The sequence below is a fragment of the Adiantum capillus-veneris genome, chromosome 7, assembly GCF_014529385.1.
Source record: "Adiantum capillus-veneris isolate H3 chromosome 7, ASM1452938v2, whole genome shotgun sequence".
Lineage (NCBI taxonomy): Eukaryota > Viridiplantae > Streptophyta > Polypodiopsida > Polypodiales > Pteridaceae > Adiantum > Adiantum capillus-veneris.
The window spans coordinates 18,582,988-18,655,076 of NC_140937.1; the positions used below are offsets into that span (position 1 = coordinate 18,582,988).

At 41.6% G+C, this 72,089-nt stretch overlaps 4 pseudogenes; 3 read left to right on the plus strand and 1 right to left on the minus strand.

Moving 5' to 3' along the window:
• Window positions 1-19,416: 19,416 nt before the first annotated feature.
• LOC147453513 (UDP-glycosyltransferase 84A3-like) lies at window positions 19,417-20,034 on the plus strand (annotated as a pseudogene).
• Window positions 20,035-24,362: 4,328 nt separating this feature from the next.
• Window positions 24,363-25,172, plus strand: LOC147453514 (jasmonoyl--L-amino acid synthetase JAR4 pseudogene; annotated as a pseudogene).
• Window positions 25,173-32,540: 7,368 nt separating this feature from the next.
• LOC147453515 (receptor-like kinase TMK4) lies at window positions 32,541-34,036 on the minus strand (annotated as a pseudogene).
• A 1,681-nt stretch (window positions 34,037-35,717) lies between these two features.
• LOC147453516 (uncharacterized) lies at window positions 35,718-37,627 on the plus strand (annotated as a pseudogene).
• The last annotated feature ends 34,462 nt before the right edge of the window (window positions 37,628-72,089 follow it).

The following is a 72,089-nucleotide window of genomic DNA, read 5'->3' on the forward strand; positions in this document are numbered from 1 at the left end:
GTTGGCTGCCTCATTTATGTATACAACACGAGGCCAGATATTCAGTTTTCAGTCTCGCAGGTCAGCAGATTTATGCATAGCCCAGGGTCTAAGCATTGGCAGGCTGTCAAGAGGATTTTCCGCTACCTTAGTGGCACTTTACATCTTGGCTTGTTTTATCCCAAGGGGGGATCATTGCCACCAGACTTACATGCTTTTTCGGACTCAGATTGGGCTGGTTGTTTTGACACGCGAGTGTCCACAAGTGGTTTTTGTTTCATGCTTGGCAGTTCATGTATATCATGGTTGAGCAAGAAGCAACCTACTGTGGACACTTCGAGTAGTGAGGCTGAGTACAGGGCAGTCTTCACAGCTACGGTTGAGTGTGTATGGCTCAGACGCCTTATGGCTGACTTGGGTGTTGGACAGGACACTGCCAACACTATCTACACTGACAGTCAGAGCGCATTGGCAGTTGCGAGGAACCCAGTTTTTCATGCTTGCACAAAGCACATTGAGGTGCATTACCACTATGTCAGGGAGAGGCTCTCAGCAGGAGAGATCAGCTTGGCTTATGTGCCAACACAGGACAACCTTGCAGATCTTTTCACAAAGGCATTGTCTCGTGAGAAGCTTGAAGCTTTCCGCAAAGATTTGGGCTTACTCCCCTTTGTGGACTGATCCTGTCCTCAGGGCATGGCACTTCCCTTTACTCATGTGCCAGCTCTCGTTCACCGCATCACTCTAGGGGGGATTTGTTACCATATACATGTGGTAGTGATGTGTGTGAACACACTAGGACCGCCGGGGCATTTTTTCCCTCTTTAGGAGGTTTTTTCCCCCGTGCATTGTATATACGCCCATCACTCTAGGGCTATCAATCTTTCCATTGCACACTAAGTAACATACTCTCTATTGTGTGCCTTGAGCTTCCTTCATCTTCTCCAAGCTGTGTGTGTTTCTCTGCAACCCTAATTCCAACAAAGAAACCTTGCCCGTAGAGCCGGCCATGCTTGCTTTGGCTCACCTTCCAATGCGTCGTACCATGCTTTAGCTCTACCACGCATCACCAAAGGAAAAGTTTGCATTTTGCTATCCTCGTTCAGCATACGTAACGATAGCATGTACAGCTCGAAATCTGACATCCACTCGTCAGGGCTCTCTTCGTTTGCTATCCTTGTTCAGCATACGTAACGATAGCATGTACAGCTTGAAATCTGACATCCACTCGTCAGGGCTCTCTTCTCCTATGAAAATCGGTCCATAGATTCTACCTGCCATGACTTCCAACGCGAAAACCGCTTCTTTTCGATCAACTGGGAGCAATCAGTGTCCTCCTCAGTGGGGGCACCAGAAGATGGAGAGGGGGAATGAGGGAACACGCCCAGCACAAAAAAAAGGGCCTCTCTATAGCTCAGGGTATTCACAACACCCCTATCCTCTCAAAAAACACCTTCAAAGAAACACTTAATCATAGCAGACCACCGCCTACCCAATTGCCACTTCTCACACACTCTACAAACCCACCACGCAAGATACACCTACTACCACTGCCTGTCTCCACCCTTACACACGCACACAACCACTCAATCTCACTCTCTCACTCAAAACACCATCGGTCCGGGGGGGCACACACTTCCACACAACCGGCACCGAGGAGGGACATGAAAGCAGGAGAAAGAGAAGGGGGGAAGGGGAAACAAGAGCTTGGGAGGCAATTGTGGCTTGATTGCACTTCAAAAAACACATACATCGGCTTGCAATGCCATCACCATGGACATTTTTAAGCAAAAGTTACAAAGGGACTAGCTTGCTAGAGAACTCCACTTTGCAGGCTTCAAACGACACCTCAAAAGGCCAAAAAAAAGCCCCAAAATTGATTCATTTTTTACTTTTATAGGGGGGGGGGCTTTAATTTGGGAATTTACAATTTAATAGGTCCACCTGGCACCTTGAATTGGCATCTTTGGGAAAGGGGGAACCACTTTGCTTTACCTCTCTCTTCTTCACTCTTTGCACTTGAGAGGGGGGGCGCAATAGCGATGTCTCTATTGCCTCTTGGCTTTATTATTTTTTTACCCCTCATTTTTACATTTTTTACCCCCCATTGGGGTTACCATTTTGTACTGCCCCTTTGGCTTGACTTTGACTTTCCCTCCTCTATCCGACCCCTCCTTCTCTTCTTTGGGCCTTGCATTTGGCTTGGCTCTACACCCTTCAATTTCTCCTTTTCCCTCTTTGGCCCGGATAGTCCTTGGCTTGGTCCATTTGGCCGCCCATTGAATCCGTCCTCTCTCTCTCTCTCCCTCTATGCTTTAGCTCCACTTGACCCTCCTCCTCCTAATTGGCACCAACTCAGCTGGCTATACTCTCTCTCTCTTCTCCCATGGGGCCGCTCTCTATCTCGAGCCGGGGGGGCATTAGCGATGTCGCTAATGCCCTTCCCCCTTGGCCTTCCAAAACGGAGCCTTCCAAGGCCACGGGCACCGCCCCACGTCATCACCGCTGTCAAAGACCGTGCGCGGGCGCACCGCTGCGCCGCCTGCCTTACCTCCAAAAACCGTCGCGGACGTCCGACTGGGCCGCGCCACCCGTATACAGCACCCTACCGGGCCGCGCCACCGGCGCCATAGCCATGAGCTCACGGAGCTCCAAAGCCTTCGCTTCACATGCCTACAAGAGGATGCACGCCCTGGCTCAAATACCCCTGGCCACTTTTGCCTTATAGCGCATGTGGGACTAAGTCCGCGCCACGTGGCAGCCCTCAATTGAAACGCCCTCAAGGGCTTGAAACCTTTTTTTTTTCCCCCTCAACAAAAACCTCCCCGTGCTCATTTGTTCCCTCCTTAACTTGCCCTATTTGCCGTACCTCTCCAGGTGATCCAATCACCGAATCGCAAAGCGATGTCGGGTCCCCACTTTATCGGTCCCTGGCCATGCAAATCCCACTGCATTCCAACTCCCCGGAGTTCGACATCTGAGGCCATGAAAAACTTAAAAAGTCATTTGCAATTATTCACCTCCCAGATGCGCCCAACTTCATTTTGCAGTATCTGACCGACGGAATATCCGATTGACGTGCAGTCGATTCGTGCTAACTCCCCATAGTGCATACTATTGCCGAGAACCTTGGCAAGGCTCAAAAGACGCCAAATGAAACATTTTCTAATGCGTGTAAGTGGGCTCAGACCCGGCCCCCGAAAAATCTTCTAATGGCCATAACTTGCCATCCAGAGCTTCGACTTGCAATCCGAGAAGACAGGCGTGCTCCATAACTTGAGCACTACACATGTATACACTAACATTATCCCAGGCCATCTGTCCCTAGCTGCCCTGTCCGTCGGGGATCTACTACACACTTCAACTTTAAACCGCAATATCTTGAGCACCGGGGCTCCGTTTGACGAGCCGTCTGGACCGGCTTCTAGAGCACGCTGAACTCTACATTTTAGAGCTTTGAAATGACATTTTGGACATCTTCATCTTCCACCCCATCTGGACCATTCCATAGCACTTTTGGCCTAAAAAACCGCTTCAAGCCTACATTCCCGCTACTCTTTGGCTGCCAAGGGCCTTGAAACCTGTCCTAGCCTTCTGCACTTCACTCGATTGCACCCTTTGCTTGGCATAGACCACTTGCTAGCTTCGATCAACTTTAGCTCTACCACCGTCTTTTGTATTGTCGATGATGTTTTAGGCACCCAGATTTGAATCTGCTTGTTCGTAAGCTGTGCTTTCGGTACCCAAATTTGCCTGACTCCTTGCATGCTACTTGTAGCATTTTCTTGTCGATAGGATGGAGAAAATTGATTACTTTGTGGTTTGCTTTGCTGGTAACTTACTTTCCATTCCTCCTTGCTTGGTGCAATTGGAACAATGAGTTGTCCGCCTTTAGGTGATAGCTTGAGCTGATTGGTATCCCAATCTGGTACTGCCTTGTATGTCTGCATCCATGGAATTCCAAGAATCATCATCTCATTCATGTGCTCATCTAGTAGGCATACAAACTTATGAGGACATGAACATCAATATACTATCACATTCAAGTTGACTACTCCCAATGTTGGTGTTGGGTTCTTATTGCATCCCTTGATAGACGCTCAAAGATTAACTTGTTGCTTTTTTGTACGTGGAATAACTGAACGCATTTACTCCAGTTCCTATGTCGACCAACGCATTGTTGAGTTGTACTTTGATGCAAATATCCATTCCATCTAACCATTCATTATCTGTTGACATTGCATCTTTTTGCAATTCCCATTGTCGGTCATCTATTTCCAGCGTGTTGATGGGAATAGATATTTGTTGATTCTTGAGAGAAGCTTTTCTTTTGAGTACTCGAAGCCGAGATTCCTCTTGGGCTTCATCAATAACGTGGTGTTGTTTTATCTTTCATGCTTGGCTACATGCATTCTTTCTAGCAATTCATTGGTTAGTGGCAAATTGTATTTCTTTAAGCGACATCCACTAGTCCAATTAGCGATTGGTTCACCATCTATGGTGGACAACTTATCTGCTCCACTTGGAGACACATCTTGAATGTGGAGGGTTGATACGATTTGGATGGGAATTATATCATAGCTATCCTCATTGCAAAATTGAGTAGGCATAGACATATTCACACATACATCCATTCTCGCTAACATTTGAGTCCACTCAAATGGCTCAAACAAATGCTTTGGAAATGGTTCAGGTACATAGGCTTCGTCTGTGCAATCCCTTTCTAACGTACATTCTTCTCGTTTTAATCTCCCATTTTTTGAAGTTCTACACATCCAAATAGGAGTGTCTTTGTTCAACCACGATGGAAGCTTAGTTTCAACCGAAGAGACTGAATCAAACTCTTGTATGGGTGTTTTCTTGACGTCTTTATAAGTGTGATCTTTTATATTAACCCTTCTTATGGATCCCACCTGCTTCAAGTACAGATAATTGTTTCCCCAATCTTGGATGAGTTATACCTGTCGCATGAAAGATCTTCCCAATATGATTTCATAATTGAGTTTTTTTCCAAAGTCTACTTTGGAAAAAGTGTGTTTATATTCAATCCCACATGAATTAACTATCACTTTTTCAAGTAGTCCTAAGGGTCTTTCAATGTGTCCATCAGCCAATTGCAATTTCATTCATGTTTGTCTAATGGCTGGCTGTCCCCAGGATATTCCCATACTGTTTTTGTGGCTATGGCTATTCCTGTCCCACTATTAAGTATTGCCATGGTTTCAATGTCATTATATTTCACTAGAAGGGTGGTGTTTCCTTCCTCCCCTTCGTGGTATTCTCCAATTTTTTTCATTGGAAGAGATTGAATCTCTTTGTTATCCATTTTGTGTTTCAATTTTCCCAAATTTTTTGAGATTAGCCCCATTATTTCCACCTTCTCTAGGGTTTTTTGGAAATCATTCCATAAATATAATCTGATTTTTAACAGTTCTCCCAAAGTAAGAGTGCATTGGATGGGTGTAGACATGATTGAGTAAATGTTGTCTACTTCTAGGGTCTGTTCTGCTCTTTTCACTTGAGTGGTCTTACACACTATGGATTCAACTTTGTTATCTCCCAAGTAAGAGGGTAATGTTTTCAATGTCAATGGTTTAGACATCCCTAAAGCTTCAGATCCGCAATCCCCATACAAGGATTGTACATCTATGTCCATTTCAGGAGGTAGGTAGTCTAGCCAAACTTCCTCTATAGGAGCAGACTTTAGAGTTAGGCTCCCATCATTGATCTCTCTAACTTTTTCCCATAATTGTCCTGGACAATCTTCTTCTACGAATGGAATTGTGTCTAAGGAATCTTTGGTGTCCGGCACTATAATTTCTGGCTCTTTTGTTTCAAGGTGGGGTTCTGCCACCACTTTGGATTTTTCTTTGGTGTCTCTTACGACAAGCTCCTCTGGTTTTGCCATACTTTCAAGCTTGGGTTTTTGTTTTTCCAGCAGTTCTTGCGTGATTCTTACCAAATTTTAATAAGCTTCAAGCTTAGCTGCTTCCATGTCTGGAGAAGGATAGTTTTTCCATTTGTTTTCCATGTTTTGGCCTGCTTTAAGTCCTGCTTGGTAGGCTTCCAAGGCTGCATTAATAGGCTCAAAAGAATTATCAACCAAAATTGATCCTCCAAATTTCATAGTTGTTTCCTTTATTTTGGTTCCAGTTTCTTTCACCTTTTCCTGGAATAGCTTCTTTGCTTTCTCCTCGATTTCAGTCTTTTGTTTCTGCCTTCTCATCTTATACCTTTTGCTTTTGCTTCTTTTGGTCTTTTGAGAGGCAATTTTTGTATTCTCCGAATCATTAGAGGAGTTATGTTTCTTTTTCTTAGACTGAGCTCTAGTGATTACCTTGATTGGAACAATTGGTTCACTCTTAGATGAGCTACTAGGTATCACTTGGACTATATTTACTACTGTTTTACCCTTATTTAAAGGATTTTTAGGACAATCTTCTAGGAAGTGTCCTCCCTTTTGGCAACATTGTATACAATAAGCTTCAACTGGCTTGAGGTTTTTTTCAGGCTCTAGGCATTCATTTTTTCAATGAACATCTGCACCACAGTTATGAAAGTTTCCCGTTCTTGGCTTAAACATGGGTCTTACCATAGGAGGTCTAACACCTTGATTAGCCATATATACATTGCTCTGGTGGAGCATAAGTCACAGGTTCTTCCATTGGTGGTGGATGTGAATTATACCAATCTCCTTCTACCATAACTGTAGATGGGCTAGGCTCATCATAGGGTGTAACACGCACTAGTGCTTGTTCATCTATGATTCCCTCTAGATGCATGTACTTTACAAGCACTGCATTATGTCTTGGATACGGAGGTTGTTGACCCAACACGGGTTGAGTGCTTTTCATACCCATTGGTGGTCTTTGAGCTGGTGCCATGTTAGGTTGGTATCTGTACATGGGTTGTGCTTGTGGCCTCATGGGAATGTACTAAACATTCCCATCATACTTTGGTCGGTAGTAGCACTCATTGGTCTCATGGTTGGTCCATTTACCCTCAATTGCACACCATTTTTGCGATCTAATTAGTTGTCCCTATTGAGGTATCCCTTGCCCTGGTCCCCTCATAGGTGCTTTTTGCATGTTATTCATCATGTCATTCATTCTTTTGAGCACTTCTATGGCTGACAATGGTGTTGCAGTAGTCGTTCCCACTTGTGCTGATTTGGTGGATGCTGTTTTCTCACTTTGGTTATCCTTCGGGACATCTTTTTTGTTGAAAATATCACAGTTGTCCCCTAAGTCAATAGCATCTGACACACACTCTTCCAGGGTTGTATGCTTCTTGCCATAAAGTAAAGCATGAAGTTCTTTGTTTAGTAGTCCCTCTAGAAACAATGATACTAGTCGTTCTTTGCAGGTATTTCTAGCCCTGGGCATCTGGCAATGTATTGTTTCATTCAAGTTGCACAATCCCTAACAGACTCACCATGGTTCTGTTTAAAGCTATAGATTTGAGCTACCGTATTGTGTTTGATCCCCATTTTGGAACAAGCAACTACAAATCCTTGAGCTAATGTGTTCAAGTCCATGATTGACCTTGGTGGAATGTTTTGGAACCATGTTAATGCTTTTACTTCTAATGTCATTCCAAACCCCTTGAATTGAGTATGGAAATCAAATATGCGTTCTGCTCTTAGCACTTGCTTAAAGCTTGCTAAGTGGTCGGATGGATCCCCAAATCCACTGTATTTTCTGATCCATTTTGGAAAATCGACAAGTTTGACATGTCTATTTGGTGCAACTCCCAGTCTCCTGGCAGTAGGTCCTATTCCGAGTCCTTCAAACCAGTCTGTTGGAAACAATGACTCATGTAGCCCTGGAGTGGATTTAGTGTCACCCGATTTCCTTTGTGATGAGGTGGTTTCTAGTTTCTTCACATTACTCTCAGAAGATCTCACGGTGTTCATCTCTTGGAATAGTTTCTGGTCCTTGTCCCAATATTCAATCCCTTATGGAATACCCTTGGTATTTGGTTTGTTCTACCTCCTCAAGAGTCATCATAACAAAGTTGTTGTTATAACAATCCCTAAACAGGTAGGTTTGTTGATACCTTATCTTTGATCTTGAAGATATAGATGATCTTCATGGATGCTAGTAGTCCCAATTTGGCATGCAAATTCCACAGAAGATCTTTGACATTTCTATCCTCCCAACAATAGACTCCGATCCTAGGGTTATCCGTGCTAATCCGTTTCAAAGGCTTCAAATCAACTTGATCGTATCCCTCAAATTCTAAAGTTGGTGGTCCTTCTTTTGCAGCCATATCTGGAATTATGGTGTTTACTTCTAAACCCCATTTGTCTATCACGTCAGGGTCTTCAACATGTAAATATTGAGTTTCGTTTCTATCCATGTACGTTTTTCCTTGTTTGTTTGCTTTGATCTCCTCTTCGAACTCAATACTATGGTCATCAATGCGAATAGCATACTCTTTGTTAGGCTCCAAGTAAACATGGGCTCCATGGCGGTTTTTGCTAGCTATTATGATTAGTCTATGTGTATCACTGTAAATTGAGCTAATTGAGTCATCAATTGAGACTTTCAGACTCGACTTTGGCAAAACCCAAAGGACTAATCTGCAACTCAAAAACTGAGTGAACATGTACCAATTTGGATCCGATTGAACCCAAAATTTTCCAGTGGCCTTGTATTATGTTGATCTAACACTGTACAAGTTCAAAAGTCAAAAATGGTACCTCTTTGTAGCAGTAGTAAATAATCGTGATTATTTACTTTTGTAAGTTTTTTCCACTATTTGGCTTGATTTGCCAACTGTACAACCTCTTAAGATCCCTGGACAAGTTTTAGCAAGTTTGGACAAAATCTGTTCAAATTTAACAACTGTGTTGTGTCCGAAGACTCGGTTTTCAAGAATCTGGCTTAAGTCTCACTTTTGTGATCCACATTTCATCAAAATTGATTTGTGCAGTCTACTTGATATGCTTGACCTTGCGGTATGCTCAAATATGCAAGATTGTTAAATTTTGAAGGAGATGTAAATAATCACGATTATTTAATCTAGCCAATTTTTTACAAGTTTTTGCCCCAATCTTGACACAGATCTGTTTACTTCAACTTAAGGTCTCTAGCCAAGTTTCATCAAGTTTGGACTATTTCTTGTCAAATGGTCATCAGTTTTGTGTCCGCAGACTGACTTTGCAGTTTTGGTCACAATTTTCAATCCAATGATCCAAATCTTACCAAATTTGGTTTGTGGACTTATTACAATATGGTAAAACTAGTGGTATGCTAACTTTGTCAAAAAAGTTGAAAAATGGGGCAGATGAAAATAATTTACAACTCGTAACTTTTTGCATCTTTTTGGTCAAGTGAGAATGTACACATGTTTATCACATCAATATAAGCCTATGAATCAAGTTTCATTGAATTTGGACAATTTGTTTTCCAAATTTACACTCAAGTTTTAGAAAGTCAGTACAAACTTTAGTTTTTACCCAGTTTTTTGTCAGTTTGGTGATCCACATCTTTTGTGCCTTTACAAAAGTTGTTTATACACATGCAATGAGTCATTGGTATCAACCTTGGTCAAATTTGAGCTGAAAGTAAATAAATGCGATTATTTACTTCAGGCTTAAAATGAACAGCTTTTTGCACTTTTTCAATGAATAGTCTTTTCATGGGTTATTTTAAGCCTATGAATCAAGTCAAAACTTAATTTGGTCTAAAATGTTAGGAAAAAGTAAATAATCTGAGTTTTTGTAAACTCTTGAAATTTTTAACGCAATGTGTCCTTGAACTTACCTACTGGTTCATACAACTTTTAAGCATACTCTCGAGTCGAATTGAGTGGTTTGTAGTCTTTTTGTGCTATTTCTAGTCGTAGACCTGAAATTTTGCAGTTCAAATAACAACTCACAATGATTCTTTCTGAAAGAGCAATGTTTTGAAATCCACCTCGGATCCTACTTACCCTACTCCTAGGTTCTCATGCAATGGGGTTGTGGAAAGTGTCCACAAACACTCATTTTCTTGTTTTTTATGGTTTCCTGAGCATTGATTTTAAGACTTGTCTCGTCTATCAATCATTCTCAAAATCCTAATCTAATTCTACAATCCTACAATCCTAAAGGCACTCGGCAAGTACAACTTACCTCCAAGCTACCTCTTCACAGCAAAAGACGACAACCTTAAGTTATGCGGTTTCTAAAAAGAAAGTTATTGCTCTAGGAGATCCTAGAGGAAGTTAAAGGATAACTTCACAAGATTCTCGTGTTCTTTTCTAGTTTATGTCTCTTCAATCCCCGACAGCGGCACCAAATGTGGGACGGGTGTCTAACCTCACTTCTATCTTATTGCAGATTTAGCGAGAACCACGATTAAATTGTCAATCCATGGGGCGAAGCTGACTGGACTAGTACATATAGGCTACAAGAAGTTGTCAATCTCTTGGAAAACAACAAACAACTCGTATCTAACTCAAGCTACACTCAAGTGACTGAAATCACCAAAAGCTAATCGCTCATCGACAAACAAATCACATCCGTTACAGCATCAAATGACATCCAAACGTAATGAAACTTCTAGGACATGTTTATAAGACCTAAGCATACAAGATTATTGTCTCAAATTGCACTTTAGGTCATGTGCCAAAATCGTAATTATTAACAATAGTGGATTTTTGACCTAGTCATTTTCAACCCAGAATGCACCTAAATGGTTAGCAATGATGTCCCAATACCCCGTCTATGCTTAATTTTTGATTTGAAGTATAAATTCCTACTTATGTTGAAATTAGTCCATGGATTGACAGTGCCAAAAGCTACAAAATATAGTGAAGCGTTAACGTCAATGCGTAGAGCTCTTACCTCCGGTTGCAATGCAACAAATGCGACTGCAATGTGACAATTGGGGAGGGAGTAGGAAGCACGAGAAGGAGAGAAGTGAGCGCCGTTAGCTCACGCTGTATTTTATTATGCAAAAATTAATAATAACTTACAAAAATTGGCTTTTATACCTTAGCTAAGGTTTTTGGTGGTCAAAACTAATAATCTGGGAGCTCTAACTAAAGATGGGTAATGTCAGGTTGATACAATCTGAAAGCCTGTAGCACCGGCTCATCAATTACAAAGACTTATCCATAAAATAGGAGTTAGCAAGAGGACCTTACAAATCTTGGCTTTTTATACTATTTCAAAATCGATCGATACTATTTCGATCGATAACCTATCGATCGATATGTAAGCAATAAAACGTTATTATGAATAAAGCTAACGTGGAAAAAAATAATATGCATGAATAAATTTTTGAAACGTATTAATCGACCATTATTCGCAAATAAAATGAATGTCGAATAACGAATCATGCAACCCAAAAAAATGAGCAAGAAGGAGAGAGAGCGAGTCCTTGTGCTCTGCAGCAAAACGAGCAAGGAGGGAGCAGAGAGTCCTCGTGGGATGCTACAGGCGGCGAGTAAGGAGGGAAAGAGAGAGCCTCTATGGACTGCAAGCCATTCAAGGAGAGAAAAAGTGAGCGTGTAGCGCCCCTTCTTGGAATCGGGAGAGGTAGAGAAGGCGCTCTCTGCAGCAAATCAAAAAGGGAGAGAGAAAGTCGAGTCTGTTGTGCAGTCTCATTTTTGCTTCTAAAAGAACCAAAAATATTGATTCATTAAGCCCCTTTAGGGGACGGTCCACATTGGAAAAATAAAGAGACAGACTAAGTCTCTCCGTGCGGGCTTAAAAGAAGAGAGAAAAAGAGAGACGAGAAGAGAGAGAGAGAGAGAGAGAGAGAGAGAGAGAGAGAGCGAGAGAGAGAGAGAGTTTTTCCGTAGGCAAAAAAAAAAACGAGACGAGAGAGAAAGAAGTATTATCTCAATGCCTGGTCAAAGGGGAAAAGGGAGAAGGTGAGCGGGAGCATTAAAGCGCAAAGCACGAGTGAGATAGAGCACGAGGTTGTATCCAAATTAAAAGGGAGAGAGTGGCTCACCGTCAAACGATGAGAGGTGCTCTGCCACTAGTTTTTGATTTCACTCTCAGATTTCAAGAATTATTACAAAAGGTGCCATCGAAGCCTCAAATACCATCAAACCACACAAGCAACGACAGACCACAACATTAAAGCGAAGATTCCCTGTCTCTAGCTACTTGCACATCTCACACACTTCCGCTTTCATATAGCACTCGTAGCAAACTTCCATTAAAATTGTAATTGATCAAAAATACTGAAGGTTTGTAAAATTCAACCTTCGAGGTCGTGAGAATCCCTCTCAGCCTCGGCATCAAGTTTTGAATTTCCACGCAGCGGCTTTGAGCTAAGTTTTCTCTCTCTTGCTCCATTTTGATGTAAAAACAAAGCAATTATTTGTAAAAGTGGCTTACGTTCAAAAATCATAATACAAACACAATTTGTGCCTATTCTCATTGTGCCAGTTTGTAAGAATTCTCTACATCATTTTGCTACCAATCATCACCATATTTGTGCTCGTGTCGTGTTTGTCATTTGCAAGTGTTTGTCTATACTCCAGCCACTCCAGTGCTACCTGGCAGTGGGTATCTAGCACATCATCTTATCTCTAAGTTCCCTCCATATTTCTCATTGCACTTTGGGGGGTTTATATTGCACTTACCATAATTTCTTTGTTGGGTATCTGGGGGGGTCTTTGGGTCTTTGTCCTCTTTGCCTTGCTCGTCCAAATATTTACCAGAGAGTGGCACGCCCGATGGGACCTTGACTTAGTCGAGGTTCCGCGACACGAGCCTACTTGGATGGGGACATATGCACAATGATAAAGAGTGGCAAGAACATCTTTGGGAGAGTGAGCGTGCTAAGAGATATAATAGAAGGGAAAAGGAAAAAGCATTACAAGGTCATTCTAGTCATGCAACTCCTTCACAACAACATATTTCAAAAGTATCAACTCCACCTGGGAAAAGTCCATTGGGTATCTCACTTTCTGTCCATATTCCCATCATGGATCAACCATTTGCAATCCAATCACCCCTAGTGTTAGAAACTAATCTCGCTCGCTTTGACGCACCACTCATCCCACTCTCGACATTTCATGGGTCGCCCTTGAAAGATCCTGCATCTCATGTAAAAAATTTTAAAATTGCTTATTTGACGTCGCATATTGTCAAGGAGGGACATGTAAGAACTTATTTTAGCACCAAGATAAAAGGGGAAGCTTTGAATTGGTTTTCCAAGTAACAAGCAAATTCTATTCCTAGTTTTGCCAATTTCAAGCAAAAATTCGTATAGCCACTTTTCACAAACCTCCAAACTTCTCCTCATTTTTTGAGCAGTTACGCTCCTTTAAGAAAAATTATCTTCATGAAAGCATTGAGAAAACCGCCACCAAGTTCATGAATTTTAACGACCATTATACTGCAACTTTTAACATTGATCCGCTTAACATCATGGAATCATTCCTTAGGGGATTGCATCTAGTATTCAAACTTTAGTGAGGGCCCAAGCTCCACAAAATTTAAATATTTCTATCACGTGTGTTGTTAATGTGGAGAGTTCCTACAGGTAAGCTTATGAACCACAACTAGTTGCGATGCCATCTCCATCGTACTACCCATGGCTAGCACCTCACTCGTTACCCATGTCCACTCCTTGTTTATCTTTACCAGCCCCATCTTATATACGCCAATTACAATCAACACCCCCTCTTCCATTACCTCCTGTTACCCCACTCCAACTTCAAGCTGCACCATCACCTCTTTGCTCTCAACACCCACACCAGTTATTGACACTTCCTCTTCATCCACTTCTCCACATGTCCCGGTACCAGTTTCTCATGCTCCCCAACCTTTTATAACTTATCCTTAATCTACTTCTACCACGGCACCTTCCATGCATCACAAGGATGCGGATGGTTATCACAGCATTGCATCTAGTATTGGGGACTTGAAAGACATGATGATTAATTACATGAACCAGTTAAATGAAAACATCAAATCTGTGACTCTAGATGTGAGATTTTTGAAGCACCAACAAAATGTTTTGTCTGCTCGCTGCCCTGAGCCTAGTCCCACTAAGATTGTGCATCTAGTATTGGGAACTTGAAAGACATGATGATTAATTACATGAACGAGTTAAATGAAGACATGAAAGTTGTTACTCTAGATGTGAGATTTTTGAAGCGCCAACAGAATTTGTTGGCTCACTGCCCTGAGCCTATTCCCACTAAGATTGTGTGTCGTGCTTGTGGTGTACCTGGCCATCTTTCCAAAGATCATCCTATAGTCTTCTACACTAATGAGAGATGTTTGGGTAAGGGGCATACTGAAGAAAATTGTTATATTAAGATGCACCACATGACAAATAACAATTCTACAACACCACCGCTAGGCCCCATGAACCATCGTAGCAGGAATGAGAGACCTCCAGTCCCTAGTTGGACATTTTTACAGAGAGGGTCTCCTAGCTCTCTAGCCATGGCTCCTTCTAGTTTCTCACCCACAACAACCAATAATCCATCAGCTAATATGATTGATTTGCTCCATTTCCTGTGCATGCCATTACACGAAAGGGGAAAGAGAAAGTTGGTGAGGAGGAGAGAGATCCTACAGTCAATGTTGCTACCTACCCACCCACCCCTCTTGCTGTTCCCGTTCCTGACCCTTTTCCCAAACCTCATCATGTTTGTATTCACCCTACCCCAAGTAAGTTATTCCCTTATTTTTACCTTGTTGCTGCTCTTAATCGAGTGGAGTTTTCCATGTCCCTACCACAATACCGTCTCACTTCTCCTTCTGGCCGTGCCCTTTTGAGAAGGTACTGTAGATATTTGGGTTCTTAGAAGAGGGTGAGTCCTATTCTTCCTGCTCTTCAGAAGGTGGATTCCCTTCTTGCTGAGTGAGAGTGTCCCCGATTGGAGTGCATGATCCACCAGCTTCTAATCTCACAAACTATAGTTGATCACGAGCGTCAATGTTTTAAGTTACACCACCTTTTCCAAGCTTGGGTTATCTTTTAATGGGGTTCCTTTTAGTGGGTTACGCATGGGCGATCATTGTTCTGTGAGTGCTGAGGGTTTCATCCAGGATTTTCCCATTACTATGGCAGGCCAAACTATGGAGATTGGTTGTTATGTTTTGCGGCTTAGTCCGGGACCTGGACAGTACCAGCTTATTTTGGGGAGACCTTGGATATGGCGGACCAACTACGTTATTGATATGCTTAGAGGACGGTTGTTGTTGGGTAGAGGATCTTCACGGGTAGTTCTATGAGCTTACCTCTTCTTCTATTGCGAATCCTAGGGTTACTTCAGAAATTGAGAGTGATGCTCATGATGACCGTAGTTCTACTTTTTCTTGTACACCCAGTTCTTATTGTATTTACCCTGATGCTATTGAGATTACCCTTGATGAGGATGAGGAGACTCCACCTTTGGCTAGAGAGGAAGACATTGTGAGGGTTCCTATAAAATGGGATAACAAAGTTATGCTTTTGGGTGCTTCTTTAGAGTCACCATTAAGAGAGGAGGTTATTTGTTTATGTCAGGCGTACCGGGATATTTTTACATGGGATTACACGGAGTTGAAATTTTTCCCATCCGGGCTAGTTGTGCATCGCATCCCACTTACACCTGGTGTTGTTCCCGTGCGACATCAATGTCAGCCTCAGTTGCTTGAACATTATAGAGAGGGAATTTATATGGAGATAAAAAAACTTTTAGCGTCTGGGTTAATCTTTCTTATGGATAACACTGACTGAGTTTCCCCTATTGTTGTTGTACCCAAGAAAAATAAATAGCTTCGTATATGTGTTGATTATAAACAACTTAATAAGGCTACAAAGACTACTATCCTTTGCCTTTTATTGATCAGATTTTAGATGCTCTAGCTGGGAGGGAGATTTATGGATTTATGGATGGGTTCTCATGGTACAACGAAATGGCCCTAGTAGCTGATGAAGAAAACCTTAAGACCACTTTTAACACAATCTTTGGGACATTTTCATATCATGTCATGCCATTTGGGTTATGCAATGATGCGGCATCTTATCAAAAGTATAAGCATGAGAGTTTTTGTGATGACCTTATAGACTTTCTGAAAATATTTATGGATGACATAGGCGTGGGGACCACTCGAGCAAATTTTCTTAAAGACCTCCATTACGTGTTTCAAAAGTGTTGAGAGAAGTCCATTGCATTGAATGCTCACAAATGTGTGTTTGGAGTCTCCTATGGCATTTTATTGGGACATCTTATTAGTGCACATGGGATAGCTATGAACCCTACAAAGGTTGAAGCCCTCCTTGTATTTCCTGCACCTATCATTGTTCGTCAGGTTGTTAGGGGTTTCTTGGGGCTGCTAATCATTATAGCCACTTTATTAAAGATATGGATTATCTTATTTTACCACTTAATACACTTTTGACGGTTGAGAAAAAGTTTATTTGGGGAACACCTCAAGAGACCTCTTTTTCTTCCCTTAAAAGTGCATTTACTAAGGCCCCTATTCTTAAGCCACCAGATGCTTTCAAACCTTTTCATCTATTTTTTGCTTGCTCCCAATCAATTTTATCTAGTTGCATTGCCCAATTTTATGAGAAGAAATTGTATCCCGTTGCATATTATAGTCGCAAGCTTAAAGATGCAGAGAAACGCTACACTTGGGTAGAATGGGCTTGTTTAGCTATTGCTGAGAGTGCTAGGAAGTTTGGCACATATTTATATCTGCAGCACTTCATTATATACATGACAAAGGACTCATTATGACTTATGATGAATACGTTGGAGCCCCCTGAACGTATCATGTGATGGCTTGTTGAGTTGCAAACCTTTGATTATGTACTTAAATCCAAATCTCCTGCATTGCAAAATCTTGTGGATTGCTTGGCTGATGTGTCTCCTTGTGCTGATGAGCCTGTCATACCTGAGCCTTATTTGTTTTGCATTGAGCCTTCTTGAGATTAATATGACCAAATTGCTTATTATTTGGCTACCTAAAATTTCCCCGATACATGAGTAAAGTTGAAAAGAAAAAATTAGTTACCCATGCACAAAATTTCTCTATCATTGATGCGTCTTTATGTCAAATGGGTTTTGAGGGAATTTATCACTGATGTGTTGCACAGGAACCAATCCCTCATATTCTAAAAGAGTGTCATGATAGTGCATGTGGTGGGCCTCATATTCGCAGGGAAGTTGACTGCATTGAAGATCTTGAGAGCAGGATATTAGTGGCCTAGTGTGTTCAAGGACACATTTGAGTGGTGTAAGAGGTGTGATGTTTGCCATAGAGCCACCCGCCTTGAGAATCATTCACGACCTAACAACCCTATTATGGACACATTATCATTTGAGAAGTGGGGCGTTGACTATGTTGGGCCCATCACTCCTACATCTAAGCATAGGAAATCCTACATCATTGTTGCAACTGATTACTTGACAAAGTGGTCCGAGGCTAGAGCGGTGAGGAGTGATGATGCACGCACTACTGCTTCATTCTTGATTGAGCATGTTATTTGTCATTTTGGGACACCAGCAGAACTTGTATCTGATAGAGGGACACACTTTCTTAATGATGTTCTTGAGAATCTCACCTCTTGTTTTAACATTATACATGATAAAACCACCCCTTACAATCCTTCTACCAATGGGCAAGTTGAGAGCAATAATAAGACTCTAGTCACTATTTTGAGGAAAACAGTGGATATGAACAAGGGGATTCGAATGAGAAACTACCAGTGCATGTGTGGGCATATAACACTATTTTTAAGGAGGCCACAAGTTTCACTCCTTTGTCTTTGGTCTATTGTCAAGAATGTGTGCTACCAATTGAGCACAAGCTTGACACTTTGCGGTTTATGCATGCACATTCCTTGCCTTTGGAAGAGAGTTTAGAAGAGAGGTTGGGACATTAGAGCACCTAGATGAGTGGAGGTTGAGGGCCTATTTACACCAAGAGGGAGCAAAGAATCGTTAACAAAACAAAGAGCAAAGAACGCTAAAACCTATGAGGATGGGCAATTAATTCTCTTATGTGATGCATGTCATGACCTATTCCCCAAGAAGTTGAGCCATGTGTGGTACGGTCCTTATCTTATTGTGAAGGTCTTCTCTAGGAACAAAGCCCAACTTGTAGAAATGGATGAAACATGGTTTTCCACAAAAACCAATTTTTTAAAAATTAAACCTTATTGGATGTGATCTTGTTCCTTGTTGCAGATGATGGTAGTGAGTCTTCTCTTTGGTCTCTGAACTTTGATGGAGCTTGTCGTGGCAAAGAGAAGGTTGGACGTTGTGGTATTGTCATATATCCACGCGAGGGGGATGCTATTTTTTTGGGAGTTCTTTTGGGAGATCATTTGAGTAATAATATTGTAGAGTATCAAGCACTTTTGATTGGTTTGGGAGAACTACTTCTTTTAAGAGCGGTATATGTTCATATCTATGGAGATTCACAGCTCATGGTACACCAATTTCACCACCATGCCCGCACCCTTCACCCTTTGATGCACTACTATAGCCTATTAGCCCGTGACCTCTTCACCCATTTTACCTCTTCCACCCTTACCTTTTTGCCTTGAAAAGAGAACCGTGTTGCTGATTCCCTTGCTTTGATGGCCCTATCTCAATCTTTCAGCCAAAATTTTGATAGTTCCTTGGTTTCGGCCTCGTTCATCCATGACGACCCTCTAGATATGTTTCAGAATTATAAATGCTTGGGATTAGAAGGGTTAACTAGTCACCTTAGGCATTTGCAAACCGCCCACCCTACCACCTTTGATCCCTCATCTTATCTATGACTCGTAGACTTATTCACCTTTCTAATATCACCTTCCTCACTATTGACCCTTGCCATTTGCTTATGATTCTGTAGCCCAATGGAGAAGAAAATTTTGTAGCACCAATTTAATCGAAGATTCTGAGTTCACACTAGCAGGCTAGTTTTTCCCGCATGACGCCATTGTTGCTTTTTTTTTTTGCTACCATCTATTTATGAATTTGCATATCGTTGCACGCATTTTGTTTGTAAATGTATAGCATTTTCTGTGTGACATATACCTTTGTATCCATTTGATCGTCATGCACACTAACCCTTGGGCGAGAAAGCTTGGGTTACTTTGCAGCTCCTGAAGCGTCGAGGAAATTGAAAGTCGACAACGTGGCCGAACATGACGCGAACAAACCGATTACCCCACCGGCATGCCGGGCACTTTTTTGCAGCAAAGTGGGCTTGAAATTAACTCGTGCTAATTTTTGGTTGTTTCTAAAGTTCAAAGGTCTAAGCTTCAGTATTTGGCATGCCCAAAGGGCAAAGGCTATAGAGATGCCTTCTCTTTTTGCTGACGAAAATAGAAAAAAAGGTTTATTTGTAATTTCAAGCATTTTTTGATAGGCAAAAAATGTTGATTGGTTGAAATAAGATAATGGGCACTCATTTAAATGAAGAGTGTGTAAATCTAATGATGGCCTGGTGTTTTTGATGTGGGGGCACACATTGGACAAGGCTGCATGCAGTTGTGTGCATATCCAGCCTTGGTCCACATCAATCCTTTGCTACATCTTTCCACCCTCTTACTTCAACAGGGCGTCCGCGTCACATTTGTCACCACACAATTCTTCTGCAATCGCCTTAGACAACTGTCAAGAGGGACACGAGGAGTCGTAGAGGGTGAGGGGGAGAATCAGTAGCAATAGGGCCAGGAAACGATTGTAGTCACAGAGGATGCATTAGCAACAAGACAACTACCCAACAATGGAAGAGGAAGAGGAGAAGAAGAGGAAGAGGAGTTTGAAGGTCTTCTTGATGGCATGCCATCTGAATTCGACCACATCGCTTTATTCACAGAGTTGGTAAGAGCTGTGCGCCCGCATTGGAGAAGCTTTTGTGTTGTATGCTTCAGTCAACCTCCCCTTCTCCCTTTTTTCTAATCGCTAATGCCTTTTCTCCCGTGGACCCAGGATGTGGCTCAGGCTCTACATATGCCTTGAGTCATCTTGTGTCCTCACTTAGTTTCCATCTTTACAATCTTATGACACACTGACCACCTCCTTAAGGAAGGGTTTAACCTCTTTACATGTAGTCTTCTTCTGATATGCCCCTCTTCACTGAGAAATGTGGATGTTTAGGAGACTATGTTTCTAGCTCTTACTCAAAGATGATAATATAGCAATGGGGCTTATAACTCTTGTGCATGTCAGCCACAACTTTGACCACAAGTCACTAGCATCAGATGGACTGCAAATTCCTTGTCATTTGGAGGAGGCTGAGAATGAATTTATGTGAACCATGCTGGTTGATTCAGACTTAAGTTTCTTGTCATCGGCTCCATCATGACTGCCCATGCAGTTGAAAGGCCTTCACTTTCATGTTTAGGATTCCTTTTAGCTCCATTTGGTCATCATATGACATTGAAGGATACACAGTGTTGTTGTATGGATTAATGCACTAGGTTTCCAGTTCATAGTGAGGCAGAAAATACGAAGAGTGTCAAAATTGTGGTCTTATGTAAGTTGGTTTTGCCCTTTTACTGCGCTCCTTCCAGGTTGTATATAATTTTCTTTCTTGCTTTCCTTTCAAACGATCTTGACACTGCCTGGTCAATGTGTGGAAAGTTGGGGTGGAGTTGGGTCTGGTAAGAAGAGGGGATGTAGAAGAAGCTTTTGCCAATTTGCACGGGCGACCACATTGTTGATGTATGTGGAAAATGGGCAGTTGTTGAGATCAAGAGCTTCACTTCTTAAACAAAGACTACAAGAGTTTGTACACCATCGTAGCACGCGTAGAATTCTTGAAGTCATTCTCCCGATCTTGTAGCTGAGAGCATCGCTACATAAAGCTATTAGTGGCTAGCATTGTTGATAAAAATTGAAACTCGTGTTTCTTAGGAATATTTTGGTCGGAAAGCTATGAGCTTCAAATTTTTCTCCTTGAACACGCAGGTGAAAAATGCTATTTTTTTCACCGAACATGCCGGTGAAAAGTGCTGGAAAATGCCTCAAATTTACATTTGCTAGAAAGAAAGGAGGATGTTCGAGTTGTCGTCACCAAAAAAATGGTTATTATCTAGTGCTTCTGGAGGGTTTTTACTTCGTAATGTTACAAGCAAGCTAGATTGTTCGTGTGGTCAAATCCTCGTGCTTGTGTGCACATTCAAGAGATAAGACATGGATAGCTTGTGTAAGTGCATGTTTGTTAGTAAATTCATTGTGTGGAGGTTTGTAGCTAAGTTTTGCTTCCTTGATTGTGACGGAAAAGGTGGGTTGGTGAAATGGTTTTCTTGGAGCTCTAGTTGGAAGATGGAGACAACAGGTCTTGGTTTACTAAACGTACTAATCTGTGTTTTATGTGCAGAAAGAAATGATTGTTGGGGCCCTTGCTCCTTCATGGAGTCGCACCTGTGTGTGCATGTACCTACTTATATACATACCCAACTACACCTCTATCGTGTGCATACAAAGAGCCCTTGCTCCTTCATGGAGTCGTGCCTGTGTGTGCGTGTACCTACTTATATACATACCCAACTACACCTCTATCGTGTGCATACAAAGAGCACGGATATGGATATGATCTGTTATATAACTTTTATAGGATCAAGTAAAGAAAATAGCATTTATGTGCATGTACAAATGCCTTTGATATGACTCTTGGAATCACAAGACAAGCAGATTTCATTCAGTCAATGTTTTGTAAGTTGTGAATAGTTAGATATTCTGTATTTTATCAAATCTACACATATTATATGCCCTGTAAACTATTGGTTTGGTTGATTAGACGTCTTTATAGAGCACTTTGGTTTATTTTAAAAAAAAAATGCTAGGCTTAAGTGGTCTAGCTTGCATTTTAAGAGATCAAAAATTTGTAATTGATCAAAAATACTGAAGGTTTGTAAAATTCAACCTTTGAGGGCGTGAGAATCCCTCTCACCCTTGGCATCAAGTTTTGACTTTCCACACAGCGGCTTTGAGCTAAGTTTTCTCTCTCTTGCTCCATTTTGATGTAAAAACAAAGCAATTATTTGTAAAAGTGGCTTACGCTCAGAAATCATAATACAAATACAATTTGTGCCTATTCTCATTGTGCCAGTTCATAAGAATTCTCTACATGATTTTGTTACCAATCATCACCATATTTGTGCTCGTGCCGTGTTTGTCATTTGCAAGTGTTTGTCTATACTCCAACCACTCCAGCGCTACCTAGCGCTACCTGACAGTGGGTATCTAGCACATTTTCTTATCTCTTTAAGTTCCCTCCATCTTTCTCATTGCACTTTGGGGGGTTTATTCTCTCTCTCTCTCTCTCTCTCTCTCTCTCTCTCTCTCTCTCTCTCTCTCTCTCTCTCTCTCTCTCTGTGTGTGTGTGTGTGTGCGCGCGCGCGCGCACGCGAGCATTCTGAAAATGCTTTGATGATGGCACGCGAGACGTGGAGCAAAATCCTGCTCTTCATCTACGGGCAACATCAGCAGATGAGAGAGGTTGTTGGTTGAGCAAGCAAAGGGGGTGTAGCAGAACTGCCATGTAAGTAGTGATGGAGGCAAAGATGCTCCCTTTGTCTTGCATTCTCTCTCTCTCTCTCTCTCTCTCTCTCTCTCTCTGAGAAAGCTATGAGTAGCACTAAGTCGAAGAGAAAATTGATGCTTTATTCTGCCAGTGTGACGTGCTTGTAGAACGCAAGGTAGGGCCATGCATGCGGAGGGAGAGAGACGCCATGGAGGTGATGATGAGAAAGCAGTAGAAAGGTGCAGCCTCATACTCGCCACAACCAACAATGACCCTCCCAATTCATGTGTCTAATCAGCGATTGCAAACATCACAACCGTGATCATTGTCTGCTTCGGCCTCGTGGTCGCCACAACTTGCTTTGCACTCCTTAGGCTATTACTTACTCGCAAACGAAAGGGGAATACTCACTAGTACATTTTAATTTAAAGAGAGCCAGTGGGTACATTTTAATTTTTTTAAAGCCATTAGGAATACCATTAATGACCTTTGTTTATGATGAATAGAAAAAGGAACATTTGAGTGACAAAATGATTTTTCTCACTGTTGTGTTTCACGTCGATGTGCTTATTATGTCTTTCCTTACCATGAAGTTCACTAAGTTCCTCTCCCGGGCCCCGGCCCCGCTCCACACACACACAGACACACACACGTGTGTGCGTGCATGCATGCACACACACAAGTAAAGCTGAGATGCAAGTGTGGAATGCAGCTCCGGAACTAGCGAAGGTCTTGAAAAGTACATTCCTTACTTTGACGGTCTCAAAACTAACACCTCGGAGGTGGCACACATTGCGAGTACATATCTAAATCGGTAATCATCCATTTTCTCATAGATTAAAATTTGTTTAGGAGCAAGATTAATATGCCTTCTATTTGTTGGCACTTCAAATTCTAGTTATTGATCGAACACTTGGCTACCCACTTAGAGTTGGGTCGCACCATGGGTTAGTAGGGTGAGTGTTTACTAAATAGATGTATGTCCATGTTTTCCTCCACAAATATAGAAGACCTCAAGTAACCCTACGAACACTTTGAAAAAGGAGGGGAATAAGCTATCTTTTAGGTAGTGAATGGCTCTCCTCAAAAAGAGGCTTGCCTTCTCCAATCAAATACTTCTCATGATCTATTTAAAAATAAAAACATCAACTCTTTTCATCTACTTCTATGGGTGCGACCTTGTGCAATGCGTTATCATTCTTGGCCCCACTAATCCATGGTGCAACCCGGCTCTTAGCTCATGTGAAAAAGTGGTGGAGTTTCTTTTCACTAGCAAATTGAGCACCACCAAAGGCGGCCTTCAATTGGCAATTGCCACCACACACCTTATTTATGATGATGCCTTCAAAATGCGACAACAGATACGTGGCTTAATTTCATGCTGCCCAAATGAGGCGGTCTTTGCAAGTAGCTTTGAGCAAGGCACGTAATTAATGTTTAAGCTAATACTCAACTTTGAACCTAAGTAACAATTACTCTCTTATTATTATACACAAGAAGGTTTGGACAGACTCTCACAATAATTCCCACATTATGACGTAACATCGTGAGCTTCTGTGAGGAAGGCATGGCATACCTAGCTAGGTACGAATGGGGGCAGGGGGCCGGCGGTCTCCTGCACCCAATCATACCTAGCTAGGTATGCGGTGCCTCCTGAGAAGAAGCTCATGATGTTATGCATTATATGAAAAACACTGAAAAAGGCTCCCTTGTCCTACATGAGAAAATTTCTAAATCTTCTTGTGTTATATCCACATGACACCCGATAATTTTTTACTGAGTCTACTGACATAGATATGAGTTTCTACCATTTCTTGTTATAGATTCAAGGCAACACTCATCGCTCAAGAGCACGACTTGGTCATTACAATTTATATAATTTTAGCACGCAGTCATGTCTTTCATGGTACTTGAAGCTTTTGTGCTAATGTCAACTCTTTACAATGTTGGTGTAGGCATGCATTGCCACCTTTTGTGTGCCCTTGTGCATAGAGATAATGTGGAGGTATTGACTGCCCTTTTTGCCTTTACACTAGTGGAGGCCCTTAGAATGCTTAAGGTTGACTGGAAGAACCTTTGCCATGACATCAAATTTGGCCACCTAAATCAAAGCAAAGTGATTGACCCTTCTCTTTGAGCCATCATGAAGGAAAAAGTTTTAATGTGCGGGAATGGCCATCACGCCGACCAAGTAGTGGCCATATGTGAAGCAACAAGCCAGCAATGTGCTTGGAATGGCATTATCAAGAAATTGTGGCCTAGATGCAAGTCTGTGCTCTCCATAATGACTGGAAGTATGGAGACTTATGTAGAGACATTGCAAGAATATGCAGGTGAAGATGTGCCATGTTGTCTGTCTTTGTCCCACATGGAATTCATAGAATACCCGCCTAAACTTGACATTACCATGTGTGAAACATAATCGAGAAAAGTTCTAAAACTTCTTGTGAACTGGTATGCAGGCAAAGATGTGCCACTAGTTAGTGCAGATTATGGTGCTAGTGAAGGTTGGATAGCCACTAACATTAATCCTCGCTCACCTCCCAATCAAGTCTCCTTCACAGCCATCCCTAGTCTGGGATACTTTGAGTTCTTGCCACTTTCAAATGTCATCGAAAATGCTAAAGATGCACCTTCTTCTTCCTCTTCATCTGATCAAGTGGGCCACTTCTACATGTCCCATCTAGAGACCACACCAGTCAATATTGATGAGGTGAAGCTAGGACAAGACTACCAAATTGTGATGACCACAACAGGAGGTGAGTGACCAAAGGGAAAAAACCGCATGCTTTCCTGTTTGATTACACCCCAAGAAAAAAGATCATGCAGATTTTGTGTAGATAAGTTGACATCTCAAAGCTTTATCTTTCTCATATAATAGTTGTAGTCCAATAAAATGCTTTTGCTTTCAGGCCTCTATCGATACGTCCTCTAGGACATGCTTCGTGTCACTGGGTTTTTCTACGACAACCCACAATTTGCATATGTATACCGAAAGAATGTGATTCTAAGCATAAAAATTAACGAAGTGACAGAGAGAGACTTGAAAATGGTTGTGCAGAAAGCTACCAATTTTCTTCATCACGGTTAGTCAACGATGAAACTTGTGGAGTATAGCAGCTATGCTAATACCGATAATGCGCACGAACACTACGTGATTTTTTGGGAGGTGCAAGGTGATGAAATCAACTCCTTGGGAAACCAAAGATTGCTTGCTCAATGTGCAACATTGCTGGATGACAACTTCTTGGAGCCTGGATATGTACTTTCACGCAAAATGGGCACCATAAGGCCACTTGAACTCTGCATTGTCAAGCAAGGGACCTTTAGAAGATTAATGCAGTCCTTTATGGTGGATAAAGTTGGGGCTTCTATCACCCAATACAAGACTCTAAACGCTTCCCCACCATCCTCTCCATCCTCCAACAAAACACTATTGCCAACTACTTTAGCTCTGCAATATTTTAAAGTGGAATGCACCACCAAAACGTGCAAATATGTTGCTTTAAGTAGCCTTTTCATCCTCCAAGAAACCATTATATCCAAGGACCCATTATCAATTTCTTTGTAGGCTGTGCATTCGATTCCCAGCTACGTTGGTTGTTAAATTTGGGGGCTTGAATGCGTCACGTTATAAAATTTGGCATTCTTTCTCGCTCCTTTTTTAACATAATCTACACGCTCTTGCGCACACGCGCACACACACACACACACACACACACACACACAAAAGACGTTAATATAACATTTCGTTTCTCTCTCATACACACACACACACACAAAATCAAATAAATTACATGCGTATGGCATGTTGTTTCTAGACTTGTTTTCGTTTCCAAACTTGAGATTATAATTCGAAGTCAATGATTAGTAGTAGCAATAGACTGAATACGTTACACACTCAAGCATCATGTAGGTTTCTTGTGTAGATATTGTTGATGACCTTAGAAATTCAATGGATTCCACACTCCAAGCTAGAAACCAGTATGTGTGGATGTTTGAGGCTTCTCAACATAAGGAGGAATTCAATGTCGATGAATTTTGCAAGTGTCAGTAGAGACCAAGTGCGTGGAAGTCCAAGAAAAGAAGATAAAAATGATGACCTTATGTTCACGTGCAAACTGTGTGCAATCCTAGTGGTAGTGCAATGCATGACACCCCTAAGATCGACATACTCAAGTTGTCAATCTAGGAGAACATTGTTGACACTCAAGCTAGTGGGGGGTAACCTAAAGCTACTCTAGGTTGACACACTGATGTTCGGGGAGCATATATCAACACTCCTAGCCTACAATGCCTTGCCAACACTCTCAATCCCTAATTTGGAGCTCAACTTAGGCCTTAGTCCCTAGGCCCCCTCTCTCCAAGGTACTGTTGCAAGCCTTTTCCTCAATCTAGGCTTGAGATTAAGGTGACATAGGACATAAATCTCTCACCGGATGGTGTCAATCCCTAATGTGTAGAGCTTACTCGAGATCTTAATGCCTACACTAATCCTAGTCTAATCTTAATATGGTGCAATATTGGTCCCTCTCCATGATCTAGCTTGTCGCTTCCTTTGACCCAGGTGCTATCCCTTCTTTAGCAGTTGTCTCCAGATTCCTCCAGCAAGTGCCTATGAAACTTTGTGCTAGCTCGGCTCTCCGTCCTGGGAGACCAATCTAGCTATGAAGTCCGCAAGCTTTTTGGTGCTCATGGGACTGCTATTGTCACTCAAAACCTTCTCAGGTTTGCGGGCCTTCTCGGGAAGTGGCAACCTGGTCGTTCTGTTTGCATTCATGGTCATTCCACTGTGCGATGGTGGTCTTAGCGTTGGGCCTATCATGCCCTCGTTTTCTTGAAGGGTTCCTCTTGCCCACCTTGGCATCTCCCTTTCTGCCTTGCCCATGCTTTTGCATTGGAAGGAGATTCTGTAGGGTGGGTAGCCTCTATTGCTCTCCACATCTCTCATATTTTTGTAGTTTCGCATCATCCACTAGCTTAAGAGGGCAACTTTTCATACACATGGATTTTTTGAAGGTTTGATAATGCTTTGATAAGCTTAAGAAGTCTGCGAGGACCATCTCTTTCTATGCCTCCCTGTAGCGATTGGGCCTAAATTGAATGTTAACCAACTCAAATAAGCAAAAGGTGGCTCGTCTTAACCGGTGCAATAAAAATTTACATTTTTAGAAAAAAATGCAAAGTTATGAGATGAACTTGTAATTCAATAGCCCTTTTTTTTCCTCTGTGTAGAAATATGTTCTTTGGGAACACTTTAGTGGTCTCACCATTGGAACTCAATCTTTGCCTTTGTGTACCACATTGGTGCACATTGGACAGGACACTTGCTTGCCTAATTGTCTCCTATCTTTTTACCCCTCTAGAGTAATTTTGTCAATGGATCTCATTGAGGGACTTTATATGTAGTCTTTTGAGAACGGCAGAAGCTACTCTACCACAATACAAGGAGCTATGGATGACTTTCCACATAGCAAGCCCCATCACTCTTGATAATTTCGCTAAATAAAACTAGCACCTTAAGCCTTAATTGCCTCTTGGAACTAGCAAAGACACGAATTAGAAGAAACTATAATATAGTAGTTTAGTGATTGCTAAATGAAATCAGAAAGTTCATCCTGCCTACCGAGTTACCATATGGTAGCTAAGCATAGTTGGTAGGTGGAAGTAGCAAGTTCATCCTCCCTACGGAGTTACCATATGGTAGCTTATTAGTGTAGTTGCTAGGTGGAAGTAACGATCTTGTTTTTTCCGGTCACTAGGCTCAAGAAAAAAGAAATTGCTATGAAAATGGCTTGCTTCTACTTAAGTTCATCCAATTTAGAGAATTCTATCATATCATATTTTTTCCTCCAATTGCTATGAAAATGGCTTGCTTCTACTTAAGTTCATCCAATTTAGAGAATTCTATCATATCATATTTTTTCCTCCAATTGGATTCTATTTGAAGTTTTGAATGACCCAATATACATATGATTGATACAAATCGATTACATTGATTTTGTTTTAGTGTAACAAAGTTAAACAATATACAAATGCACATCACACGGTCCCAAATCTTCTCAATGTTGACTATATTGGGTGTAATTCCACACCCACTTACACTCCACGCAAAAACAATTTAGATGGTGTAAAAGCGAAACTTTTGTCAGATCCAATTAAATGCAATCAAGTGCAAAATGGATGTAAGTATGCTTAATTGTATCCATTTTGTGCATTGAGCACAATTAAGTGCAAATTGACCTTGATAGCATTTCATTTTGCATCAAGTTCAATACACCAAAAATGAATCTCACTTGCATCAAGGCATGACTCATAGCAATCAACTTCAATGTTATAATTTGTGCCATTGATGCATGCAATCTATAAGTTTTAGGCAACTTAATTTTTTTTACCATATTAGCTTTTTTGCGCACCTCTCTCGGACTTTGTTTCACCTTATTTCCCCCAATATTTTTCCTCAAATTATTGGCCGAGTTGTTCTCGAACTGATCAAATGAGTGCAAATGGTGCACATTAATAGGATGAAATAACGTGATCCAACTTCCATCCAAGCACTATTTCAATCAATTTTTCCTTCATTGCCGCTGTTTGAGCCCATTTGATGATAATGAGACTTTGTTGTTTCTAAGTTGTTGCACTTTGATCCAATTGAGGGCCTTTTTGAAGTGTACTTGGTGCCTTCTTTTTGAATTGCTGATTTCATTTTTCATTGAATTCAATTTACTGCAAATAAATCCCATTTGCACACATTTGTGAGTCATTGTGATAATTAGTCCCCAAATTACATATGAGAGTGGTCCAATTAAGTCTCCAAGTGGTACACATTGACTATATTCACATCAATATTGATTTAATTCTAAAATCAATTTATATTGAAAAGACAAGTTTGGATTGAATGGCACTTGATTACAGTTGTTTGGATATGGTCATCATTATCTACATCAAATCACGAGTCATGAATCACGATACTCATACATCTACATCATACATATGCCTATAGGCTTCAATAGCCTTAATAGCACTGAATCATATCAATTACGTCTGATTGCATTGAATTGCATCATACTGACCACATAAGGATACAAATTTCCTAAAGATGTACCCAATTGGGCATAATGTCACACAATCACACTCAAGTTGGCCCATTTGCAATAGAATCAACTCAAGTTGGATCCAGTTTCAAACCATTGTACTTATTCAGGTGAAAATGTAGATAATTGCAAACCATTGGACTCAACTTTCTTCTTGATGTACCAAATTGGATAATTCTAGAGTGGTCATTACATAAAATTTACCTTTATATTGTGTGTTAAGTGAATCTAATGAGTGATATATACAACTCCCTTTAGAAGAATCCAAATAGACTTTACTGCACCAAATTGGACTCAATTGTATTTAAGACCCTTGTATTTAGGGTCTTAACGTCAAGGACAATGGGTGACAATGTCTCAAGAATAATGTTGTTTGAGCAGTGCCAAAACTGACTTCTTACAAAGTGAGACGATTTGTTTGTCTTGGAAACAAATAGAGTTAAAAGAAATATTTTGTGTGGTTATAAGTTAGCTTTTGATGTACTTTATTAATGACCAAATAGACTTAAATTGAGCCAATGGTAATCAAGTGGATCCAATTCTCTCAAATGACCGATACTCAAAACAATACACTTTATCATATACAAGATGTACTTTGCTAGACCTTGATTACACTTGATAAAACATCATTCACCCTCAATGATACTGGATGCAACCTTACCTACACACTATTGCAATTAGACATTGAACCCATGTAATCACTTCAATCAATTGCATGCAAATGAACTGTAATGCACTAAGTTTCATTCAATGCTCAATTCAATGGAATCTAGTTGCACTTTACTAGATTTCATTGCACCCCACTCTATTTTGCTCAAGAAGTCAATTTACACCCAAATGTAAATGAGTCAAAATGTGGAAATCGGACTTAGTTTCACTGCCTTGATGTAAATGGGAGGAAGATATTGCCCTGGTTGACAAAATTGCAAGTGTATGGTCCAACAAGCTCCATTGCATTAATTTGGGTGCAATTGATTCAATGTTGACATGATATGGACCTAAATAGACTCAACTAGGCCCAACCGCATTTGAACACACTAAAACCAAGACTTAATTTACATTTTATAAGACCTCAACTACACAAAACTGAATTAAAATGCACTCTTTTTTCTAACAATACTTAGTTAGACTCATCTAAGTAGATCTACTTGTCATCCACATTGATTTTTTTGTGCTTAGTTGTTCCCAAATCCACTCAATTGGACCAAAATACTCAGTAACACTTAGTTGGATGCAATTGCTTTCAATTTCACTTAGCTAGGGCCTCATTCGGACTCAAATGGATGTTATTGATCTCGAGTTCAATCAAAGCTGTGAGTGAGCTTTTAGAGTGCATGTTCCACAGTCATTATACCAAAGTTCCATTGGGTGACTATTTAGTGCCTTGGTTTTTGTTGGTTGTGAAGTAAAAGATCCTTTAAATCTCTAACAATATTAAAAGTATTGTTTCATTTCTTTATCTATATTCTCCAATGACTCAAGATCCGAGTTAAATTTCAAAAAGAGTAATTCATGCTACAGACTAACTATAAAAGAGTAATTATGTGTTGCAACCTTCTTCCTTTGGTGCTACATGGTGTAGATTATTGGAATGGAAATGGAACAAGATTTGTTCATTGTTTCAGATATGAAGATGTCCATAAGCCTTAATTCACAGTCAGTTGCTAACATTATTGTTCCACTTTTAGTTTGTGTCCTACGCTATGTACCAAGCTATGGTTTCGATGGTATAGCAATGCTTCAAGAGAAAAGCCTGCATCATCCAAGACCCCTCACGCTATTAGCTACTTAGCTTCCCACCTCTCAAGTGAACCCATTCTCTTTAGTGGCTAGGAACACTTATATTCATCCTCTCTATCATAGCCTCTTCGTCATTTATACCTTCTCTCATGTGGATCATGTCTACTGCAATATCCATTATCGTGCTGATCAACATCTCTTCACAACAACCTCTGCCATCGTGTCACTTGTCGTGTTCAGTTCTGTTATCATGTCTATCATTATCACTTCTTTTTTGTTTATCTTCTTTCAACTTAGCTTCATAGCCAAGCTCCTTTTGTATATATTTGACTCTCCCATTCTCATCACGCATTGAAAGGATAGGTAAGGCTATTCTGTTTGCAATATTTAGCCCGAGATTTAAAAATCTTTTGACACACTCGACAATCGGCACTTGCAATGAGAAAAAGCATGGCATTCATCTCCATCGTCGGAGCCCCTTTTGATGGATGATTGGAATTATGCCAAGTGGAGCATGCAAACCAATTAATTTTTTTTGCTACAACAACGCCAACCAAGCATGAGTAGTTCAAGCCACTAGGTTTAATGTATTTTTCACCAGCTAAAATTGAAAGTTTTTGGCTGGATTTTGAGCTTTCTTTGAAGAGAATAGTCAAAATTCTTCAAGTTTTACTAGAACATGCATTTTGTCCTTAGGGTGGGTTCAGATGACCCGAAAAAAGGCAACTCAAAGGGGTGTGGTTCCACATGTCACATGCGCACTGGGGCACACTTTTCAGCGCAGATTGCAAAGATCATAGCTTGAACCCACATCAATGACATAAAAGGCCCGTGTCAAACCTTCATGCTGTAGCTCATTCGATGCTACATTTTCTTTGTCTGCCTATTGTGGACAAACTCCCTTTAGCGTGGAAAAAAGGGAGCGCTTTTCGTCGTTGCTGTCTGAATCCACCCCTATTGGCACTGTCGTTAAGGTAGGTAATGGGGAGGAATTTTGCACCTATAGCTATAATGGGCTTGCCCAATGAATACTTGACGTGTAGTTAAAGTTCAACAGAGACAAATGCTGTGTATTTTGCTTCTACCTTTCACCCACTTAGCACTCCATTGAGGACCTCCACCTCACAGTCGTAAATTGAGGTGGGTGGCATGAGCTAGTGGCCATAAGGGTTTTTTTGGGTATTTTCTAGGTGCCATCTCATGGTTTTTGGCCCGCCATCAAGGGCCTTTCTACAATCTCTTTTTTCTCCAAACGACATTGCATGAGTTGTTTTAGAAAGAGCTAGGGTTTTGCCTTCTATCTAGCTACCCACCGCTTGTTTTAGAAAGTTCATGGCCCTTGGTCTCCATGGACCTTCATAGTCAAGTATTGCAACGATTTGCCGGTGACATAGCTTAGACAACACATTCACCTCTGACTAGAACTCCCTTTGCCCCTGACAAGTCATCACCCCTATCTCCATTCTCTTCACCATGCCGACATCAAGATGCCCCTTGTACACAGAGTCAAAGCGTCCCCTTCCCAAGTAAAACTATGTGCTAAAATTATCGATTTCCATTTGGAGTTTGTGGCCCTCTTTTCATCATCATTTCCTCGGTTGCAATGGTAGCAGACCATCATAGAGGCTAGAGCAATAAGGGTCATGAGAACAGCAACTGTGATGGGTATGGCATTGGGAAACCATGTTTTTTTTCTTTGCCTTTGTTGCTACTTGCAGCAGGTCCATTAGATGAAGAAGAAATGGACATGTTGATAAATGGATTCCCTGCAATATTAATGGCAACATTGCAAGTGAATATTTGTAATGGACCAGTGAGGTTATTGTTTCTCATGTCCAGGGTTTTCAATAAAGAAAGGCTAGCAAGAGCGGGCGGCACCGCACCAATGAGGTGGTTATCATTCAGCTTCAAAGTGGTGAGGGATGTTATCTATGCAATGATTGGGTTAATTACATCAAAACGGTTAGAATTGTCTAGGTTAATAACCACCACACTGACCTTAGAGTTTCATAAAATGTTGATCTAGGATGCACATGGATTATTGCCACTCCAAGAGCTTACTAGCCTATTTGGGTAACTCATAGAACCAATGAAATCAAGAAATGTAAAAACCTAGGGATGCCACCCCTATCGTCTCTTGGCAAAACAGATAGTTGTGGTATGTGAACATGGCCCCTATGTGGGGTAGCGTATCGTCAAGCTGATTGTTCTCCACATCAAAAATGATGAGGGGTAGTGGGGGGATGGGACCCTCTAACTTTTTGTCGTTCAATATGAGATCACTCAATGAGATTGATTTTGTCAAATTTGGAGGAAGAATACTTGATATCATGTTTCCAACATTCAGATTGCCTGAGAGCCTTGATCCCAATTGATTATTTGCTTGCAACCGTTGCAAGCTCGATGGGCCTAAGGCACTCGGAATTCCACCTCCTAGCTTGTTATAGGCAAGGCTCAACACATTGAAGCTACTCATGCTACCTATAATTGAAGAAATCTCACCCACCAAGATTGTATTGGTGAGGGAAATATTAGTGAGGAAAGTCAATGCTTGCAACTCTGTAGGAATAGACCAACCTCCTTCGGCAGATGAGGAATTGAGAAGCAAGTTTTTTTGCATGCACAAATACTTGACACTTGGTAGACTGTTGAAGAAATCCCGCGGAATGGTGTCAAAGTTGTTGTCACTCAAGTAGCAAGACTGTAGGCTGTAGAGACCACTTAAAGAAGGAAGGGGTGGATGATCGGGATTTCTTTGTAGGCTACGCTTTGAGTGCAGCATGAACGGCCGTCCCATGGCTCTTATTTATCCAGTGGGACAACCTGCGGCCAAGCTTGTGCTCGCAATGTGTATGCCCTTGTTCTTTTGCTGGTGGTTAGGTGCATTGCCAGGTGAAAGGTTTACTGAAGGCCTTAGTGTGATTCCATGTTGTTGACTGCGTTCTGAATCATACTGCTTGCTGTGTTCTAGTTTTTTTTTAAAGCATTCTCAAAGATTTGTAGATGGCAGGAATGTGTTCTTTTGCTGGTGATGAGGTGCGTTTATTTGTACAAATAGATGATGATGTTTTACACAGAAAGATGCAGACAATGCTTATATATTTATTTGTATAGATAGTCTATTATGAAAGGCTCAATGTGATTCCATGCTGATGATTGTGTTCTGATATTTTTTTGAAGCATGCTTAAAGATTTATAGATGGCATGAATGTGCTTTTCTATTTTGGATTTTAATAGGGACATGTGGACATCCTAACTTCGGTTTGCTGTGATAAGTTTCTTGCTTTTGCAGGCTAGTACATTTTGTGTCCACTACTTTCATGCACGAATTCTCATGTGCATGAGCACGTGGTCCATCTCAACTTTTGGGGCTACTTGTTTCATTTGTTGTCATGCTTGGAGAGGTTTGTTTCTGATGGTTGTATCGTTAGGTTTTACTCTATCTCACATTATCACTTGCATATGTTGCTTGTGTGGCCATTGCAATTGAGTGGGTGGAAAAGGGATCTAAACGTGAGCTAGTTGAGATATGCAGCAATTGTGGATTAAGGGCCTTCTAATCATCAGTTTTCTTTTGGAGGACGCTTTTTGTGTGTTCGCTTGGTCTGTATCCCTTCATTTGTGCATGATCTTTTACATGTGCAATGCTTAGTGTTTGTCATTTAAGGGACTTTGAGGGTGGGTTTTTGTCATGTACGCTATGTGTGAACATGCTCAGCTCACCTCGAGCACTCCCTTCCCCCTTTTTCTTTCCACTTGTCCCTCTTCTTTTCTTCTCCTCTATCTAAAAAACGTTTGTGTGATTCAAAATGTTGGTTCACCGTGTGTCACGAGCCTCCTGAGGTATTTCCTGTGTCGATCCCCCACCCCCTTTTACTCTCTCTCTCTCTCTCTCTCTCTCTCTCTCACACACACACACACACACACACACACACACACACACCCTGTCTATGTGTGTGTGAAGTGAAATCTTGTCTCCTCTGTCTCGGTGCCCTTAGCATTGCAACCTTACATATTGCATTGGTCTTCCGCTCTCCTCGCTCTTTCTCCCCCTCCCCCCACCTCTCTCTCTCTCTCTCTCTCTCTCTCTCTCTCTCTCGTGTCCTTGTTATCTCCGTTTAAGCTTAAAATAATGTAAATTGTGCATCATTGGTTTTCTTTATAGTCTCATGCTTTACGGTGGGTTAGTGGTGCAATATAGCCAGTCATCACTGCTAAAAAAAATGACATTCACTTTCCCTGCTCTCTCCATTACTATCTATCTCATGTGGCACTCCTCTATGTTGGATCGGTGATGAAATATAGTTTCTTATTGCTTCAAAATGCCATTGAATCCCTCCCCCCCTCCTCCCCATTTTCTGATCCCCTTTTCTTTGTAAATTTAGTTTGGATGATTGGTGATAGAATCATAGTTGCAAAGTGTTCTCAGTCTTTATATTTGTTTGTCATGTAGAAAAAGAAAATAAGCGTGCTGAAATATGGCCTACAGCCGTGGTGGCATACAAAGCATGGAGATTTACAATATGGTGTATGGGTGTTATGGTGTTCTTCGTGCTTTTGGTGTTCTTACTTGAACATATTTGTTTCGTAGAGCCAAGAAAAAATGTTAGCCTTGCACGTACTGTACATCCAAAAAATGGAACTTCCAAATGTGAATGTGTACGGATTGATGCGAGTGAGTCTCTGCAAGCACTCCAAGAACTTTTCGCAAGCGTAGTGTGTACAGTGAACTGAACTTCATTGTCCAACCATCTCTCTCAAAAGGCAAAGGGCAAGCTTGCAGTACATTAAATTCTACCTTTTTGAAAGCCTATACAAGATTGATTTATCTTTTGTATTTTGAAATGTCCCATCTTTTATAATAGGTGCACAAGCTGGATGCTCGAAAGCGCAAAAAGCAAAGATGGCTATTGTTAAGATCGAGAGGCACGGTATATATAAAACCAAAAACAGTAACTATCTACCTCTATCTTTTGATGTGAATAGATTGTCATGTTCTTATATATTGTTTTCTAGATGTTTTAATTGATATTGAAGACAATGAAGTGAAATTCAACCCTTTTTTGCAACAAGAACCTCCTACTGAAGAACATAATGTACCTTTTTTGCATATAACAGACCTCTCTGACATCACTCCTAGATTTGCAATGGAGGGTTATGTGCTAAACAATTATGGTACATACAAAGGTTTTCAATCCCAAAATTTTGAAGTTTTTTTCAAGGATGATCTTGTGGATTCGCATAACTCCAACACAGTCTCACTGTCGTCATTGGTTCATCTCTAATAAGTCAATTTGCTTCCTTTCTAAGTGTTGGTAGTTTTGTGCGGATAGAGGGTTCTACAATCAAAACAAAGGACAAGGCAGATGGTGGAACACCACCTTTCTCTCTTTACTTGAATGCTACCTCGATTGTCACTTGCATTGCTTCATTTCCAATCCACTTGAGCTTTTACCCATAAACAAAGAGAAGAAATTTCTTAGATGAGGTGGCAGTGCGGGTCTAGGTGGTGCAAAAAATTACTTGGGTACGCTTGCTTTTGTTGTTATTAAGAGTGAGAATTTTGAGATCTACGGCAACTCCACACATGGAGAGCTACTGGTGGCTGACGGTTCTACTCCCAAGGATCGAGCAACTGTAAGTCTCGCATATTGAAATCCTTTGCACTTTGTAGGGCAAAAAAAAAAATCGCAGCATTTAACATGTGCTTGTTTCAATTGACTTTTGTCAATGATTGCAAAGAAGAGTACAAGTCTATCAAAAGGGATATTGACAATGAAGAAGTGAAAACTTTTGTTGCAAGGAATGTCGGGGCTTTCTTAGGTCATGAGAATACGCTATCTGTCTTGGATCTTACAATCTTGGTGCCTGTACACAACAAGCGTCCTGCAATCTGATCTCTTATAGACTTATAAGACACAAATTGAGAGTCTCGATTATGGGAAGCAGGTAATGTTGGGTAACTTAGTTGCGTGGAAACTGTGTTGTTGACTTCCTTTGTGTTTCTTAATGGTCACTTTTGACCTGCAAGTGTTCGGTGTCTTGCATTTCTCTAACATAAATGGTGTTCTCTTGGAGACATTGTGTCCCATTTGCAAATTGAATAAGGTTCATAAAACCACATAGGGTTTATTTTGTATCACTTGCCGAAAGACGACTATAAGCTACGAGATTCCCAAACTTCAAGCCAAGCGAAGGCCCTGTCATTTCTGCACAACTAGTTGGTCTCATTGTCGATGAGGTCATGGCTCTGGGCAAGACTTTTCAAAGCTTGTATTCTAAAAGTCCAATAGCTGTTGTTGCAAGAGAGATCTTGGCATCGACAACATGCACCGGCACATTCAAAATTAATCTTGTGCGAAACCTAACTGCTTTTTACCCAGGGTAAAGGTCTTGGAAGTAGAATAAGGGTCTACCATTGTATATAAATAATACTGGTAAAGCTCTTGAAGAGTCACAAGCTAGTTTTCCTGGTTTGCATAAAGTAGAGTCTTGAATGCATCAAAACAACCTATAGAAAAAAGACTTATGTAAAAACACTTGCAACTGCGTTATAAGATTTTAAAGGTTTCCTTCTTGCATCTCTCTCTCTCTCTCTCTCTCTCTCTCTCTCTCTCTCTCTCTCTCTCTCTCTCTCTCTCTCTTTGTTCACTCGTTTCCCTCTCTCGTCTCGTTAGTGATTCGGTCGTCTTTTCTTTTCTCCTCCCCCCCCCCCCCCCCCCCCCCCCCCCCCCCCCCCCCCCTCTCTCTCTCTCTCTCTCACACACACACACACACACACACACACACACACACACACACACACACACACACACACACACACACACAATATTTTCCATAAAGACTCCCTTGCTTGTGTTTGTCAGTTTTTGTATTGCACATAGAGCTTTGCTATTTTGAATCATCCGCATCTTCCTCCAACTATCGTTGTCCCTGGCTACAGTCGGATCAGAAACTCATTTTTGAATAGCTGGATTGACCTCTCATCCCCTCCCTCCCCCCGTCTTCCGCCCATCCTCCTTATGCATATATAACACACAACTCTCTCTCTCTGTCTCTCTCTCTCTCTTTCCCTCTCTCTCCTCTCTCTCTCTCTCTCTCTCTCTCTCTCTCTCTCTCCCCTTCCAAATCCGGTGTTTTCCATAGAGCTCTACTATTTCTAGTGGTTCCTCCCCCTCTCCTCTCCTCTCCACTCATTGTATTCTTCCCCTACCTCAAGCATTCTTGTATTCTTTCTTTTTTTCTCTCATCCCCTCCCCTGCTCCCACTATCTATTTCTCTCACAGCAACGGTGTACATAAACCTCTATTTTCCCCCCCCCCCCCCCCCCCCCCCCCCCCGTCTCTCTCTCTCTCTCTCTCTCTCTCACACACACACACACACACACACACACACACACACACACACACAGCCGTTTTTTGACCTAGTAGGCAGCAGTTCACTCTTTTGACCATAACTTGCTCATCCGAACTCCGATTTAGGTGATCTATAGCCTCAATCAAAGAGAACGAAGCCCTCTACGCATTGATGTAAATACAGAATTTTTCTGTGTAATGAAAGGCTTTGCTGTAACAGCATCTCAGAACTGAAAAAACTGTCAAAACTTTGCGTTTTTGTTGCCGACTTGAAGGCAATGTCAGACAAAACTCGCAAGGGTGGAAAAGCCACACTCTCCATGGAGAATGATGCAAAATCTCCAAGGAATTTGGATGCTAATCCAACCACATCGTCTACAACAACAGAAGCAATGATCATGGCTTACTTGATCTCGTTACAAGAAACCGTCAACAAGCAAGGTGAAGAGTTGCGCGCACTTGCAATGGAGAATGGTACTTTAAGAGTTCTCGTTGTGGAGAATGAGCACCTCAAGAAGGTTCTTGAAATGCAAACAACACGCTTGATGCATCTTGAGAATGAAGTTCAAGAATGTAAACGCTCTCTTGTGGACATGAATGTAGTGAAAGAGCGCTTGAGCAAAGTTGAGAGTGATCATGTATTGAAAGAGGAAACGATAGATACAATACGACATGATGTATGTGAGATGAGAAATGCATCCAAATCATGGGCTGATATATGTAAGGATAATGTGGTTTCTACATCTCCTATCACGCAAGCCGTTGTCCAAGCAAAGAATGTAGAGAATGTGGACACTCAAGAATTGCAAGAACGACAAAAACGCTCAAAGAACATCGTCATTCGTGGAATCAAGGAGGAAAGCATGGAAACACCCCAATCTCTTGCGGTTGCTATTGAAGAGTTTTTTGCTACACACTTTGGCATGTCAGGAATCATGGCTTATGGTGCACATCGAGTTGGAAAACAAGGAGTCCCTCGCTCGGGAGAAAGACCTATTGTATGTACCATGGCTGATGAGGTAAAGAGAAAGATCATCCTTGACAATGGTTGGATCTACCTCAAAGGAACGGGTTGTAATGTATATGAGGATCGCACTCTTATGCAACAAAATGTACGTCGCAAAGCATACGAGAAAAGAAGCAAGAAGGTTAAGGTATCATCTCAAGAAGAAAAGTCACTTGAGGAGGATGCAAGTCCACCCAACAAATAGGGACACATGATCTATGAGACCAACTCACGCTTGCGAATAAGCTTTTGGAATTGTAACGGGTATCCATGGAATGCGGGAATTGGCATTGATGAGCTTACCAATGACTCCGATGTGATACTTCTTGTCGAAACATGGGAGCATGATGCGCAACGAATTCTTGGATTTGACAAATACGATGTACATTCTTTGATGTGGGCCAAAAATGCAAAGCAACGAAGAGGCCAAAGAGGCGTAGCATGTATAACCAAAAAGGGTTTGAAAGATGTTTCCATTGTCAAAGAAGATAAGTATAAACGCTACTTATGGCTGAAAATCAGCCCACCAAATGGTCAAGTCATGTTTGTGGCCGGCTGCTACATTCCTCACTATGACTCCAACTTTTATGCTCGCTTGAATATGGATAGAGGTCAGCCCTTTGTTGAACTAGAGGAAGACATTGCTCATTACAAGGATCAAGGTGAAGTCATTGTTTTTGGAGACATGAATGCTCGCACAAATATGTTACAACACGACACACAACAAGTCGACATGCCGCATGTATCAAGAAGAGTGGATGACTCATACATGTATAATCGAAGTTCTAATGATGCAAAAGAAGTGGATCACTATGGAAAGTCACTTCTACATATGTGAAATAGTACCGGAATGCTCATTGCAAATGGTGTATCTCTATGGCAAGGCACCAATGACTTTACATGTAGAAAGCACAATGGTGCTAGCGTGATTGACTATATGTTGTTCTCAGAAGCCACTCTAGAATGCATACAAAGCTTTACACTTGGTGAATGGAATCCGGAATCGGATCATAGGATGTTATGTATTGACCTCAAGTGTGGTAAACGGCCCGAGCATGTAGCCTCCAATCATGATGTGAATCATTTGTACCTACGTCTAGACTTCAAACGAGCACTTATATATGCTGATATGGTGGACCAAATGTTAAGCATGATAGAGCATCAAGGGAGCCCAACATTAGAATGCAAGTGGAAAGTTTTCAAAGAAGTAATTTTCTCTTGTGCGAAGGAATGCTTTTCGGTGAAACACATGTCTTGCAAAAGGTCTAAGAAGGGTAGCACCAAGAAGAAATGGTTTGACATGGAATGTAGTCAAGCCCGAAAACACTTGCTAAGATTGGATGCAATCAAAGACAAGGAAGTTTACTTGGAATGTTCACACACATACAAAGCACTTGTTCAAAAGAAGAGGAGAAGGTGGGAAGTCAAAAAAACAACTTCTTTTAGCACAAGAGAAAGCACATGCATGTGGCAAGTTTTGGCAAAATCTAAAAGGCAAGCGCGTTGAGAGCTTTGGTGACTTGACTCTTGAGGATATGTATATGCATTGTAAGAACCTCTATGAGCAACCCAATGTTGATAAGATGGAGGGTTGTAGCTCCCTTCCATTTATGTCTCCCTTCTTTACCATTGAAGATGTATGCCGCGCGCTTGAGAAACTTGCTACTCGCAAGGCAGGTGACCTTCAAGGTGTCAAGGCTGAAGTGATTAAATGGACAAGCAAGAAAACAAGATATTGGATATGCGATATGTTTAACCTTGCACTTCAGTATTGCATGCCTCATGATTGGAGTGCAAATTGGATCAAACCTTTGCACAAAGGAGGAGATGTAAACAATGTGAACAACTATCACACTATAATGGTTGGTTCTTTGATGGCAAAGTTATTTGGATGTATCATGGAGATGAAGATAAGTGAATGGGCTGAAAAGAATGGCAAACGTGGGCTTGGCCAAGCAGGTTTTCGAAAGCATCATAGCACTATTGATCACCTTGTCACTCTTCGAGTTCTTATGGAAGCGTCTCGATTGAAAGGAAAAAAGTTGTATTGTTGCTTTGTGGATTTCAAGAAAGCTTTTGACATGGTACCGCGAGGAAATCTTTGGAGACGTATGCAAAGCCTTCAAGTGCCGAGAGAATTTATGCATGCAGTCTTTCGCATCTACCAAAAAGTGATATGTCGATTACGTATGGGAGATGGAATTTCAGAATTTTTTGCAAGCACTATTGGTGTCAAACAAGGATGCCCACTTTCCCCAACCCTCTTTGGGCTACTCATTGATGAATTGGAATATATGGTTCTTGATTTTATGCAGCAAGAAGGCATAGAAGAGGTTAAGATTGGAAATGCGGTGATCATGCTTTTGCTTTATGCCGATGATGTAGTGCTCTTGGCACATACCTTAGAAGATGCACAAAAGCTTATGAGTGTCTTGGAACGCTTTTGCCTACATAGCGGGCTGATCGTGAATGGATCCAAAACCAAGGTTATGCTTGTAAAGACCCTCAATGACGAAAATCCATGCATTGTATACAACAATGAGAAACTTGAAGTGGTAGATCACTTCAAGTACCTTGGCCTTGAGGTTCCATCCAATCATAAATGGAAGGATTGTGCAATGCGTCGCTTGGAAGCCGGAAAGAGGGCTTATTATGCATTTGAGAACATGTGCAATGCAGGAGAGATCAAGTGTTGGGCTCTCAAAAAGTACCTCTTTGACACATTGGTGACACCGGTGCTTCTTTATGGAGTGGAGGTGTGGGGTGGAAGCATCGGGAAGTCTACTTGGAAAGAGTTTGAGAATGTCCAAAAGCGTTTTCTCACCAACTTTCTCTAAGTCAAGACACAAACACCCTACATGCTCTTACTTCTTGAGTCCGGATCGCTTCCCATTGAGGTCTTGGGCATGGAAAGGGTTGTGGAGTACATGCGTAAGACACAACGTAGCCCTTTGCATCGACTTCCTAGAATCGCATATGAAGCAAGTCAAAAGGTTCAAAAGACATGCAAGAGCAAAATACTAAGTTCGGGGTGGATGCTTGATATCAAGAAATGGTTTGGAAGATGGGATGCATGTCACTTGGTCAAGGATGCGTCGATCGACTCCCAAGTTAATGAGGCCTTCTTACAATGCCAATGTATCATGGCTTGGGAGAAATCCGGAGGTTCTCGCTTCAGCCATTACACCACACACGTTGCCCCAAACTACAAATCTCTCTTCTTCTCGAAACGAGGTAACCGAACCCATTCCTACATCCTTGAGCCCATCCCGTTGAGTGCGATCCGCACCATTGCCTCCATTCGTCTTAGCTCCCATTCTCTACGCTGCGAGACAGGACGTTGGGGCACTGGCGAGGAGTGTCATCGACTTTGCACCTTATGCCCTCGTCAAGTGCGAGAGAGTGAGTACCACACACTACTTGAGTGCTCAGCTTTTGACCACATTAGGTCCTCTTTTCCCCATATATTCAGCCATGAGCTCTCCCTACATACCTTCCTCTCCCAACCACGATGTGGACTCTCTATTGCGACGCTCATTTCAGCCATTTTTGAGCATCGAGAGTCACTTATGAACTCCACTCACACCACGTGACATGTTCATTTGGTCCCATAGGTTATATTTGACCTCCCAGGACGATAATAGAACTATCTATCTATCTATCTATCTATCTATCTCTCTCTCTCTCTCTCTCTCTCTCTCTCTCTCTCTCTCTCTCTCTCTCTCTCTCTCTCTCTCTCTCTCTCTAAGAGCCCCCAAAAAATACTTCTTTAGTTTTTCTCTCTATTGCCCTCCATGTACCGGTCACATTATTGTACAAAGAGCTCCCCTAATTTTAGTCCTCTCTCTCTCTCTCTCTCTCTCTCTCTCTCTCTCTCTCTCTCTCTCTCTCTTGCTCTGCTCATTCAATTCACTCAAACAATTCATGCTTCCATTGTTGACAATTTAAAAAACCTTGGTGCCGATGAATATTTCTTGCGTACATACTGTCTAGATGTTGATAAATTTACTGTTTTTCAATACATAACAGAACACTTGCACCAACGGATCTTCTGACAAACTTAATTGCTTATACCTTGTTTCAAATGGGACTACAAACAACATCGACAAATATAATTAACACTCTCTTAGGAAATAACACTAGCGCAAACAAAAAAGCTTACGATAGAGTCTGTAGGTTGCTAAAAACCTCTCGCAATTCATTGGCACTGACTATTTAGATGATCGAGCTTTTTTGTGGAGCGAATCACTTGTGCATTGAGGTGACTTTACAAAGAGGACATCGCAAGAAGCAATAGAAATTTATTGTCAGTGCATGCACCAATGTTGGTGTGAAATAGTGAATACTGATCACACATTGACGAAACTTTATGCGTGTTTCCTATGCGCAAATCTCCATCAGGCTCGAAAAGATTTAAAATTTGGACACCTTCGGAGGTTTCAAAACTTCACAGGCTGCTGATTTTGTATCCTAATGATAGTAACAAATGTGTCGCTGAAGAGTATTTGTGTCAAGAAACCAACACAGTTCGTACAAAAACAACGATAACAACAAAAATAAAATGCTTAAGAAAATCACATCAAAATATTCCTCCCCGAGAAAACGAATCATACGAGAAAGAGATTACATTTCAGTGATACAACTACAGAAATATATTTAGAGAAAATACAGGACACTCCTTCAACCTTGTGCGAGCATTCCAATAGACTGCTTTTCAATTACCAAATAACGTTAACAAAAAAAAAGCTAGCGACACTGTTATGCAAATTTGTGAAGCTTACAAAAGAAAGAGAAGAAAATCAACAGTAACTTACAAATCTTTACAAGAAATTGGATTGAATGACAAGAAAAAAATTGTACAGAAACTAAACAAGTTAGAAGAAAGACTGATCGCACCTCGAATATTGTTCTAAAAAATACAAGAGTTGACATACGACAGACAATATGGTTTACATGGAAGCATTGTGAATGTACTTGCAAACGTTACCGAAACACAAAGAAGATTGCCACAATTCATCAATGAGGAAAACTCGATTCTTATAGGTTTAAAGAGAAAACGAGAATACAACCATTGCTATTTGAGCGGGCTAGTATGCCCACTGCTCACTCTTGAAGCGTTGAAAGATCTTTTACATTTCGATCTTTACGCAAAAGAGAGCATTAGTCTAAATGAAGATTGGTTGCAACATATTACCCTCTTGCAAAAGGCACATTCCATTCATCTTGCAATGCGCAATGACAACAACGAAGACGACGAGAATTATCACGATATTCGCATTCACCAGTTCACATCAGCACAACAAATCATTGACTACAATGATAAGATCCTACACGTTGCACCTTGTGAAGAAAATCATCCACTTGGTTTATTAGAAGACACATTCTCTGAAGAACTAGATTTTCCAAAAATATTCTTCGACGAACCACGTAAATATCATGATCTACCAGTTAAACACTACCATAAAATTACAAAATGAGAATTACTTCATGGTGATAGATAATTTGAATTGGATATAGAAAACTTATTATTTCAAGCGATGAAAATAATGACCCAACAAATTATTTCGTCTATATGGGTTCGTCTGAAAAAGGTCAAGCTCGAAGGGACCGTTCTTTGCGTGCGAGATGTGTTGCACGATACAAACATCGACATAATTATTTGATCAAGGATAGGTTATAGAGACTACGAAGCTTTGAGATCTTCTCCAGATTAGAAACAAAAAATAAAGAAAAATATCTTTGCAATGATAAGACAGCTAGGTCCTCCTACTTTCTTTGTCACTTTCTCGACTGCTGCAAAGAGACGCTAGAAAGAACTAATCAACTGTTTAGAAAAACTCACTCCTATAACCAAAGATGACAACAAAACAAAAAAATTTTACATTAGATGCCTCATCCGATCGGACCCAATAACATGTTCCAGATATTATTTGCTCAAATTTTGAAGCTTGAAAAAATTACTCAACAAAGACAGCAACATATTAGGAGGAAAAGTGAAAGACTACTTCTTCGTAACCGAATTCCAAAGTCGTGGTAATCAACACGATCATGGTCTAATATGGATTGAAAATGCACCTCAGCTAACTGATACAGAAGCAAATAGTGTAACGACATTTATTGACAAATGCATTAGCACTGACAAGAACCTTCTTTGGGAAGATTTGAGAGACGTTCAACAACACTCACATCGAAAAACTTACTTGGGAAAAGGAAGTAGACGTTGCTTTGATTTTCTCCGATACCTGATGCCTTATACTTGTATACTTAGACCATTGCAAGAAGAAGAAAAGAATAACAAACAACACAAAAGAAATCTTAAGAAAATCAAAGAATTCCTCAAAACAACCAAAGCCAAAGAATTATCAACTGATTTTAAGGATTGGCTCAAAAAATTAGATCTTCCTTTCGACGATTACATATTGGCAATTTGATCGAGATTAATTGCAACACCAACCGTGCTAATAAGACGAAGTACATAAGACATTGTTACAAACAATATCAATCAAAAAAATTCAGAATTATGGAACGCTAACTTCGACATCCAATACATAGTGAACGCGTACAGAGCTGCTGCATGCTGCTCTTCATACATAACAAATATGGATAGCATATTAATAACAACTATTAAAGCTAAAATTTATATTTGTATTGCCAATAATACCAAAATTGTTGAAAGATTACAACACATTGGAAACACAATCTTGAACATGCAGCAAAAATTAAGGGCACAACAAGCTGCTTTTATTGTTTTATCTTCGCCTTTACACAGTTCTACTAAAGAATTTATTTTCATAAACACAAATCCTCCAGACCAATGTTCACTCATTTGAAAAGAAAAGAAACACTCAAACAATTAAGTCCAAATAGTACAGACATATTTTTTTGAGAACGTCGTCGACAAATATAGCAAAAGACCAATGTACTTGCACAATATCTGCTTAGCAGAATTTTGCTCATGCTACAAGCAATGTGGACATAAAATTGTTTCATTGAGAGACAATCAAATCATTCGTTAAGTCCGGTACGACAATCATAAAGATCCATTACAAGAGGTACTTTGCATTAGCAGTGCTCACAGTGCGACGCTTAAAAGTGAAAATTCACAATGTCTCTATGGACGTCGCTAGTTTATTTGTAACATAGCGATGCCGATAGCGACACCGACATGGGTAAAAAATAAACCGAGATCTAATTTAATCTTAAACTCAAAATAACCTAGATATGAGTTTCTGGCGCTGAAGCAAGCAAAGAGGTAACCCGTGCTCTCCCTCTCTCTCTCTCTCTCTCTCTCTCTCTTTCTTCTCCACACACACATATACACGAGGAGAGGAAGGAGAGCCAGCTATGCTCCTTCCCTCTCCTCTCTCTCATGTTCCCTTTCCCTCTCTCTCTCTCTCTCTCTCTCTCTCTCTCTCTCTCTCTCTCTCTTACACACACACACACACACACACACACACAAACACACACATACATTGTGTTTTTGAGAGAGAGCGATCTAAGAGAGAGAGAGAGCACATGCATAAACAAAAAAACACACACACACACATGCATAAACAAAGAATGTATACACACACACATTGAGAGAGAGAGAGAGAGGAGAGAAGAAGAAGAAGAAGAGGAAGAGAGTTTTAATGTCGTAGGAAACTATCCCAAGAGACCTTAAAGATCTAGCCGACGAGGAGTTGAACTCAAGACCTATTATTCAAGAGGGAAATGGAATAACCAATCTACCACACTTGGGTGATAGAAAGGTTATACCATTTACCTCTTTTTATTGGCACACACACACACCCACGCACACACACATCCGAGAAGAAGAGAGCTTTAACATCACACGAAACTATCCCAAGAGACCTTAAAGATCTAGCTGACAAGGATTTGAACTCAAGACCTGTTATTCAAGAGGGAAATGGCATAACCAATCTACCTGCACACTTGGGTGTTAGAAAGGTTATACCATTTTCGTCTTTTTATTGGCACACCCACACCCACACACACACACACACCCGAGAAGAAGAGAGTTTTAACGTCGTAGGAAACTATCCCAAGAGACCTTAAAGATCTAGCCGACGAGGAGTTGAACTGAAGACCTCTTATTCAAGAGGGAAATGGCATAACCAATCAGCCACACTTGGGTGATAGAAAGGTTATACCATTTTTATCTTTTTATTGGCACACACACACACACACACGAGAAGAAGAGAGTTTTAACGTCGTATGAAACTATCCCAAGAGACCTTACAGATCTAGCCGACAAGGACTTGAACTCAAGACCTGTTGAACAAAGAGAAAGAGAGAGAATAAAAAACCAACGAGAGAGAGAGGGGGAGAAGACGAAAGAGAGAGGTAAGGGGAGAAAACAAAGAGAGAAAGAGATTATGTTAAAATTTAAATTAGATTAGGTTAGATTAGATTTAGATTTATATTTATGTTGATTTTAAGATTAGGTTAGATTTAGATTTACGTTAGATTAGATTTAGGTTTATTTAGGTTATTTTGAGTCAGATTTATGTTAGATTCGATTAGATTTAGGTTTATTTTGAGTTTAAGATAAAATTAGATCTAGATTTATGTTTGATGAACTAGCTTTTTTTAAGATTTAGGTTAGATTTTAGCGCATGTCAATGAAGGTGCGATTTGCATGTCAATGAAGGTGCGCTCATGATGTTAAGCATTGTATGAAAAACACCGTTTTCCTACATGATAAAATGTCATGCGCTCACAGCATTGACAGTCCATGCGGACCAGCAATTCCACCTGCATGTTCGACTGATGCTGCCATACAATAAGACGTCATGATCAGCCAATGGAAGAGAAAATTGAGCCTACACAGAAATCAATGATGCAAGATTACGATTCCAAGATTACACAGAAATTAATGATGTAAGATTATGATTCCAAAAGTCACACACACACACACACACACACACACACACACTACACAGCCCGTCAAATCTATAGTAAGAATTAAGTGCTTTGAGCAGGCATCAGCTACATTACAAGAATGGCATACTTGCATGCTACAGACAAAGATCTAATGTGAAAAGATGTTAAGATGTTGTGAAATTCTATAGCTAGAGAAGAGACAAAGGGGTTTTTTCCACTACATATATGCACTATCATGTAGACGTTGACGGGAGCAAAGCGAACCCCGAACCTCGACGGCCTCTAAAACACCGCGGACCAAATGGTGCGCCTCGATCCTGTCATGGTAAAGCAAACAGGGGCACCACCTAGCTTCAGCGGCTAGGACGCAAACAACACACCACCATAACAAAGTTTTCATCCAAGAGAGATGGATGCTTGGGAGTAATAATGAAGAGGAAAGGGAATGAGATCAAGAGAGAGAGAGAGAGAGAGAGAGAGAGAGAGAGAGAGAGAGAGTGAGGGAGGGGGTATAGCGGCTTAATACTTAGGCACCACAAAAGGATGGCGAATCCGCACACCCTTCACACATACACAAGCTCACTCCAAACACAAGACTAGGTGGCGATTCCGCACACCTCACATGGGCAAAACATTGCAAGAAAACATACTCACAAAACCTCAAGCTTTATTTAGAGAATAAGGCGATGAAATGGGGATCATAGGGTAGGGGAATGAGAAGGGGGAGAGTGGTAGAGCACATGGAGGATAGGTGGGAGTTGATGGCGAAGACTCGCACGAGGGTTATGGCCATCATCCTTCATTTAGTTGCCCTTCATCTTCCATAGCCGAGGGTGTAGAGGTCATGCTCAAGACAAGCATGGTGATTGCGGTGATGGTGATGGTGATGGTGTGGGTGTGTGTGTGTGCACTAGGCACACACAGTGCATAGTGTGTTCTTTGGTGATGTTGTGTGTGTATTTAGTGTGATGGTGACCCCTCTTTATATAGGGGAGGAGGGGGGAGGAATTCTAGAATTTAGAAATGCAGAAATCATTATCTACATAGGCCATGTGACTGTGGGCCCCACTTGTCTGGCTGTGTGTATATGTGCCAGAACATCAGTCTCATGAGAGAGAGACTAAGAGAGAGAGATGGGTTGATGAAAAAAAGTGAGAGGTGACATGGAGAATAAAGTAATTACAAGAGGGGAGAGAGGGGAGTGTGTTCAGAGGTGAATCTGTGTGCAGATGTGTGTGAACACAAGAAAAATCAGGTAACCACTGGGTGGGGATGGGTCTGTGGGCACCTTTTTTAGTGAAACTGAGTGTGTGTGAGTGTGGGGAAGGTTATTTAGCTACAAGACAAGAGATATGGAGCCCTTTAGAGAGAGAGGGGGGTATTTGGGTCATGGGATATGATAGGAGAGAGAAAGAGGGGGTGGGGTATACTATTTTGGACGATAGGGTAAGTTGCATGTGAGTTAGGGTGCATTATTGGTGAGTTATAATGCATTATTGGTGAGAGGTGGGGTAGCTTGAGGGGAGAGAGAAAGGATAAAGGACAAGGGGAAGAGAGAGGGGGTTGACCTTTTGAGTAGAGGAGAGGAAAAGGGACACACGGCGGGGCAACAATGAAGAAAAAGGAGGCAAGGTGGGGATGGGCTACCCCGCAGGCATGAGGTGGCCTATTTTACCTTTCTTATATATTTACATAATCATACTTTATTTTTTTCTTACTTTTTCCAATGCCTTTTATCACTCCCTCCCTAAGAGGGGGTTTTCATGGGGTGGGGACGAGAGAAGAGGGTTATGGGAGCTTCGCTTGTGAAAAGCCCCCATCATTAGCCCTCCCCTTTTGGCTAGAGGCATTCATGTCTCTAGCTCATCTGTTTGATCATTATCGTCGGAGGTGGTGGTTGATGGTGTGTCCTCATCTGGAATGTCAATTGGTGGAGCCTGGTCAAATCGAAGAAAATAAGGTTCAAGTCGCCAACCATTTACCCTGGTTTTATGAAGTTTTCCATCAGCCTCCATAAGCTGGTAGCTTCCATTGGCATACTTTTTCGTGACGATGAAAGGACCTTCCCATCGGAGTAGGAGTTTCTTATCCTTGCGCGTGTCGAAGCGATTGTCGTAGCGAAGCACCAACATTCCTTTCTTCAATTCTTTTTTCCGGAGATGCTCGTTAAAGCTAAGCCATCTATGCTCTGCTTGTGCTACATAATAATTTATTGCTTTTTCTCTGTCCATCTACAGTCTTTCCAAGTTGATGATGTGATCTCTCAAATGCATGTTGGGCTGTTGAAGCTGGCTTGCCATTACTCTGAGACTTTGTAGTTGCACTTCAATGGGCAAGATTGCTTCCTTACCAAATACTAGATGATACGGTGTGAATCCCAAGGATGTACGAAATGAAGTTCTGTAGGCCCATAAAGCTGGTAGTAGATACTTATCCCAGTCTCCAGGATGATTGTTTACCTGCTTGGTAATAATTTTAGAAACCATTCCATTTACCTTTTCAACTAGGCCATTACATTGAGGGTAATATGGTGAAGAGTGCCTCCGTGTAATGCCCAGTTTCTGCATTAATTCTCCTACCAAGTCTGCTCTGAAACCTGGCCCTCTATCAGAGATGATCTCTAAAGGTGTGCCAAACCTACAGCATATGTGCTCGTAGATAAATTTAGCTACCTCTACCGCTGTGATTCTAGTGGTTGCTGTAGCCTCTGCCCATCTAGTCATGTAGTTGACCCCCATGATAATGTAGAATTTTCCTGAGTTGGCCCTAGGTAATGGCCCAATGGAATCAATACCCCATTTTTCAAATGGGCCATATGAGAGAATAGGTGTCTGTGGTTCAGGCATAAGTGACCTAGTGCCGGCCTTTTGACACAACTTACACGTTTTGCACCAGTGGTGTACATCACGGTTGAGGCTAGGCCATATGAAGCCTACCTGCAAGATTTTCCTACTTGTTATGTCTAAGGCAAAGTGACCACCACAAACCCCGTCGTGACAACTAGCAATTACTCCCATGATTTCCTGAGAGAGAGGGACCTTCCTGAGTATTTGGTCCTTACCCTTACAGTACACACCGTCATTGATGAGTCGATTTCTTGTGGCCTTCCGCGTCAGCCATTGCTTCTGTCCCTTTGTTAAATCCGATGGGCACTCCCCTGTTTCCAAAAAATGCATGATGTCAGGCAAGGCATCACTTCCTTGAAATAGAGGGAGCTTTAGTTTTATTGCTCCAACCACCACTTCCTGTAGTCTTTCACTTGCTAGGGCATCTGCTTCTTGGTTTTGAGCCCTTGGGATATGGTGTATTTGAACTTCTTCAAACTTACCCAACAAGGTTTTTACACCACTTAAGTGAGTCCTTAAACTAGGATCTTGCATATCCATGCTCCATTTACTTGCCTTACCAGAAGAAGAGCATCCCCAAATACATTAAGGCGTTGTACACCTTGTGAGACGCACCATTGTAGACCCTTGGTTAGTGCTGCATACTCAGCTTCATTGTTAGAATGTGAATCTAACAATTGGCCCAACGAAAATACCTTTGTCCCTTTGTCATCAAAGACCACTATGCCTGCAGCTGCTTTGTCGGACGCTCGCTTGTAGGCTCCATCAAAGTAGAGAGAGTATGCTCCTTCTACCATCGGTGGTACTGGAGGTAATCGGACTTCTCCTTCCTTAGATTGCTTCTCCTTCCCTTCAAAGACTTGGTAGGTCATGAGTCCCCCCAAACTTGCTCTTGTCGTGCTTTCTACCTGTACCGTGTAGTCAAACTCTTGCAGACGAACTAGCCATTTAGTAATTCTAGCAGACACATCCATGTGTTGTACAACATAGGGAAATATTTCATCCGTGGTTAGAACCACAAATTGCTTAGGCAGCAAATATGACCTAAACTTTGTAGTTGCAAATCTAAGAGCTAGGACTAAGTGTTCCACATGGGTGAAACCTTTCTCTCCTGCTGTCATCATTCGACTAGAGAAGTAGATTGGCCTCATGAAAGATGTCGTCGTATCCTTTTGGAGTAGCACAGCCCCCAATGAGTCATCACCAACACTTGAGGTGACATAGAATTTTTCATCCCACTTAGCTGGTGAGATAGTTGGCAGAGTGGCTAAGACCTCCTTTACCTTGTTGTAGTGATGTTCACTTTCCTCGTCCCAAGTGAAAGTTGATCTTTGAGTGAGTTGTTGCAGTGGTAGAACAAGTTGTGATAGTAGATGTATGAATCTACTTAAGTACCTCACCTTCTGTAGAAAAGTGACCAGTTGACGTGCGGTCGTTGGTGAAGGTAGGGCTATGAGTGCGGACACCTTACTTGGGTCGGCGTTGATACCTCTTGCTGAAATTTCATGGCCTAGTAGAATGACTTTACTCTCCCCAATGTGACATTTATCCACATTTAATTGCCCACCTAGGCTCTGCAACCTGGCCAAACCTTCAATTACCTTTTCTAAATGTGAAATACGGGAGCTATATATACAAAAATCATCAATGAAAACTCTTATGGATGTTCCAAAGAACGGTTGAAAAACATATGTGACATATCTTTGGAATGTGGCAGGTGCATTTGTGAGACCAAATGGCATAACCCTGTATGCAAAACAACCCCATGGCGTGATAAAAGTGGTTTTTAGCTGATCTTCCAAGGCTATGCGTATTTGAAAGTATCCTGAATAACCATCACAGACGGTATAGCATTCAAAACCCGCTACTTCATTCAGAATTTCATCCAAGAAAGGGAGAAGAAAGTGGTCTCTCTTTGTAGATTCATTTAGTGGTTTGTAGTCAACACACGCCCTCCACTTACCATTCTTTTTAGGCGTCACCACTACGGGTGACACCCATTCTGAGTTTTCTACAGGATAGATGAATCCTGCCTCTAGCAGTTTCCTTACCTCGGCCAAGAGTGCCTTTTCTTGTATGACCCCCAGTTGTCGTAGCTTTTGCACAACTGGTTTTACCCCTTCCTTCAGCTTAATATGATGTTCCACCACTGTAATGCCTGTGATTCTTTCATAGTTGTCAATGAACAGGTTAGGAAATCCCATCAACATTTTCAAAAAACTATCTTTCTCCTCAAGTGTTAATTCCGTAGACAACATACCCTTCAACCTACTTCCTCCTAGGCCAGGTGATTTTCTCTCCTCTTCATTGGGTTTCCCTTTTGGTGATGGATCACCAGTTGTGCTTACCCTTTGTGGATCCTTCATAATGATACCCATCACATCAATGGAACTGTCACTTTCGTCGGTGGATGTGGTCTCCTCCTCAGAACTGGAAGATTCGCTAGTGGTTTCATCTGCCGATGTTTCCAAATTCATTTGCTTCTGCTTGCCAATCCTCATGTCGTAGTAGATTGTCTCCCCTTTCTTACCGGTCATGCGTAGAAGGCCGGTATCCCAGTCCTGTTTTTCCTTCATGGCCATCAACCATGGCCTTCCCAAAATTAGTTGATAGCCCTCCCCCTTAGTAGGCATTACAAAAACATCTACCTCTACCTCAGTATTGAAAGATTTTATTTTCACGGCACTTACCACACCCACACACTTTACTTTTGCGTTGTTTGCCATCTTTGCCTTGCATGGAGAAGGCCTGTCAACCCCGAGCCCTAATCGAAGCATCATAGCTTCGCTCATTACACAGATTTGTGCACCTCCATCAATGTAGGTGTTTCCAACCCTCTTTCCTTTTATGTTTACGTCGACAATTGGAAGGATGTCATCCATGTTGCATCCCGAAATTGCTCCGGCTACCTTTGTTTTGGAGCGTCTTGTACTTACCATTTTAGACCATTGTCGTCTTACTTTTGGTGCAAGATGTAGCAGCTGTGGCTATGTAATCTTCGGTCCTTGCTCTGCCACATCCAATGTTAGATCATAGGGCTTAGAACTTTCCCCTAGCTGGAAGTCGGTGATGCCCAATTTCCGTCGTGGCCTGGATGGCCTCTTGCTAGTTTCTCCTCTCATGCTTCTCTCATCATCTGATTGTGTAGCTTTCTCCCTCCTAGCTCTTTTCATAGTCATGGCTTCAAGTGGTTCTAAAAAGGTTACCTTCTCCTTACCCTTGTCCCTCTCCTTTGCTCTGGGTGGATCCACTACTACGGCTTTTCCTTTCTCTTCTAGCCTTATGATGTTTACAGGGCGATCAGGTGGTGGGGCTGGTGGAAGAGGTGGGATGGATGCATGTAGTGGTGTCTGGGGTGGACATAGAATTTGTGTTGGTTGGGGTGGTGCTCGGGGTGGGGCTGTTCTTTCTCTAGGGGGTGACAATTGGTTCCTCCTACCTCCTCTATTATAGTTTTGTCATGGTTTGGGACAGTAGTACATACCGTGACCGTCTTCTCCGCAGTTGTAGCAATGATACTCCCTGTTTTGTCTTCGTGCTCTTCCAAGGTCTTGATCTCTCTCTTGACTCCTCCCTTGCTGTATTAAGTGGACAGACAAATTCTGCAGTTGGTCAGTAATATGGGCCAACATATCTTGTTGGTCATCTCTTACCCCAAGAGCCGGTGGTGGTGGTATGGTGGTTGTCGTAGTTGCTGGTCGACGCGATGTTCGTGCTTCTGTTGACTTGGTTTCTTTGGCTTTCATTCGCAGATTCTTGTCCTTAAGGCGAGCAATCTCAACGGCTAACTCGTACGTAGCCGAGAATCTACCTTTCACCTTCTCCTTGAGAAGAGGCCATAAGCCATGCGTGAACCGATCTTTTTTTAGAAAATCGGGTGCAGCTTCCCCCCTTGCCAGTGACTCAACCCACCGTTCCCACAAATCCACAAATTTGGACTCATAGGTGGCATATTCTAAAAGACCCTCTTGCTTCAAGTCTCTCAACTTATCCCACAACTTTTCTGAAGTGGTACCTCCCCCAAAGCGCCTCTTAAAAGTGGTTTTTAAGGGTTCCCAGTCATCCTTGGTTGCTTGTGGAAGTGCATTGTACCATGATCTAGCTTCTAGCTTCATGAGATGCTTAAAGATTCTAACCTGGGATTCATCCGTATCTTTGTTGCTCACTACACATGCTACTTCAAAGTCATCTAGGAAGTCTGTTACCAAATCCTCCCCCTTCTTTCCTTTAAATTTTGGAAATGCTACACTTGCCATGATTACTGAGAGAGAGCTAGAAAGACACACTGCTTAACTTGCAAAAGTTTTTTCTTCTTTACAAGGAGGCGTGTATACCCTCTTATATTAGGACATAGATTAAACCTTCAAACGGTACATTGCCTTGTACCAAAGGTAAGACAAATGGTTGATCTAATGCCAGAACCTCAAAAAATCGCTCTCCACCCAGCATGGTGTCAATGACGTGCTGGTAGTGAGCCTTCAAATCCAGTATTACCTTGATTGAGCGTACACGTGTTGGTATGTGTGATCTGTCTTGAGGTAGGTTGTACTGATTCATGTGAAGCTTAGAGGTGCTTAGTCACTGTCGAAGCTTGTGGGAGAGGGTGGTGTTCTTTCTTGAAACAAACTCAGTAGATCCCTAGTTTCTCTAGTGAGAGTGTGAGCCAATGATTCCGTTATCTGTGCTGCAGCATCAGGTGCGACTTGAAAACTGACTGTGATAATTACCTCAGTGACTTGAGTTACCCGATTCTCAAAGTAGAATAGTGTTGATTCTCTAATGTGTAGAGCTCCTTCCATTTTGTTGTTGTGGGTTGGTTGTAGGTTGCGGACATGGTTTCGACCTTCTCCTTCTTCTTCTTGGCACTTGGCCTATGTATATCCACTGGGTTTGGCGTGTTGGTTGACTCTCCCACTGCAAATCGATTACCGTTACGCCTGGCACTCGAGCTTCGATGGAGATGCGGAGTTCGTCTAGTTGTGCTTGGAGCTCTTCTTCTTCTGTCGTCCAATTAGCAAATCCTGCTAGTCATTCATCCATTCACAATAGTTTAGGGGTTTCAGTCTTGTAAACTGAAGGGTTTCATGAAAAGATCCTCCGTGGGGGCACCAAATGACGGGAGCAAAGAAAACCCCGAACCTCGACGGCCTCTAAAACACCGGGGACCAAATGGCGTGCCTCGAGCCTGTCATGGTAAAGCAAACAGGGGCACCACCTAGCTTCAGCGGCTAGGACGCAAACAACACACCACCATAACAAAGTTTTCATCCAATAGAGATGGATGCTTGGGAGTAATGATGAAGAGGAAAGGGAATGAGATCAAGTGTGTGTGTGTGAGAGAGAGAGAGAGAGAGAGAGAGAGAGAGAGAGTGAGGGAGGGGGTATAGCGGCTTAGTACTTAGGCACCACAAAAGGATGGCGAATCCGCACACCCTTCACACAAACACAAGCTCACTCCAAACACAAGACTAGGTGGCGATTCCGCACACCTCACATGGGCAAAACATTGCAAGAAAACATACTCACAAAACCTCAAGCTTTATTTAGAGAATAAGGCGATGAAATGGGGATCATAGGGTAGGGGAATGAGAAGGGGGAGAGTGGTAGAGCACATGGCGGATAGGTGGGAGTTGATGGCGAAAACTCGCACGAGGGTTATGGCCATCATCCTTCATTTAGTTGCCCTTCATCTTCCATAGCCGAGGGTGTAGAGGTCATGCTCAAGACAAGCATGGTGATTGTGGTGATGGTGATGGTGATGGTGTGGGTGTGTGTGTGTGCACTAGGCACACACAATGCATAGTGTGTTCTTTGGTGATGTTGTGTGTGTATTTAGTGTAATGGTGACCCCTCTTTATATAGGGGAGGAGTGGGGAGGAATTCTAGAATTTAGAAATGAAGAAATCATTATCTACATAGGCCATGTGACTGTGGGCCCCACTTGTCTGGCTGTGTGTATATGTGCCAGAACATCAGTCTCATGAGAGAGAGACTAAGAGAGAGAGATGGGTTGATGAAAAAAAGTGAGAGGTGACATGGAGAATAAAGTAATTACAAGAGGGGAGAGAGGGGAGTGTGTTTAGAGGTGAATCTGTGTGCAGATGTGTGTGAACACAAGAAAAATCAGGTAACCACTGGGTGGGGATGGGTCTGTGGGCACCTTTTTTAGTGAAATTGAGTGTGTGTGAGTGTGGGGAAGGTTATTTAGCTACAAGACAAGAGATATGGAGCCCTTTAGAGAGAGAGGGGGGTATTTGGGTCATAGGATATGATAGGAGAGAGAAAGAGGGGGTGGGGTATACTATTTTGGAAGATAGGGTAAGTTGCATGTGAGTTAGGGTGCATTATTGGTGAGAGGTGGGGTAGCTTGAGGGGGAGAGAAAGGATAAAGGACAAGGGGAAGAGAGAGGGGGTTGACCTTTTGAGTGGAGGAGAGGAAAAGGGACACACGGCGGGGCAACAATGAAGAAAAAGGAGGCAAGGTGCGGATGGGCTACCCCGCAGGCATGAGGTGGCCTATTTTACCTTTCTTATATATTTACATAATCATACTTTATTTTTTTCTTACTTTTTCCAATGCTTTTTATCACTCCCTCCCTAAGAGGGGGTTTTCATGGGGTGGGGACGAGAGAAGAGGGGTATGGGAGCTTCGCTTGTGAAAAGCCCCCATCAACGTGGGTGTGTAGATTTCTTGTACCCACAAATATAGGCATCGGCCAATAAATACAAGATTATAACCGGGTGGTTTTGATCTCTGTGCACCTCTAGACCGAGGTGTGCGGGGATTGGACATGACTAGAGAATGTGAGGTAGGTTACAGTGTGAACAAAGAGAGAGAGAGAGAGAGAGAGAGAGAGAGAGAGAGAGAGAGAGAGAGAGAGAGAGAGAGAGAGAGAGTGAGAGAGAGAGAGAGAGAGAGAGAGATAAAAGACGGAGGATGCCAATAGAATATTAAATTTAGAGAGGGAGAGAGAGAGAGCGCACGCAAGAGCAAACAACGAATTTGAAATTTACAATCGTGTTATGAAGTGAGGCGCATTCACATCTACGCAGCTAGTAGCCCCATTGGTATGTCTTTTACCCTTCAATGGAGCGAATCACCACATGTTCAATTAGGTTAGATTTAAGATTAGATTTTGGATTGAATTTTTATATTAGAGTCTACCTTCAAGATTACGGTAAAAAAATTAGAGCTAGACGAACGGTGATCCCTCTCTTCCTCTCTACGGATGCGACCTTAAGCTGGAAAGCTTTCAACGGCATGATACTCAGATTGGAGGCCAACATGTAATGTGTTAAGTAATCCCTTGAACAAAGATATACTCTGAAAAGATGTTAAGATGTTGTGAAATGCTACAACTAGAGAAGAGGCAAAGGGGTTTTTTCCACTACATGCACTATCATGTAGACGTGGGTGTGTAGATTTCTTGTACCCACAAATATAGGCATTGACCAATAAAGATGAGATTATAACCCGATCGTTCTGACCTCCGTGCACCTCTAGACCGAGGTGTGTGGGAATTGGACATGACTAGAGAATGTGAGGTTGTTTATAGTGTGAACAAAGAGAGAGAGAGAGAGAGAGAGAGAGAGAGAGAGAGAGAGAGAGAGAGAGAGAGAGAGAGATAAAAGACGGAGCATACCAATAGAAGATTAAATTTTTTGTCCAGGTTATAAGGTTTTTACCCTCATTATGAGTAGTGACGAGGATGTGGGGCCGTCCAACCGAAACACCTATCTCTCAATGAGGATCTTATGTCCTTGTAATCAATGCGCTCCTGGTTCTTCTCAACATGTAGACAAAGTTTGGATGGAGTGACACTAGCATCACAACGCTTTTCAGGTGATCTATTACAATGTGTTTACTTATGAATTGTACAAAATTAAGCGAGCGATACTCACTGATAAGTGGGAAGAAAGGTGATAAGAGTGAAGTATGGTTTTGTGTTGAGTTCAGGGGTGGTGGGGGGGGGGGGGGGGGGGGGGGGGGAGGGGGGAGCAATGAAATAGCACTAAACACGTTTCTCTATATAAATCTCATCAGTAGTGCTATATCCTTTACAAGGAGGGGGGTATAAATAAGGGTTAAGGGTTACAAACCCAAGGTAAGTACAAAGTGAGGATTAAGAGGAGTATAGAGAGGTTTATTGGTACCAAGATATAAATCTTCAGGATCTTTTGCTACAAAGGAGTAAATACTCACCATCTTTGGTACAGAGTGTACTAAGAGGTGGTACTAAGAGGTAGGTAACATCAGGATAAGAGAGGCAATAAACTAATCTAAGAGGAAGCATCAAGGCACAAAGTGCAAAAAAGGGGGGGACAGGATCATTAAAGAGAGGTTCCAAAAAAGGGGGGGGGGGGGGAGGGGGTTTGTGAGTGGGCGAGAATTTGAGTTAATCAATTTACCGACATTGGGTGCATTGAGCCAACAAATAAGGGGTTTGGGGAGGTTGGATAGCTTAGGTGTGGTGTTAAGTTGAAGTGAGAGAGGTTTAATCAAGGTAGGAGAGAGATTAAGATCGCGTGTAAAGGGTGAAAACGGAATGTTGACCACACCGGGGGAGTTTTTGGTTTTGGGTATGTTCATTAAGAGAGAGTCTCTATCTTTATAAGAGATGAGGGAAACACAAGTATGAAGAAGAGCTTGGGGGTAGCCTCTTGCTCTAAGCCTTTGGAAGAACAGAGCACCAATGGCTAGGAAGCCCTCCAAAGAGATTTGTCTAATGATATATCTTTCAAGCTCGTAAGTGATGAAGGCGACCTTTTGGTGGGTGGGGTGCCACTATTTCCAAGGAATGTTGTTGTAAGAGTTAAGACATTTTTGATAGCAGTGAGAGTCTAGCAACCCTGAATGCGAAAAGGAGGGTCCTTTGAAGAAATAAATGTCAAGGAGGGAGGCTTCTATGAAAGAAATGACGGGGGAAATTTTGATATGATTTTGAAGTGGCGCACCGTAAAGCTTGAGGATTTTTACAAGATCAGAAAAAGAACCATGCCAAATGCCAAATGCATCGTCAATGAATCTTTTAAAATAGAGCAGAGAGGGGTGGAAGGGAAGATTAATACTATCCTCTAAGTGACAAAGAAAGAGGCAAGCATAAACGACCGCAAAATTAGAACCCATGGCAGTACCTTTGATTTGGTGCTAGCAATTCCCTTGGAAGGAGATGTAGTGGTGGTGGTTAAGGACAAGGGAGGTTAAAGGATGAGACTCGTTTTGGGGGAGGAAAAATGGTGTTGGATAGAGTTAGAGAGGGCAAGTAACCCTTCTTGGATGGGAAGGCTAGGATATAAAGACTCCACATCAAATGTGAAGAGAAGGATATTAGTAGGAAAGACCAAAGAGGAGATATCCTTGATGAGGTTTGTGAGGATGAGAGAGAGACCTCTTAAAGCCATAAATATTGTATTTGAACAATTTTGCTCCGTTTTATAATATATATTCATTAGGGCCAATTTGGATGAAATAAGGGTTGTTAAGGGTTTCTCTATTCTTGATCTAAGGGTCAAGGAGGAGCTACATTTCCAAAAGTATGGCACTTTTGTACATGTGTCAAGATCTCCTTCACTTGCTTTTGGAATATTTTGCACTATTTTAGCCATAACTTTTTCATATGAACTCCAAATCTAGCGCTCAAATGGTCCATGGGTGGCGCTTGATGAGCTCTATCCAATGAGTACCCATGTTGAATAGTTTTGGTAAGATCTTCATGGTCTTTTTTAGGTTGCCCCTTTTCAGATCCTTACACAACCCTTTTTTCATCCAAATTGGCCCTAATGTGTATTCACGTGTCTTTTTGTCCATTTCTGTCTATATGTGTCATTGTATTTAATGGTCTTTGCGTCCACTCAAGGTACGTATGCTCTAGGTATGTTCTCACAATCAGGGACGACGAGCACTGTGCTCTGCATGCGATGGAGACTGAAGCTGCAATCACGAAGGTCTGCTCAATATAGATGTTGCTCGTCCCACCGCTAGATCTAGTTGATCGGGTGAAAGAGACACTAAGAAGAACTACTACTGCTTCTCAATGTCTCTTTCACCCGTTCAATTAGATTAAGTGGTGGGGCAAGAAACTTCTATGAGCAGACTTTTGCGATGTAGCTTCAGTCTCCATTGCACACGGAGCGCAGTCCTTTTACAAATTCGCAGAAATTCAACGAAATCTCTTTGCACATGGATCCCTCTCCGTTTATGAGTCCTCTCTCTCTCTCTCTCTCTCTCTCTCTCTCTCTCTCTCTCTCTCTCTCTCGCTCTCTCTACTTGTGGTGACGCTCATAGAGGGACGCTCATAGAAACGTTCTTGTATCGACGCTGTCAGCGACGATCTTAGCGATGCCGGAGAGTATAAAAACCCAATGTATTTCCGTTGCTAACAGCGTCACAAGTGCACACAACCTCTTGTAGTGATCTTGACAATTTTTACTGAGAACAATGCTTTTTATATTTACCTTGGCACAACGATGAGAACCAACATCTTCATTGCTCTGAAACGTGGGAAGATATATATAAATTTCATCTAGATCTTGTGTCCTACAATGAGAAAAAAATCAACAAAGATTTTGTAGACAAAAATAGTATCTCGCAAACTGCAACAACATTGACATTACGTTCCTTTGCTTCTTCACATGAAAACATGCACGACAGCATCGCTTCAAATCTTCTAGACTTGAACACTACTAACAATAGAAAGCTAGCAATAACAAAGCTAATCGCGATTTCAAATAAACAATTTCATGAAGGCTTACGAATGCTAAATACCCAGAAACATCTTTTGCTCGCTAATATCATGCTGAGAAAACAAATAAATGCAGACAAAGCAATACACCTATTTCTTAATGGAGGTGTTGGAACTGGTAAAACATTTCTGCTGTTACTATTGGTTCAAGGCTTACTGCGACACTACAATTTTAAATTTTCTACAAACATTGAATCTACTAAAATTTTGTTGATGGCGTACACTGGAAAAGCAACGTTCAAATTGATGGAACCACAATATATTTTGCTCTCCGTCTCCCACTGATAACGAGCGACCAAACCTCGTTGAGCGCAGAAAAATTAGATGAACTCTCTTCACAATATACGGATTTACAATTAGTGGTTATCAATGAGATCTCCCTCGTTGGACACAGTCTTTTCCAACAAGTTAATGCACGACTTCGCGCTATAAAAAGAATACATGATAAACCATTTGCAGGCATGGACGTTATCCTTTGTGGAGATCTTTGTCTCAAGCGAGTCCTGTTCGTGACAACTGGATCTTCTCATATCACAAAAATATATTCAACGCATTGCTAGTTTTGTTTTGGCACTCACATATCAAATGCTACGAATTAACACAGCCAATGCGACAAGAAAATATAAGATTCATTGAAATTTTAAATTGAATACGTAAAATTCATCACACATAGGAAGATATCAAATACTTGAATGATTCTTATTGCCGTGAACCACCTCCATTGAATAACTATTCTTATTTATTTTACGATAATAAAAGCAAAGACGCGTACAAAAAATACATATTCAAAATCACACCAGGAATACCAGATATATTTGAAGCTACTGACAGAAAATCCAAAAGTTGTCACAAATATATAAAGATTCCAGAAGATTCGAAACAATGCGGAGGCCTACAAAAAACCTTGCATTTGAAGCCAAACCTAGTCGTGGAACTATGTGCCGGAAACATAAACATTACAGATGGACTTGTAAATGGAGGTGATGGACTTTAGAAGAGCCATTCACAGACATCGCGAAACGAAAAAATAATTCGAATTGAATTTTACAACATCAAAGTAGGTCAACGTACAAAATTTGAGAACCAACATCTCTTTGCAAAATCTATATCAAGAAAATGGATTCCCATAAGAAAAATTCACAAAAAAGTTTCAAGTCGGAAAAAATCTATTGAATGTCGTATCAAGAACACAATATCCTTTCCAACATGCATCAACTTGAACTATTTATAGATCTCAAGGATTGACACTTCACATATTGGTCTTAGACCCTTCAAAAATAAAAATCCATGAATTGATATATACAGCGTTGTCTCGAATTAAAAATCCCCAAAACCTTTCTCTCCTCTCCAGAATTGATCCAAAAAACCAAAAACAAATAAGATAGTGCTACAAGAAATAGAACGCTGGAAGCAAGAAGCAACATGGAAAACTCTGAACAAAATCTTGATAGACTTTGCAGAGAGCGCTATCATCATTCAATCCATAAACACAATGTCCATATCTGCGCATTACTCTGACATTATGAAAGACACTAGCCTTATGTCATCGGACATTCTGTGCATCCAAGAAACGCACACAAAAACACATTTCTCGGATTTGATTATATATCCTCTGAAGGACTAGCAGGTGTTCTTATACTACACAAGAATAAGTCTCACTTTATTGACACATATAAATTATATCAGACGGGATCAAAATTGTTTGGTCGAGCATGTCTATTATAAGAAAAAAGAAATTAAACATTGTTTCATTATATAGACATCCTTTATCAAAACTCTCGTCCCTTTACGAAGCACTAAAGAAAACTTTGCATGCATTAGACATGACCATGGAAACCATAATCACAGGAGATTTCAACATAGACGCAAGCAATAGCAATAGTTGCTTTATCCCTCTACAACATTACATGGCACTGTATGGATTCATACAAATAATCAAAGAACCAAAACCAATAAATTACTCAACATTGGATCACATTTGGGTCAACTCAAGTGCAAACGAATTCTCATGCGGGACAAACTATTGTTATTGGTCTCATCATTCCATCACTTACATTATCTTGCCACTGACACATGGCAGGCCCTTGTGAAGGTGAACTTCTCTTCTCGGCTTGTTTCCCAGTTGGTACCCCCTACCAACAACGCTTCACTTATATTATGGAGAATCTCTACAGATTCCCACACACATTTCCCATAGATCTCACCTTGGAATGATGTAATCAAAAGTTGAATGGCATGATTTGAACTTGACCATCGTAGCAATTGCCTCTCTGGGAGGTGAACTGATTAGTACGGCCACGAACCACTTCTATCGCATGGGTGCAGCCTTGTAAAAAAAATATTCACCTCCTACCCTGGTCCCCTCCTTGGCCCTCGCGATCCTCCTGCACCCATGCGTGTGTCATCCACTACAAGTTCCCCTCGACACACAACTTCTTTCCTCCCCACTCTTCTTGCCTGAGACATTGCTAGTGATTTGCTACACATTCCTTCCGTGCATTGTCATGCTCCACACGTGCCCACCCCCTACTTTTTCTTTCCTTTTATAAAACCTTTCCCTTTTCTCTTTCAAACTATTAAGACTATTTTCTGATTTTTTTCCCAACCGGGTACCTATTCCTATGGTCCCTAATGGCAGGTCCTTTAGATATCACGAGAAACCTTCAAGAGATCCCTCTTTCTCACGTTCATTACCAAAGTTATCGTCAAGCAGCAGGAGCTCATCAACAACTCAAAAGACGGAAGTATGGTTTGAACTCAAAAAAATCGCAAGAGAAATTCATTTCACAGGAGGTAGCCACTCATGCTAGCCCTCATCGCTGTCTAAGCTGCACCCAATTTGTATACATAAAAACCTGTTATGTACGGTGCACCCGCACCCAGCCCCGCATGCCTCCTGACTGTTGCCTGCTTGAACGCCTATCCTACTGCTTCGTGTCCCTCCCCCCTCTTCGATCTTGACAGTTAGCATGAAAATGACCCTCTCCGAGGCCTCCCCTTGATTATTTTCCCGGATTGGTACCCTCATAATCTTAGAATCTCATTTTATTCCTGTTCTTTTTAGATTTAATTCCAGCGTGTGTCCCTAGTTAGTGATATCATATCTAATGAAACCTTTTGTGTGGTCTACTCGCGCGATGACTACCTTTTCAAAAAATTATTTCACTCACACGAAAGGTAGCATGAGATATGGTATCACACAAAATACCAGTGATGTGTCATTTTGAAGTGATCAAAGAGGGGAGACTCGCAGGATCACAAGCAGTGACGTCTGTCGACGTCTTGCAGCAGCAATCAAAAGGGGCCACAACTCAACGGCGAGAGAGAGAGAGAGAGAGGCGCAGAGAGAGAGAGAGAGAGAGAGAGAGAGAGAGAGAGAGAGAGAGAGAGAGAGAGAGAGAGAGAGAGAGAGAGAGAGAGAGAGAGAGAGAGGGGAAATATATATATATATATATATTTTGGGGGGGGGGGGGTGGGGGTAAATCTTCTCCACAGAAGCTTGCATCAAATAACCAACTTCTATTTTAATAAAAATAGAAACTACTCTCTCGAGTTCCTGTAGAGGAACCCATGGCCCGATCGTCGAGTGCTGGAATGGTATGATTGAGCTGCGATTTGATGCTTGCCGTCTGATCGGAGATCAAGCCTTGCTGGCTACAGTGGTTCTAAATACCCCATGCAGGGGGCCTTCTTCTCAAGGTCGTTTTTCTTACACAAAAAAAAACTTCGTTGTTGTGCTGCACCGGCTGCGCATTTTCGTGCGCCACAAGATTTTTACTCTGGATGCGCCTTGCACTCCTTTTTGAAACGCGCTCCTCTGATCACAAAACAGTGCATCAAGACGTCGATGGGGATGGGCCACTCTTCTTAGGCGGCACTATAGTGGCCCTTTTACCCTACCACTCTCCTTTCCCCATTTCAATTTCCAATTGACAGAATCTCAATCGGTATCTCATATGATGTGTCTGCCCTATCTGTGATCGTTCACTATCAGAAAATTGCATGTTGACTCTAATGGAAGGCCCAAGCTGAAGCGAAGCTTCAGTTTTCACCATGTTTTGGGTATTATCTTTATATTGTTGTTGTTATTTTGGGAGCACACTGTATGTGCACACTGCACATGCTGGTTGGAGGTGTTGCTTGTTGCACACACTAATTAATTGGGCTTGCGTCCTCCACACTCTACAGATCTTGTGCTTCTCCCCCCTCTTCACCCACTTGATACTCTAGTATGAGGACCTCTACCACGAATAAGGCATCACACCCTCGAGCTAGACGCCATGGCCTGATGATTTGGAGTACGAAAGAGAAGCCGAACCTCTTTAGTGCAACGCCTCTCTCTCTCTCTCTCTCTCTCTCACACACACACACACACACACACACACACACACACACACACACACACACAACCCCACAACATAAGACATCCACTAGGAACTCCTCAGTTTTGTAAAATCAAGCCAGTTTGAGGCTAACCAGCTTTCATAACGCAGACCTTGTAGTTAAACTCAGCTTTCATGATCAACTTGCATAGAGAGTTCCTTTTAGCTACTTCTTAAAGCTCTTTGTGGTGTGATGGAGGTAATTAATAGTCTCGAAACAAGCAAGGGGTTGAAGCAGTGGAGTACCAGAGAATGTGCTGATGGGACCGATGTACCAGAGACGACAGAAGTAACCACTACATGCATTGAAACTCCCTAGTATTCTTTGTAGATGGGATTTCACAACTCAATTCTCCTCCTACTGCCAAACATCTGCAGTGGAAGGAACACATTCATGCCTAGACGCATTAGTGCCTGGCACTGTTTACAAGTATGTTTATCCAAGAATGTTTGTTCAGAGACATGTGCTCCTAGTAGACTTGGTGATGCACTTAAGGTTATAAGCATCGAAATTTTTGTTTTTGCTGATTTGTTGGTTTCTTTCAGGGAGTTCTTGTCATAGCTTATTGGAAAAGTCCAATCACACGAATATGGGTGTCACAATTTTGCAGGAGGTACAATGTCTGCATTGAGTGCTTGTCAGCTGGCAAAGACAGCTTTTTGATTTCAAAGGGGCATTTCACAATGCAGAGGCACAATACAATTCAGAAAGCTCATCCAACGGTAGCAATATGAGCCTTATAAATTTATAATATTAGAGAATGCTATGCCCAAAATGCTTGAAGCTCCAAGGATCAAGGATTCACGAGAGATATTGGGATATCCAAGCATGTTACTAAAAAGTACAAATTTATGATGAGGATGTGGATGCACCTCTCCTTATTGTTGAAACTCGTGGATAGGTAAGTTGGAGTGTTCTAGCCTAGTTGAGGCCTTTGTCATACTTTCAGCTCATTCATTTACTGTGCTTCTTCTTGTGTTTGGGAGATAAATGTCTACATAGTGAGGTTTGTACTGATTTTGCAAGAATGGGTGGGAAAATACCTTTTCTTGGGGGCACTTTTGTATGCTTGATTACTTAAAAAGGAAACTCTAAAGCCGGACAACTCAATATTTAGTGCACTGGAAGATGTCCTGAATGCTCTTTTGATTTTTGAGGGCAGTGATGGCTGGTTTATGTTTTTGCAAACTTTCTCAGAAATCAGTATCCAACTGAGTATAGCTATCATGTCTACTCTTGATTGAGGTTACAGTTATTGGTTGCCTACATCAAGTCAGATATTGGTTACTCACTTGTAACATTCAAGCGAATTTCACCATGAAATGTTGTCTACAGCATTATTGATTGACGATTTTCTACTAGGAGGTGGGTTATCTTCATGAATCAAGAGTGTAGTTTCATTAACTCCCTTCAAATATGAATTGTACTATGGATAAGGCAAGAGTGTAGCGTTATTATATTGTAGTAGACAAAAATCAAAGCCAGTTTCTTCTTATTCTTAAATTTCTCACTACTTTTGTAATCATTGCTTGTGATGGCTCGCCTTTTTCAGTTTTTTAAGAATGGTGCTTCTCTACAAATATGAATTCAGAAGAGGGTTTAATTCATGATGTTGTCGTGATCTTGTTCCTGCCCTTAGAGAGACCCATAATAAATGTAGCATGTGTACACTGTCACCACAAGTGTGTGAAAACTTTGTTCTTATTTGTTGTACCGTAGTGATTATATGTATATGTATTTGTAGCTCTAGCACTATAACACGTCGTGTAGAAATCGCCGCATATATCGGTGAGACAAGCTTTCTTTTAAAAGTAAAATATGTTGGAATAAGCATCGTAATAAACACCGGTATTGTAGCGTTGATATACACACCGATAAACACCGTCAGCATATGCCAGTTATAACCGTCAAAATATACGCAGTTATATGGCTTGTATGCGTGCAGTTACACGCGCCAAAAATTGAATCAATATCGACGGTTTTCTCGAGGCCTATACCGACGTATATATCGAACTCTATTCCGATGACCAAACCTGTAAATTTTTTTGTTGGGCAGAGAGGGCTAGGAGTTGATGCTGCATGTACTACAGCAATAGAAAACAACCCTCTCTACCCAAAGGAAGAGTGCACAAGTAACCGCACTCCACTTACAAGTTGACGCTAAAGAGCGGGTGTATGCAGATAATCAAAACTGTAAAAAGAATTACAAAACCACAAATTCAAAAGCTTAATTATGACAAGTTCTTCAAAAGCATAACCATAACGTCGATTCCCAAACCATATGCACAACGGCATAACCATAACCATAACCATAATCTGATTGCCAAACCATAACTATCACATGATTGCCATACCATCAATGAAAACCATAACCATAATTTGATTGTCAAACCCTAACCATACCACGATTGCCATACCATCATTGCAAAACCATAACCATAATTTGATTTCCAAACCATGACCAAAACCTCTGTGCCATACCATAATTGCGAAACAAATCATAATCACAAACGGAATGCAAAACCAAAAATATAAGCACTACAAAACTGTACATGCAAACAATCACTGAGTAAGAATGTATCAAGAAGACCACAGCTACAAAAAAGAATGTACAAAGAAGACTGTATGAAGATGACTAAGTAAGACTGTACGAAGAAGACTGTCATGGAAATGCCTCCCAATCGATGTTCTCTCCCTCCTCCTGCAGTTGGGTCAAAAGAGCCACAAGTCCATGCTTGTACCCATACTTCTCCTCTCGGCGTGTCGGAAGGCGCTTCACGACAACTTCCTACAAATTTATGGTTTAATCATGAGATAAATCTTCAAAATTTATATATATTTTCAACAATGCAAAGCATACATATAATACTTACAAACTCATGTCGAAGTGTGTCGTAGCCTCCATTCGCAAGATGTGACGCTCCAGCAGACTCGAAACGTGCTATGGCTACATCTCTCTGTTGCCTGTGTCTCTCATGCAATCCCCGTCCACTCCTCTGCCTCCAACCATACCTGCTTTGGACTGCTGGCATTGTACCAATCTCTTATCTCTGACCGACGGTGTGACATTGTGGCCTTCACCACCCCAAAATCTAGCCATTTGAGACTTGATTGTACCCCTCCGCCGGCTTGTACTCTCTGTGAATGCCCTCGACAATGTAACTTTGTCTTTCATCGTCAAGGATATCCTAAACCTCCATCACAAATTGAACTGACAGAGCTGTCAAATCCTCTGTCACATGGCCTTTCGACCCTATCCGCCACAACAGCCCCATCCCTGCTCTTGTACACCTTGCTAGGATCATGCTAGTGTGATCGTCAAGGTGTATGTGATGTGCCAATCGGTAAACTATCCAATAAAGAGAGTGGGAGACGCTCTCTCGGTGGTGTGGTCGCATTGGTAGAACCGCTACCACAACAACCACTGCCTCCATAACGACGCTCTCTCGGTGGTGTGGTCGCATTGGTAGAACCGCTACCACAACAACCACTGCCTCCATAACGACACCTACCTTGTCTCAAGTATGAGCCACCTGTCGGTGTATGGGGCACACTAGTCCTAGGTGTAGGGGACACACTCTACTGAGGTGTGAGCCCGGTTGGTGTAGGGACCACACTAGTCCTAGGTGTAGGGTCGATCGTAGTTGGTCTAGAGGAACCTGTTGCCCAAAGGTTATGTGCCATCACTATCTGCTCTGGTGTGAACTATGTCAAAAAGAGACCCATCTACTCAGGTGACATGCCGACCAGAGTGACAAGAAAACTAAACCTATGAGATTATGGCTCATCGTCATTGGCGATGGCTACAGATACACAAATAAAACCCACAAAATACGTTAGTTTACAGAAGAAACGCTTAATCAATACAAATAACAAATAAACGAATCGCCAACACAAATAAATGAATCTAAACTATATTGTAGACTAATAAAAAGAGTTTTACAAAAGAGTTCGTAGCAAAAATCATTAGTTAATCTCTCGTCTTCTATGAGATCCGATGCACCAAAGATGTCTATCTTAATCTATACTTCTACATCTTTGTCATCAAACCCTACTTCTTTATCGCTCTCTACATCAGCTTCAATATTGACACTTCATCTCTAGGTTCAGGTATATGCTCACCACTCACCTCCAGCTCAAAATCAAAACTTATATCATTCGTCGATCCTGCACTTTGTTCACGAATCACCTCTTCGACTTCAATGTCCAATCCTTCACACACTTGCTTGCATCGTGGAGCAACTTGAACAACATAGAGACAACACGGTTTAGACAAATCGTTTTCATCATTTTCTCTCCACAATGGATCTAGTGTGAACACAACTTGTTCACAATGCTCTAGAAGTACGAATGTATCCTACGTATCTGTCCACATCTGCCTAGAAATTGCTTGAATCAATCCACCCTTGTCTTTGCGCGCAGTTGCATTACGGTTGTTGGTAATAACTTTGAACCACGACATCAAAGATAAACATATCAAACTTTCTAAAGCTGATCTTCAAGGTGTCTTGGATATAGCCAAATTATTCAAGTTGGCTAGTCTCTATATTCTCATCCCTGGCACTACTCCTACTTTCTTGGACGAAGCTTGCCTTAACACCTGTTACCATATACATGTGGTAGTGATGTGTGTGAACACACTAGGACCGCCAGGGCATTTTTTCCCTCTTTAGAAGGGTTTTTTCCCGTGCATTTGTATATACACCCATCACTCTAGCGCTATGTATCTTTCCATTGCACACTAAGTAACACACTCTCTATTGTGTGCCTTGAGCTTCCTTCGTCTTCTCCAAGATGTGTGCGTTTCTTTGCAACCCTAATTCCAACAATTAGTATCAAAGAAGTTACGTCCTCCCGGGCTAAGTTGGAAGCTGCTCGAGCACATGCCTGCTTACTTTCTTCGATTACAGTGTGGTTTGGCGAGCGTTCGCAGGTCGATAAATATTTTGGGTGAGCTGTAAAGCTCAGTCTGCTCGAATTTCTAATTCAGGCTCATTTCGGCCTCCGTTTCCACTACAAGCAGGTCTGCACAAGCAATTTTGTCATTTTGTGCAAAATTCCTGTCAGTGCCGATTTTTGCATAAGAGGTGCCTTACAACCTTCTATGGTTTGTGCTATATAGCACGTGTTGTTCTCGCTCCGTTTCTCCTATTTTTGGGCAGTTTTCACATCAGGTGCAACATTTACCATGGCTGACAACAACACAGATGTCTTCAAGATGTTTGCCTGCTGAGGACAGGGTGGATGGGGATAATTACCCTATGTGGGCTTATATGATGCAACATGTTCTTGTGTCAAAGGGTGTCTGGAATATTCTGCAGGGCATTGATGTACGTCCTGGTTCTGAGGATGTAGGCGATGTTGAGGATGTTGTAGGTCTTGCTACAAGGATTGCTGCTATTAGAGTTGTTTTTCCTACGGCAGAACAAGCTCGTTGGGATATAAAGGATGCGCAGGCTCATGCATTGATTACGTTGTCTGTGAAGCGCACCATTGTTCCTCACATCCGTTCAACAAAATCTGCAAAACAGGCTTGGGATATTTTGGCTGGTCTTTATGCAAGCCGCAATGAGGCTAAAATTGCTTTGTTGAGTAAAGAGATGGAGTCAAAGATTATGCATGAGGAAGATGA